This window comes from Dama dama, chromosome 6, assembly GCF_033118175.1.
Source record: "Dama dama isolate Ldn47 chromosome 6, ASM3311817v1, whole genome shotgun sequence".
NCBI classification, from domain to species: Eukaryota; Metazoa; Chordata; class Mammalia; order Artiodactyla; family Cervidae; genus Dama; species Dama dama.
Genome location: NC_083686.1, coordinates 44663486 through 44735574, shown reverse-complemented (window position 1 = coordinate 44735574; position 72089 = coordinate 44663486). Strand labels below are relative to the sequence as shown.

The following is a 72089-nucleotide window of genomic DNA, read 5'->3' as shown; positions in this document are numbered from 1 at the left end:
GCTATCAACTCCAGGAAGGCGGAATCCAATTTATCTTGCTCACCATTTTATCTCCAGCATTTTAGTACCGTGTCTAGCACAAAGTAAAAACATATTAATTAATGAATTAAATGATGGTCTATCCTATTGAAAATCTTGGAGCAAATTTCAAAATAAATGATCCACACATTTCAACTACCCTCTTTACCCAGCATCAGTGGAAACAACTTCCAGCAAGAAGCATAAAGTATAAAATTGATAAAGTATAGAATTGTGTATCTTTGTCAAAATGGTTAATATGTTTTTCCAGTGAGAGAACAAACAAAATGACAATTGCTACTGTTACTGTATTTATTAAGCAGGTACTATAAAGCTAGGGAATATGTTAAGCACCTTACCTTGTTGCTAATACTTGCAATGATCCTAAAAGGTAACTGTGGGATGAGAAAACCAGTGCTTAGCTAATTTACCAAACGATATACTGCAAGTGAGACCCAAAGCATTTGAATGTATGCTGCCTGACTCCAAAGTTTATTCACAGCATGTCACAGTGTAAGGTATGCATGCTGTATACCGAATAACACATAAATAAATGTAGATGATCATCTAGTTAGGTTGCTTTTCACCATGTGCATATATGGAGAATCTACTCTTGGCAAACACCTACTGTAGAACATGGGTGTGTGTGTGTCTGTGTGTGTGTGTGTGTGTGTCTGTGTGTGTGTGCGCGCAATGACTGCCTAAACAATTAAAAAAAGGAAGGAAGCACATCCTCCCTGGCCTTTGGCCTCTCCCTTCCTCACCCTCTAGTAAATATAAATCTGTCCAAACCAGAAAGCTTTTCCTAACTCTAGTAGAAATAGTTGTCCTAGCATTATTATTCTCCACCCAACACAGCTTTTTAAGTTTTTTTTAAATATCTTTTCTCATGAAAGGATGCTCCTGGGGGGTTTGTTGCATCCTCATGCCTTCAGTGGACACTCCAGAGCTCTGTTCCTCTCTCCAGTGAAGATCTGTTTGAACACTGAACAAGAATATCACACATACGGGGACGCAGGAACCATCGACCTGGGGAAGAAACTCACACTGCAGAGAATCAAGTCGTACTTAAATTTTGTCTTCAGTGAAATCCACCACTCCTGGTCAGGGGTCACAAAGAGTCAAACACAACTGAGTGACTAACACGCACACACCACATAGAAAATAATGTACGAAAGAAGGAATTGAAAACAGAAGAAATGAATGCATAACGCAGTAAACAAAAAGTTGATAATGTTATTAAATCTAAGAATAATACTGAGCAGATGCAAATGAGAAAAGGATACTTATGATTGGTTCTTAGAGTCAGTCTGTTTATATAAAGTCCCAAGACAGGCAAACCAAAATTATGTTGTTTTATGACATGTACATAGTTATTAAAACAGTAAAAAATGAGAAATTTTTAAAAATAGTTTTTATTGGCACATAGTTGATTGACAATGTTGTGTTAGTTTCAACCGTACAGCAAAATAAATCAGTTATATATACACATATGCCTACTTTTTTTAGATTGTTTTTCCATATAGGCCATTACAAACTATTGAGTAGAGTTCTCTGTGCTATATAGTAGGTCCTTACTAGTTATCTATTTTGTATATAGTAGTGTGTATTTATGCTTCAACAGTACATGAACCATGAACTTCCAGATGCTCAAGCTGGATTTAGAAAAGGCAGAGGAACCAGAGATCAAATTGCCAACATCCACTGGACCATCAAAAAAGCAAGAGAGTTCCAGAAAAACATCTATTTCTGCTTTATTGACTATGCCAAAACCTTCGACTGTGTGGATCACAACAAACTGTGGAAAATTCTGAAAGAGATGGGAATACCAGACCACCTGACCTGCCTCTTGAGAAATCTGTATGCAGGTCAGGAAGCAACAGTTAGAACTGGACATGGAACAACAGACTGGTTCCAAATCGGGAAAGGAGTACATCAAGGCTGTATATTGTCACCCTGATTATTTAACTTATATGAAGAGTACATCATGAGAAACACTGGGCTGGAGGAAGCACAAGCTGGAATCAAGATTGCCAGGAGAAATATCAATAACCTCAGATATGCAGATGACACCACCCTTATGGCAGAAAGGGAAGAGGAACTAAAGAGCCTCTTGATGAAAGTGAAAGAGGAGAGTAAAAAAGTTGGCTTAAAACTCAACATTCAGAAAACTAAGGATAATGGCATCTGGTCCCGTCACTTCATAGCAAATAGATGGGGTAACAATGGAAATAGGGACACATTTTATTTTGGGGGGCTCCAAAACCACTGCAGATGATGACTGTAGCCATGAAATTAAAAGACGCTTACTCCTTGGAAGAAAATTTATGACCAATCTATACAGCATATTAAAAAGCAGAGACATTACTTTGCTAACAAAGGTCCGTCTAGTCAAAGCTATGATTTTTCCAGTAGTGATGTATGCATGTGAGAGTTGGACTATAAAGAAAGCTGAGTGCTAAAGAATTGATGCTTTTGAGCTGTGATCTTGGAGAAGACTCTTGAGTCCCTTGGACTGCAAGGAGATCCAACCAGTCCATCCTAAAGGAGATCAGTCCTGAATATTCATTGGAAGGACTGATGCTGAAGCTGGAACTTCAATACTTTGGCCACCTGATGCAAAGAACTGACTCATTTGAAAAGACCCTGATGCTGGGAAAGATTGAAGGCGGGAGGAGAAGGGGAGGACAGAGGATGAGATGGTTGGATGGCATCACCGACTCAATGGACATAGGTTTGAGTAAGCTCTGGGAGTTGGTGATGGACAGGGAGGTCTGGCGTGCTGCGAATCATGGGGTCGCCAATAGTCAAACAAGACTGAGCGACTGAACTGACTGATTCAGTGTGTATGTATCAATCTGAAGCTTCCAGTTTATCCCTCCTCACCCTTACATCCTGGTAACAATAAGTTTGTTTTCTGCATCTGTAACTCTAAGAGATTTTTTTGTCACTGAAACTTAGATAGTGACTAATTCTGATGAGAAAGTAGGGGGACTTGATTTGGGAGGGTTGTGAAATGGTTTCTGGAACACTGGTTTAATTAAATTTCTTGAATTAGCTCATTGTTCTCAGAAGTGAATCTCTTTTGGAATTTGGTTATCAAGATGGATAGTGACATTATAATTATTATTTTAACTTTACATATAAATCTTTTGCACTATTCTAAATTATGATTTATCTCACGTTAAAAATACTAATTTTAGAGAATTTAAGTTCTAGTTAATATGAAGATGGAAACTGTGACAGTATAAAATTAGTGCATTCTAAATTCCTGTGTTATTTAAGAAGAAACTAGAAATATGGATGAAGTTTTGCTTTGTTCAAAACAGGTAGATTTTCTTACAGAACACTGTTTTTAAATATATCTTTTACATTAAAAATATTTTAATGTTTTCTAATTTTAAAAATAATATTATCTTTTAAGCAGTGTACAATAAAGCTCAGGTAGGATATATAGCTTTCTCAATGCTTTAAAATCTGATGATATTTTACATTTGTAAAATTAGTTTATTTTGCATATTTCATAATGTAATTTATATTATATTTTGGAAACTTTATTTCCCCCAAAAGAGATTAAATCATTAAGGGCTGAGTATTCATTATGAATAAAGTTTAATATTTTGAAAAAATAAGTGAATTGAAGTGTAGTGGCTCAGTCATGTCCAACTCTGCAACCTCATGGACTGTAGCCCACCAGATTCCTCTGTCCATGGAATTCTTCCGGCAAGAATACTGGAGTGGGTAGCCATTCCCTTCTCCAGTGGATCTTGTCAACCCAGGGATCGAACTCAGGTCTCCTGCATTGCAGGCAGATTCTTCACGCTATAAGTTAAGCTTTTATAAGTCTCCTGTTGTGGAACGGAAGTCAGAATACCCCAGCTTTCTGTGTGACCTTAGGGAAGTTACTTTAACTCTCTGGATGCTAGTTTTCCAAGTGTGAAAAGTAAAAGATGATCTCCAGAACGCTTCCAGTAATGTGTTTCTAAAGCATTTAGTTGTTTCCGAAAGTTTACTGTTATAAAGGAGGCTGCCAGTAACATTTTTGTGCAAATAACCTTCTACTTTTGTTTAGTTCAGATTAATTCCTCAGTATAAATCCCCAGGAACAGGATTAGTACATATAAATATGTTTAAAACTTTTGATACAACAGACCAGATACATTCTTTAAGTTGCTTTCCTAAGGCACTGTATCACTCACAGCAGTTGATAAATTGGCAGTAGTTAATAAAGGCTTTAAAAATGTTCTTAATCTTAAATCTACCACTCCACCTCTAGGAATAGATCTCTAAGAGAAAGAAAAGACAGTTATGTTTATCAAACTAATATTTATAATTTTAAAAGCTTGAGAAAAAACGAAGCTCAAGAACAGAATACTGGATTTTATACATTTAACAATGGAAGACTGTGACTATCAAAAATCAAGATTTAGAAGAGTATTTACTAACATGGGGAAATGTTCATAGTATATATTTAGTCAAAAAGCAGACTTACAAATGCCATGCATATTTTTATACAATTATATACTTACATATCTAGTGTAAGCATGACAATAAGTATGTCAATGTATGACATACATTGACATCTAAAATATATACACACATAGATATAAAATATGTTTTTGTGTTACTATTTGGTTTCTAATCATATATATTCTAAATATACACATATATGCTAAATATATATAACATATATATATATATATTTTTAACATATATTTAAAATGTGTTTGTATGTGTTCAGTTGCTCAGTTGTGTCCAACACTGTGACCCCATGGACTGTAGCCAGGCTTCTCTGACCATGAGATTTTCCAGGCAAGAATACTGGAGTGGGTTGCCATTTTCTTCTCCAGGGGATCTTCCCAACCCAGGGATTGAACCTGCATCTCCTGTGTCTCCTCACTGCCATCAGGGAAGCTCATATTTAAAACATATTATTAAAACCAAATTATAATAATGTTATTAGGTAGAGAGTAATGTGATTTTAATTTCCTAAATTGTAAAAATTTTGCATAAAGAACATACATTAGTTTTGTGACTTGAAGAAAAAAGAAAAGCAGTAAGAGACTTCCATGTTGGCCCAGTGGTTAAGAATCTGCCTTCCAGTGCAGGGGATGCAGGTTCAATTCCTGGTTGAGGAACTAAGATCCCACAAGCCAAAACAAAGACCCAGTGTAGCCAAATAAATAAATAAGTATTTTTTTTAAAGCAGCAAGATGTAAAATAAAACCAAACAAGTCACTGCAGTTCACCGCATCATTCACAGTGAATGGTCTCCTTCATCCAGACTTTATTTTTCTTCATAACAGTTTATTCAGGCACATGGTCTTGTGCTTTATGGCAAAGCCATGGGTGTTGGCCATCTTACTTTTGGTTCCCAGGGCTTCCTGATAGATCTAAAGGAGAGTCCCATCCTCCTTGCCAGTGACTGACTCAGAAATGGCTGACTCTGACAAATGAGCCATCAGGTGAAGTCCAAGGTGTGAGTAGGGATCATTTGCTTGCTTCTGAGAGAGAGAGCAAGGAGGAGATGGTTTTTCCTTTACTTCTCTCACTGTGGTCTAAACCAACCACAGCCATCTTGCAGATCTTTGCAACTGCGGCCAAAGATCAGAAACCAGAGAGATGGAAATAACCTGGGTGTCAGGTGGCAGCGCAGAGCTGCTGAAGCCAGTTCTACATCCAGGCTTGCTGTTATGTGAGCTAATACATTTTATTACTGTTTAAATCAGTGTTTCTTAACTTTCACTGTGTAACAGAATCTCTAGGGAGTTTAGAAACTACTGATCCCCAGGTTATTCCAAGGTTAAGTCAAGGTCTTCAGGGGCAAACCCATCTGAGTCAGGGTTTTCTATTCATTACACCTGAAAGCATTTTGATGGATGAAGACACCTCTGTAGACACCTCCATTGCTATTTTCCTTAAACCTTCAAGTCAGGGATTTACTTTGGGATTTTCTCACATCAGTTCCTCCTGGGCCGGGGTTTTTTCCTCTAAAGTGCCCCATGACTAACGTCTATTTCTTGCGGACCTACCAAACCCATCCAATGCCTGTTCCATGTGACTTTCCATATTTGTAACATGTTAAGGATCAAGAATGTGGATGAATCTACTCAGGCATTCCATAAAAGTATTTATTTTATGTTTTCAAAAAATATTTTGTGAGGACTGGGCTTCCCATGTGGCACTAGTGGTAAAGAACCTGCCTGCCAATGCAGGAGATGTAAAAGACACAGTTTTGATCCCTGGATGGAGAAGATCCCACAGAGAAGGGCATGGCAACCCACTCCAGTATTCTTGCCTGGAGAATCCCATGGACAGAGGAGCCTGGTAGGCCACAGCCTGTGGGGTCACAAACAGTCAGGCATGACTGAAACAACTTAGCACGCACACATCTTTAACACAGTAGTTACATGATGTTTTACCAAATGTTGAGTTTAACTATGAAGTGAATATGATATTTGAACATTTTATGTTTTGGTACATTGGTTGGTTCCACAATGGGTGGTACATTGTGGAAGGTATAGGATGCTAGAACCTTCATATATTCTATTTTTATAAATTGCCAATAAGCCTCAAAAATACTTGTCATGCAAGTACATTCATAAAATCAATCTTAGCAAGAAAACTGTTATAAATAGTACCTGCTTAAAAGAATTCAACAAGGTCTTAAAGATGAAGTCTTTCAGAGCATCGATTCTCAATGCAGACCATCAGAAGCACCATGTCTGAACAGTTGGTGGGTTCAATGGAGAGGGTATGTATCATGACATACATAGTGGGGGGGGGGGGGGATCAGAGAGCCATAAATAAGAATGACAACTTTCAAACCGACCCACTACTCTACTTAACCAGGCCCTAGAAGGCAAACTCCTCTCAGGAGGGCCAACCCTGCACCTTTCAGGGACTAACCCTTCATAGGGATGGCTGTACAGTCAACACAAGCCGTGGGCTGCCAATGGGCTTCCCAGGTGGTGCAGAGGTAACGACTCTGCCTGCCAATGCAGAAGACGCGGGAGACGTGGGTTTCATTCCTGGTTTGGGAAGATCCCCTGGACTAGGAAATGACCACCCACTCCAGTATTCTTGCCTGAAGGATTCCATGAACAGAGGAACCTGACAGACTACAGTCCACGGGGTCGACGCGACGGACACAACTGAGCATGCGCGGCTGCGCACGCACGGCCACACACGGCTGCGCACGCACGGACGCCTGTGGGCTGCCAATAAAACATGGCACGCTTGCCCCACAAGATGGCGGGAGCCCTGTGGGGCCCAGGCAGACCCACCACGCTACTGATGGTTTTCATGCCATTAAACAGCAAGGAAGTTAATAATTGTAGTGGTTTATCTCAACACTCCCTGCTGCTTTTAGTGCTTAACTCAAATGTGCTGTTCATCAGCCTTTGCTAGTAGCAAGAGGCAAAGCTTTATCAGAAAATGTAAAGATCACTTTGCGATTATTATTTCGCCCTAGGGCAAGGCTACTCTAAGTGCCCCCACACGGCTCCTGGTGGGATGTTATCTCCTGAAAGCTCTGGAAATGAGTACGACGGTATTTAGATTTCCGTCCATGCCTGCTCCACTCCACCCACACACACTCTTTTTAAAAAAATTAATACTGGGCTTACTGAAGTCACACAAATGGCAATTGATAAGATATGGAGTAAGCAGTGTTTGTATTTCCGCATAGCCTGGCTGACCTGGTCACTCCATTCCAGTCCCACCTGGTTCTTGCGGACCACAGAGCCACTTACTTTCTTGTCATCCTAAGTCTCTTGCACAAATTCCTGTCATCTGGTGCACTAAATGCTAAGGCAGTCATACTGTCCTCCTCTGTGGACTTAGCATTTTACATACGGTGCAGAGTTTGAGGGAGACCATGGCTTAAGAACCCCAGCAGCTTGGGAAGGTCAGTCGTGAGCGGAGACTTTTAATTAAGTGCCTAGTGGGAGACTCTCTCCTCATTTAAGAGAGATTGACAAAGCTTCCACTTAGAGTGAATCAGTCTCTAGGAATCTCCCATCACAAGTTAGTGGACAGAAGATCCAGCCAGCATCTTAAAGAGATCAGTGACATCAATAAGCCATCACATCACAACCTGCTTTGCAGGGAATGGACATTGGATTCTCAGATCAGACATCATCAGTATTCAAATATTTCTGATTGGAAGCTGCATAGAGGAGACCAGAAGAAAAAGAGAATGTCACTTCAGAAATTGTCATCTGCCACCCAGCCAACCCTTAAACATCTTATCCTGCCCAGGCACACAAACTCCAGAGAGCCTGACAGTTGGAGTGCTAGTTAGCTAATTCAAAGGAAAGAGGCTTTCCTAGATTCTGCTTAAATGTCCAAAATCTTAACTTGCAATGATTTCCCCAGCATCCCACCTGAAAAACAGGTTATTTGCAAAAAAAAGAAAAGAAAAAAAAACCCTGTAGCTATAAAATATGAAGCTACTCAAAGAAATAATTACCAGTGTTTTCACTGATTGCTTTGTTCTTACAGCGTCTTAAAAAGTTCCCAAATATAATTCATAAACAGTGACTTTTTTTGAGCCCCAAGTGAGTTTCTGAAGGTCAGGCTAAATCAGGCTGACAAAGCAGGGAGTGGAGAAGAGCATACTGCTATGGGCTCCATAACATTTTTTTAAATTTATTTATTTTAATTGGAGGCTAATTACTTTACAATATTGTGGTGGTTTTTGCCATACATTCCAGAGAAGGCAATGGCACCCCACTCCAGTACTCTTGCCTGGAAAATCCCATGGACGGAGGAGCCTGGTAGGCTGCAGTCCATGGGGTCGCTAAGAGTTGGACATGACTGAGCGACTTCACTTTCATTTTTCACTTTCATGCATTGGAGAAGGAAATGGCAACCTACTCCAGTATTTTTGCCTGGAGAATCCCAGGGACGAGGGAGCCTGGTGGGCTGCTGTCTATGGGGTCACACAGAGTTGGACACAACTGAAGTGACTTAGCAGCAGTAACAGCAGTTGCCGTACATTCACATGAGTCAGCCATGGGTGTACATGTGTCCCCATCCTGAACCCCCTCCCACCTCCCTTCCCATCCCGTCCCTCAGGGTCATCCCAGTGCCAGCCCCAAGCACCCTGTCTCATGTATGGAACCTGGACCGGCGATCTGTTTCACATATGATAATACACATGTTTCAATGCTATTCTCTCAAATCATCCCACCCTCGCCTTCTCCCACAGAGTCCAAAAGTCTGTTCTTTACATCTATGTCTCTTTTGCTGTCTTGCATATAGGGTCATCGTTACCATCTTTCTAAATTCCATATATATGCGTTAATATACTGTATTGGTGTTTTTCTTTCTGACTTACTTCACTCTGTATAATAGGCTCCAGTTTCATCCAAAAATATGGATTGCTTCATGAATTTGAATGTCATCCTTGTGCAGGGGCCATACTAATCTTCTCTGTATCCTTCCAATTTTAGTATATGTGCTGCTGAAGTGAGCACTGTACAACACATTTTTGTAATACATCTTGTTTTGGGTTGGTCTTGATACCAACTGGAGTCTGAGGAATGGCAAATTTCTCCACAAGCCTAGTGGAAGATGTTTCTAATGTGTCCTAAAATATTTACTATGAGTTTCCACACTTGAATCAGCTTCTGAGATTAAAACCTAAACCCACTATTTCTTCCTAACTATACAGTTATGTACAAATCTGTGAACCTGCCAAAACTTCTATTTCCTCATCTGTGAACTGGTGATAATATTAGTACCTGGCTCATAGGCTTGTTATGAAAACTATATTTTTATAAACTGCTTTGTACCCAGCCTAGCACAAACTAAGTTCCTAATAATTTATTGATTAATATTGTTTCTGTTATTTCTATGAAATCAATAGAGGTTATGAAGAGGTGCCATTGGTATTTGAGGGGAGGGCCATTTAGTAGCTACTTGCCCAGAAATGAGATTTTGAATCTCCTTCCGACAGATGCAGCTTTATTTCTTTGGCAGAAGGGAACTTATTTTTTTTTAACATTTATTTTTATTTATTTATTTGACTGTGGCAGGTCTTGGTTGCGATACATGAACCTTTAGTTACAGCGTGCGGGATCTAGTTCCCTGACCAGGGATGGACTCTGGGCCCCCTGCCTTGGGAGCATGGAGTCTTAGCCACTGGACCACCAAGAAGCGCCCAGATTCAGCTTTAATGGCCTTGCCAGGCATCCACAGCGGCCATGCTGGAGGGCACTCAACCTTCACCAAGATCACCTGGCAACCTCATGCCACAGTGCCGAAGGCTGTGTTAGCAGGAGACGCTGAGTGAGCTGGCTGCCACACAGGACAGGGATGGGACTTCAAAGCCTCTCTCAAAGACTCTCACCCTGCCAATATAAGGGAAACAAATTGGTCCTTGGTGGCCGTGGCTCCCCAAGGTCCTTCCTCCTCAGGGGCTTTGTGGTTGCTGAAGCTGCGGAAAGCTCGGCCTCTTGATCCATTATCTGTCACCATTCTAATGATCTGGCAGGGAAAGATACCTGCCCTCAGTCCCCCGGGACAGACTCACATTCATTTATGAGCCAGCAGAGCACCCCTTCCTCACAACTTAATATGTTTAACAGCTAATTGCATCTGTGTAGGGATTACACTTTACATTGTGCAGCTTTATGGAAATGAACCCCGGGCTTCCTCAGATTCCCCTAAACAGCTCCTTATCTTGGAGAGTGAGATCCTTATCAGGGCCATGTGTTAGAGGGCCTGGGCTGCTTCCAAATGACCCCAAGAGAGTCTGGGGCCTCATCAGGCTCCAGAGGCCTGAACAGAGTTGCAACCTGAACCAGCTCAGAGCCCCAAGCCAAGCGAGGAGCTTCTTCCCTGCCTTCTGCCCCCCATAAACCTGTCGAAGGCCAGTCAGGGCCGGGGTGGCCCATATCAGCTCCTCTCCGCAGGTGATTTCCTGTGTGAGCACCTCATGCGCAATCACAGTGAAGCCTCTGGCCATCCCCGAGGTGCTGTGGAAGCAGTAACACACGGTGTTTTAACTCACTCAGGAGCTAACCCCTCTAACCCGTGAGGAAACCAGGTAACACTAATGGCTTCCTTTTGCCAAGATGGCAAGATGGGCTCCAGCCGGAGAACCGACTTGTTTCACACAGTTATCACAAGTCTTGGGAGATTCCTGGCCTTGGCAGACACTAAAAACGCTCCTTCCCCTGGGTTATAACAATTCAGTGAGAGACCTTGTCTTAAGGAACTCCTGCGGGAGGGGGGTCGGCAGAGCGCAAAGAGCAGGAAATGTCTCCCAGTGAGAGGAGCCTGGAGCCAGAGAGGCCCTGCTGGAGTTTTCCAGCCTGTGACTCATGGGGCTACTTCCCTACTTGACCTGGCCTGGACTCCTGCTCCTCGGCCACTGTGTCTCAGCGCCTCTTCCTGTCTCCATTCCGCCCAGGCCCTTGAACAAAGCAGAAGTCTGGAATCCACAGCAAGGACTGAAGTGTTGTGTATACAGTTGGGCGTCATCTGTGGAAGTAGCTCTTTTGAAAACAGAAAATAACTTCCCTACCCTGAGAAGAACTTAGTGAGCTCTTAGAAGTGTCTACTTTAACAATTGGAGACTGAAACCTTGATTATCATCTCTTGAAAAAAGAAGACCTAGTACATTCTTTTTCATTGATTCATAGTAATAAGGAAGGCACTTGTCAAGCACTTAGGTGCCAGGCACTGTACTAAATGCTTTACATCTACTACTTTATTTAATACTCACCACAACCTTTTGAGGTCTGTACTGTTGTTATCTCCATTGCATGATTGAGGAAACAGAGGTTCAGAGAGCCTTGTACATGTACTTTGTACGTGATCACTTAGCTGCTACATGGTGGAGCCGGGATCCAAACATGGGTCTGTCTTATTCAAGCACTCAGCTTCTTTGTCTCTAATATTCTGGGCAGAAAGGGAACTTGGAGACCAGCTGAGTCAACTGGAACTCTGATCTCAACTCTTGTAACTCCTTAACTGCTCTCCAACAACCTCAGAGAACAGTCTCTACTTACTACAGGGACGGAAGACCCTGGGATGCACAAAGGAAAGAGCATTGGGCATCAGATGACCCAGGGTCTGCCGTTCTCGTGGTTTTTATCCATTGGTCTATTCACCATTTGGGAACACAGAAGAAAGTCAGAATATTCTCCATGGATACCTCTTCATATATGAAAAGAGAGCCCTTGCTTAGTCCCTTACATCTTCCCCAGTCTAACTAGTTCCAGTTTGCCAACCATTCTGTATGTAAGACTGTAGCGGGCACCCTCCTCTGGGTATCAGGCAACCTGTTAACTCTTAAGTGTGGTTACAAGAATGGAGAGTTAGAATTAAGTTGGTCTGATCAGCTTGGAGACAGTGGGAACCCTCCCTTCTTTATCTCCCCACACTCACCTAGTTATACAACTTAAAATTTCCTCACCTCTTTGGAAACCCCAACATACCCTGAAAATGCAGTCAACAAAAGTCCTTAAGGTGTTTTGCCCTTGCTGATGCCTAGGAAAGCAAGCTAAAATGCCAAAAGTCAATTTGCAGAGAGCCAACTGACTAAAATTCTATGTACCAAATGATAGATTGTATCATTGCATTCCACAGATACTGAGTACCTACCATTGTCTGGACATTGTTCTAACACTGGAGAGGAAGCAATGAACAAAATAGAAATTCTTGTCTTGATGAAGCTAACATTTTTAATATAATGGAATTGCTCCAGCCACTTTTGAGTTCTTCTGATTGCTTTGAATGTCATTTCACAATGCCTCAATGGGCATATGAGCGTTCATCTAGTATTTCTAGCAGTCAGAAAGAAAAATTGAGCATTTCATATCAGTGTGATTAGTTTGGGTCCCTTTACAGAATTTACATATAAATGGCAAATAAATATTATAATTTTATGCTAAAATGGATGAATTTGAATGAATCATTGAAAATGATTAAATGTATTCATGGGAAATATAAGCCTATGTCCATCAATTTCTGAAAAATTGAAGTTTCCATAAAATTCTGTTATGAAGACAGAGTGAAAACCAATCCATTACAACTTCACAGAAATTTTCAGTACAAATTAATGTAAACTTTATAGATAATTCTTTAAATTTTGGGGCTTATTGATCATTTCTTTTCACTTTTTTAAGATTTTATTTTTTAGAACAGCTTTAGATTTACAGGAACACTGCATAGAAAGAACAGAGTTCTTTAATACCTCATCCCCCAGTGCTGTTTCTTCCATTATTTTTAAATAATTTTTTAACTTTTTACTTTTTAATTCAGTATAGCTGATTAACAAACAATGTTTTGATAATTTCAAGTGAAGAGTGAAGGGACTCAGTCATACATATAGATAGAATTTGATGAGTTAATTATTAGGCAAACCAAGTATCTGACAAACTAATTCTTAGCAAATTGGTCACTGGCTAGCTGATTTGGGGCAAACTAATATTTGTAAACCAATGTAAAGTTATTGTTAAACTATGGTGCCCCATCCCAAAATATGTGCAGAAAAATCACATTAATTTATTTGAGTCTCTGACCAGTGAGTTTTTCTGAGTCCTGACTCTGTCACACTTCGGTCTTCCCAGGCAGCTGTCATCCAGGAATTTGTTTCTCATGCTGAGTCCTTATGCCAGTCTTCAAATCCAGGGACAGCAGAAAATTCCACTGGAGGCTTCCATCCAGTTTGTCAATGCTAAGTTAATTAGCAATCTTTAAATCATTCAACACACTATAAACTTAACTTCCCTATCCCCAGCATCATCATAGGAAAATAATTACCTTTATTGAATACTTTCCACTTATCAGGCAGCATGGTGGATGTTTTATATACATACATCATTTAATCCTCATCAGGCTGAGGAAAGGAAGGCTCAAAGCAGTTAAGTAATTTGCACGAGACCACACAGCTAGGAGGTAACACACTTTCTTCCCTCTGGCAATCAGATGTTTCTGGTAACACTCAGCTTTTACATTTAGTCAGAATGAATTTAATTATAGATAAAGCTGCCTGAAAGATGGGAATCCTGAAGGCAACCATGTATTAACTAAGACAGTCTTCTCCTGGCGGCTCAGTGGTAACAAATCCATCTGCCAATGCGGCAGACACAGGTTCAGTCCCTGGTCTAGGAAGAGCCCACATGCTGCGGGATAACTAAGCCTATGAGCCACCACCACTGAGCCGTGAGCTGGGAAATGCACCTCCTGAGCCCAGGTGCTGCCGCCCCGGAAGCCCACGGGCCCAGGAGCCTGTGCTCTGCGACAGGAGAAGCCCAAGCACCTCAACTAGAGAAAAGCTCGTGCAGCTGCAAAGACCCAACAGCCAAAAATAAATACAATTCTATTTAAAAAGCCAAGACACTTAAAGGCACCAGACTACCTTCGCTTGCATCTTTTATTTGGTTTTGATTTATCAGAAGACAAGTCAGTGCACTGCCTTCCATCAGGAGAAAGGATTCCATCCTGATTCCCATCCCAAATATGAGCATGTCCTCAAGATATAAGTAGACAAGATCTAATCCTGGCATGATCTTGCCTCCTGGGGCTTCAAATTTTAACTGCCAGTCTTCACTTGTAACCTGGTGATGGTCGCACCTCACACAAGGGCCATAACAAGGATTTAATGAGGTAGTATAAGTGGAATGAATAGGTCAATGCTTGGCATATGGTAGACAATCAACGATCAAGGTTATTTCTCTTTCAGGCTACTCGGGTCTGAATGACTGCAGAGCTAATTGAAATGTTTATCACCATGAAACAGAGAAACATAATGAAAGTGGAATCTATAGTATATGTTTATCTAAAAACTCTGTTAAACTTGCTCTAATATATATGTCAACTGAAATTAATACTTATTGGTACTTCCTTTTTAAGTGAACATTGCTAATTCTGTAAGTTCTGACTCAGGAATGGTTTCTGGGATGACATCTTCTTGTCTTGTTCATCAGTCAAAGAAGCAATAAGCTCTCCTGCAGTGCAGAAAACTACAAGAGTGAAAGCTGGGCAGAACGATGAAATTTACTGATAAATGCGGTGATAAGGGAAGAATGAGGATCTTTTTCTCTGTCTTCATGACAGGTCCTCAAGGCAATTTGCCAACCATATTAGACAGCAGCGGGGGGGTGGGGGGGGTGGGGGGGGGTGGAATGGTACAGAAATGTATCATGATCTATTCACAGTGACTGAACTAAAAGAAAATTCTATTTCTATTGACTTCAAGTATATGCTGCTTAAAAGATTCTCAAGCTGGTTTATACAGGAGCACACTTTGATTTGTAAAACAGATATATTTATGAAATGTTGCACCTTACCTGATAGTATTTTGAAATACCCAAGGGGAAGTCATTATATACAGCAGTCCCTACTGAAGAATTCCAAGTAAAACTAATGGCAATGATGGAATTTACTCTTTCTGACTTCGAATGTTCACCAACTGGAAAAGTTTAAAGTGTGGAAGAGTAGTATAAAGGTCAAACAATGTTACTTATGACAAAACAAAAGATTCCTTTTGTGTTGCCATACAATGCCTGCCAACATGGAATTCTTCTGAATGCATTATCAGCATCTCCTCTTGCTATATAAGTGAAATGCAAATTTTTCAACTTGAGGTGAACCAGACCAAGAAAAGCCTCATTCCCTTCAACCTGCTGTCAAAGGGCTTCTTATCTGATTTTTGCCATGAGCATTCTGACTCTAAAGTCAGGTTAAGTACCCCCACAGTAGAATCTATGTATTATAAAACCTAGAAATGTCCTTGAACTCAGATCTTTGTTCAAAAATGACTGAAAGAAGAATGAGCCAATAATGAGAAATATGCTTAATTGGTTAAAGGGATACCCTAAGAATATGTAGAGAATTCTGGGATAAGATTGAAATTCCTCCTTTCCAGGGTTCTGCTAATAACTTTTAACTCAAGCAGCTAAGAAGATAGTTCTGACCACTAACTGTAAAGGTGCCTGGCACATAGTAAATGCCTAACAAACATTTGTAGAAACCATCAATGAGCTCCTTTAATGTCTCCTATATGGGCTTGCCGCCCCATCTACACTGTGATGCTTATATCTTGCTTTAGAGTCTCTATTAATTAAACCGGTTAATATTAATAAACTCTTTTCAACAAGGTATCTGGCACAATGTAGCATTTTTAAAGTACAGTTAAATACAAACAAACAAATATTACTTGCTTAAAATTGAGTATTAAGGGCTGAGTCTTTGGTCCTGATTTCTCTGGAAGGCCTGCTTTGCCACTACAGGCTGCCACTTTTCTCATTAGCTTAGGCAATGAAGGTGGAATGCTGTTGCCCACTCTGCATCCAGCCTGAATTCTCAACATTGGGTCCAGGCTTTCATAAGTCCATTTCTGCTCTTTCTGTGACAATGAACGGAATGTTTTCAATCCCCTTTGTCATGATAAGTCATTTTGGCTTAAGGAGATTCCCTATGCAAAGCACCAGGCTCCCTTGAAATCTCTCTCCCTGACAATGGCTCAGAGGGTTCTTGATGAGTCATTTCTTACCCCACATCCTGTGAAAGGCACATGGGATCAGAGTCAGTCAGTGCTACTATCCTTCCCACTGAAGAACTCAATCCCCTTTCCAGGATTTATTCCCCCCCAAACATTACTCCTTGAAGAAAGGAGAGGACAGAGAGCAAGGAATGGGACAGACTGGAGCAGAGGTCAGCTTCTCACTCCCTGCCTTTTTCTTTCTGGAGTGCATCTAAAAGTCGAGAGCTTCAAACAATTCCAGTACGGGGGTACACGATCACCAGTTACTAGCAAGTATGCTGTCATAGGTTCTAAAGTATTTAGTATATACAAAACGTGAGACTAACATAAAAAAATCAAACCATATGGTTTCATTCTTTTATTTTTAAACCAAAAACTACGAATGAAACTGCTGAATGTAATGCTGTTCTACAGTGTCAAGGAATTACAGAAAGGTCATATGCTGTGTTGTGAAAAAAAAATCTAAGATACAATTTGATGTCTTCTCATTAACATTCACTCGTCACATATCTGTCACAGTTTACTGTAACCCTCGTCTTATCAATAGTCTTCCTTAGAGTAAGTCTTTCCTAATTCAGAGCTCTTTCTTATCTCTGAGTCAGACCTCAGCTGAGTCTGTTATGTTCTACCACTTCAGCTCCAGAACTTCAGGCTAACCTGACTGTTATATTTCTCTCCAAGTTGCTACTTCAGATTTCTCTTCTTCTTTCCATTCTGATCAAAACCAGAGTAAATGTCTTTAGCTTACCTTTTTAATCTCTATTACGTAGGAGCATTCTGTAACTTTCCCCCCAAAACATCAGGCTTAAAATTACTTTCACAAAGACTGCCCAGATTTTCACTTATGTCTAAACCCTTTTGTGGGAGAGACTCATGTAGAAAACACAATTTTATAAAAAACAGATTGGAAGCCCCTTTAATCTGTGCTCGCTCCTTACCTGAAAGCCTGGGCATGATATGCCTACTGCCCCTACGGGACAAGGGCACACAAATGTGAAAAGTTGTATATTAAGAGCTACTCTCTGATTATATGCCAATTAAAAAAAAATAGAGAAATTTGTTTTTCAAAAGGAGCTACTCCCTGAAAGGCATTAGCTTTCTGGGTTTGCTACATTTTACAATCAGGGTAATAAATATCTGAGTGGGACCTAAGACATACTAGGGGAGACAGGAAAACTGGGCTGCTACAAAGTGGCGGGTTATAGAGTTTTACTTTTCTTCTTTCATTGAAACAAAGGAATACGCATTGATAAGAAAAGCTACTCTATGGGTAATGAACTTAAACCCCCCACCACTCTCCTCTCTCCTGTGGTGTGTTTGGGGAGAAAGGCTGCTGGTGGTGGGGGAGGTGGGAAGGTTGAGAGGCGAGGAAGTTTAGCGGGAAGAGAGAAGCAGAAGGCGAAAGGACAGGGGGTTTGAGAGGAGGGAGGAGAACAAAGCAAGTCAAGGGGGAAAACGAGAGCGGCCAGGAGCCGAGGGGAGACAGTGTGGCCTCACCTAAAACACACCAAATGTCTCCAGTGAAAATTTAGAAAATGAGGCCATGCAGGAAGCACTCTTAAAAGCTACAAGGTTCTTTTCAATACAGGGGCAAATGAGGAGAGAAAAGGAGCTAAGAACAAGGGGCATGGGAAACCGAAGGAAGAAGGGGAGGGCTAAACCTCCCTCCGAATTATTCTGTCTGAGGTGCTGACAGCATTTCTTTATGAAGTGCGAAGTTTCAACTGAATCCAAACCCCTGGCATTGGAAACAATGCCAGGGGCTGCTTATGAGAAACAAAATCTTTTTCTTAAAATGAAGAAAATTCTGTTTTTTTGTGAGGTCTTCTCCATCTTGAATAGCCTAGACTCTCCTTCCATTCATTTACCGGACAACGTTGTAACAATGGGAAAGACAAGACCAGACCTGACCTACAGTTTAGCATAGGTCTCAGAAGACCCTGCCTCACTAACTCCAGCCAATGGCTCAATCTCTGAGTGCAGTGCCCAGGAGCCACACAAACCTGGAACTGCCCTCCTTTCCATCATAAAGTTGTGCAGAACGTCTGAGTGAAATGATAGGGTATGAAAAATGGTGCAGTGTGTATTTCCCCAACCACAGGGGAAAAGAGGTGTATTTAATAAATGACGCTGCTACAACTGCTTGAAGAGAACAAAGCTAGATCCCTATCTCGGTCCATCATTGGTGCTGTTCAGTAGCTAAGTCAGGTCCAACTCTTTGTGACCCCAAGGATGGCAGCACGCCAGGCTCCCCTGTCCTTCAAGTCTCCTGGGGCTTGCTCAAATTCATGTCCGTGGAGTCGACGATGCTACCTAACCATCCCATCCTCACTCCCAAATCCCCAAAGGATTTCAATGTAATAAAAGAAAAAAGACAATTTAGAATTTTGCATTCTTTTAGAATTGGGAAGATCTTCCTCAATTTGATTTTAAAAACTTAGAAGACATTTAAAAATATACATAGGCATATCTTTTGACTATATAATCATTTTAAAATCTTTTATGAAAAAAATCCCACAAAGAATAGGACTACCCTTCAGGGCCAATAATCTTTAGATAACGCTACTCACTGAATTCAAGCAAAAGTAATCACTCAAAATGGCAGTGTTGGAGCAGAGGTTCTGATGCTCTAAGGATGGGGTGTGTGAGTCGCTCAGTTGTGTCCGACTCTGCGACCCCACGGACTGTAGTCCACCAGTCTCCTCTGTTCGTGGAGTTTCCAGGCAAGAATACTGGAGAGGGCTGCCCTTCCCTCCTCCAGGGGATCTTCCCGACCCAGGGATCAAACCCATGTCTCCTGCATCGCAGGCAGATTTTTACTGTCTGCGCCACCAGGGAAGCCCCGTAAGGACAGAGTAAAGCGTTACTGAAAACTATAAGTATGCTCCATGCTTCCCGGCACTGCTGGGTCTGGTCACCTGTCTCAGATATCTTGATCCCTGATTTTCACGGTTGGCTGTTCTGAGAGGCCACGGGGGTTACTAGAGAGCCAGAAATTCTGTTAGAGTACTAATCACATATCTCTCAGTCCATGTTTTAAGAATCTCAAAAGTGCTCGGAATTTAACAAGAGTATGTGTGTGTGTGAATTATTTGTGCTATGAAGAAGGGGGGGAGAAGCAATTATACCTCAAGCCAGAAATATTCACCCTCAAGACAGTTGTGAGAGTATTATACCATTGTATTTTTTTAAACTAAGAATACATTTGTTTATAAAGTATATAAGCATTTTATGAAAACATCCTTTATAAGAAGAGTAAGAGAACAAGCAAAAATAAAAAGCAGCCACAAGAAATGCTGTCTGAATGTCCCGCCTCCATTTCTGAAGTGAGAGAAATGATGGGTATGGTGATGCAACCCTGCAAAGGATTCCTTCAAGTTTTTCACTTTTTTTTTTTTTTTAATAAAATGGCATCAATTACTAAAAGCATTATGACCTTTGTTATGCTACATAATACTGATATGAAATGTGAATAGTACAAAGTTCATTATATATAATATAAGGTTTTAATATATTACATTTGTTTCTACATAAACAGACTATAAATATATGTGCCATAGCATGTTTTATAGTCATTGCTCCCAGCCTCTCATACTATGGTACCAAACAGAAAATACATCTTTTTTAAAAAGAAAAGAACAAGGGCAGAACCAGTAGAAAGAGCTTTACATGTTAAAAGTCTAAGTAACACAATAGGTATTGTTATAACTTGGGCTACAAGGTAATTTTGAAATCTGGCTAAGAATTACTCAGAGAGTGAACAAACCAAATCATATTTTACTAGGGCATAGAGGTCAAATGACGAGAATGCTGACTGGCTGGGAGCGGGGCGGTGGGGAAGGGACAGTCAGGAAAACACTGAAGGGAAGGGGGAACACACGGACAGGGGAGAAGGAATAAGAGTGTAAAATCCTTCCTGAAGCTTTGACACCGCAGCTCCACACCGAATCTACTGCGTTCAGGCTCAGACAGAGAGGTGGGTGTCCATCCAGAAGAAACCAGAAGCTGGTTCACACAGTCAGAAATCCTCAACGTGACAGGGAGCCTCCATCTGAGTGTCCTTTTCTGTGGCATCCTGAGTAAAGGATCAGCCTCGAGACAAGAAGCCAGAGCTGCATCATTTCCTTCCTGGGGCTTGGCCAGGAGACACGTAAGAGAACGGAAGGAACTCTCATCAGGAGTCGGAAACAGCACAAGGAACTCTCATTTAGCCCAAATGGGAAGAGCACGCAACCTTCTAAAACCAGTCACCTTGTCTGAAGCCTTTATATTTCCCCACAAACCCTATGTCCACCACCTCCACCAGAGCCAACACAACACATGCGCAGGTTCCAGGGCGCCCCCAAAGCAAGTCAGCATCTTCCTTTCCATCAGTCCAAACCCCACAGGTAAGATGTGGCTCCAACAAGCAAAGCTTCCTAGATGGATTTAGCTCTAAAGGTCTTTCCTGTCTTCAACACCTAAAGCACTTCCATTGCCCGGTTTCTCTCCTAGTTTTAGGAGATGTCCGCTCCCCAGGCACTGCTGCTTCTCTGAGGGTGAAGTCATTTCTTCAACTTCTTTTGCTGCAACCCCTGGGGCAACCCAGGGTAGGGCACATCCACCGTGCTTTTTAAATGAATGAAAAAAAGAATAAGGTCAACATGGGAAGAAGACACAAACACATTCTTGGGTCACAAGCATCTCAGGAAATGCCTAGGGGACTGGCTCCCTGCAGTCTGAGGTCCTTTTTTTGAAATGAAAATCAAACGTGGCTACTTCCTGGTGGTGGAGAGAACAACACTTGAAAATCGGAGCAGCACCTCTCGTGTGATTTCCAGGACTGGGGGACGCGGGTGTCTCCTTTTAAACCGGAGGAGAGCTCAGTGTGGTCCCAGAGTCAGGCTGGAGAATCGGAGCTGCACTGCCGACCTGCGGCCCAATCTCCATCAGCTTTAAAAGTTCAGCCTCCTCGCTGGAGTACACAGTGGTGTCCGTGTCGTCAGAATGATACCCCGACTGGTAGCCGCTCGTCTGGTTTGAGCCTTCGGATGCCACAGACTCCTTGCTTTTGCTGGGCATCAGTCCACTGCGGAAGAGATGGCATCCAAATAAGTTGGCAGAGAGAAGGCAGTTCTTGTGCATCTTATCCTAACCCCATCCCCTACCCGCTGTGGGCTGTCAGTTTCCTGGAGACGCGGCCCATCCCTCCCGTTTGTTAATCAACATAGCACGCTTACTCAGACAATGTCTATTTTCAGGTACTAAGATGAAATCTGAGTTTCAGATAAGTCCTCTTATTCGGGTCCAAGACTTTCAAGCCTGAGATGAGATGAGATGAAAGGATTATGCAAAGGCTCCAACCAATGGAACCTTTTTATGGCCTTGCAGACTGACAAGTTTGTGTACAAGAAAAGGAGCCAAAGGGACTCTTTCATGACGTGGGAGGAAACTGGGATGCTCTGAAAGTCCAGGGGTACTTGTCATACACTGCCAAGTAGGGGATCACAAGGCCCGTGCATGGTGTTAATAAAATTCTTGAGCAACTTTAAACTTTAGTAAGCTGAAGTGTGTGTGTACAATCAAGCTAGACATGTCAAAAACTGCTTTTTACTCATCAAAACCACATTCTTTGGAAGCATGGAGGACGGGATCACTCGGCAGCAACGAGAGAATGTTTTCAATGGTGTGGAATTGTGACCAACGGTAATCATGTCAAAGCTTAGAAAAAAGCTTAAAAGGCCTTTTGTAGCTGGGTGTAGGCTGTGTGGAGCTTAAGTCATTCTGAAGTACAGTGATTTTTTCCCCCTTACTAGGTGTTTTACCAATCTATGCATGTTACAAACCAAAAGAAAAAAGGATTTTATTAACTCTATGTTCATATATGGTTTAAAAGTTATTTCAAATAACTAGAAATGCATCTTTTCTTTCAATCCAACCTCAACAAAATGGACTTAGTGTCTCAGACAATGGAATGGTACATAGTCATTGCTAAGCAAATAAAATACTTTGAATCAGTGAATAAAACATATAATTGGCTCTCACAATTTCTCATCATGGGCCTAGGGCAAATGAGAAAACTGCACAATGGCACATTTTAATTTTTTTTTTCTTAACATGAGCATCACTCAATAATGCAAGGGGGCTCCCATTTTATCCAACAGTTAGATTGTAAGTAGATCAAAATCTTCTCAATTCATACCTAGAGTGAAACTGTCACCAAATAAATAACCATTTTGCATCCCACTACTCTTATAAATATAGAGATTCTTATTTATTTCTTAAGTTAAAAGCAGGTGGTGGTGGTGTAGTCATTAAGTCATGTCCAGCTCTTGCAACCCCAAAGACTATAGCCTGCCAGGCTCTTCTGTCCATGAGATTTTCTAGGCAAGAATACTGGAGTGGGTTGCCATTTCTTTCTCCAGGGCATCTTCCAGACCCAGGGATCGAACCCAGGTTTCCTGCACTGTAAGCAGATTCTTTACTGATTGAATTACCAGGGAAGCTAAAGGACGCCAACTGTAAAAGCAAGTACGTCTATTCAAAGCAACTACAAACTCCTATAGAACTATGTGGAAGACATTATATTCAAAATCAAATTCACTGTTTTCCCCACAATTAAATACTCAATAATTCAGCCAACAGTATTTAAATATCCTAAGCAAGTAGACAGTGGTTTACTTATATATCATACTTCTTAAGGACAGGTGCACCCATTTCTGTTCAGGTTTGAAAATTCTTCACTATAGAGTCCACAAAGATTTTAACTATCTCAAAAGTTTTATTAAAGATCAAGCCAATGACCTCTTTGTCACTTAGCCAATATCACACAAACCACTGACCACAGCAAATATGCTCATAAATTCCTTAGTATACATAAAATCTGGTAAAAAAAAAAAAAAAAAACAACCACCAAATCCTCTTATTTCAGATTCTTTTTAGACTTGCCAGGTAATGTGCTTGTTTCTGTTCTTTATTACTTAGGTTGATGCAAATTTGCCTAACAGATAAAGATACAAAAAAAGGAAAACTCTGCACTTATGCTCAAAGTCCTAAGTTCCTTCCAAAAATTCTCCTTGAAATTTGTCTTTTCTATTTGGCTGAACCTTACCTAAAAGGTGGGGCTAACTTGGTTCTGTCTTCCAGGGTTTTCAGCTCTTCAGATGCAAGAACCATCCCACTGTCGGTCTGGCTGTCCTTTTTAAGAGACAATGAGATGGCACAGTTGATTGAGTGTATATACTGACCAATCACTTAATCAAACTGATTTCCTAACCCATCTCTGAGACAGCATTTCCATGTTCTTCAGGGAGAGGTAAAGGTATTATAGCCAGAAACTGTACTGGCTATGAGAGGAAGCAATTGCTTCCCCAAGAGACCCAGGCCTGGAAGAAGAGAGGAATTTAGGAAGAAGCTAAGGAGACCCATTTCTATCCCTCTTTCCACAGTAATATCATTTACACTTCAGTGGAATTGGGCATGAAGCTCAGTTGTCTTGAACCTTAACCAGGGGCTTCACTTATGGAAAAAACAAGGCCCAATAAGTTCCATTGCTATAATGACCCCAAGACACATACCCACAAGGGCAGCCTCATAATGAGGCTCCAAGACTCTAATGCTTAGGCTAATATTTGTCTAGCTAATGTTTCATCTTTGGTATTATTTCTAAGACTATTTTTAAAAGATGTACTTACATCTGGGATGACTTTTACTTCTGGTTCTTCCAACGGGATATCTTCAAATGTTTTTACACTGACGGGCCGGCTCTTTCGCTTACTGTTCTGCAGATACTGACTGCAAAAGAACAAATATTTATATTTTAGTGGTGGTATAGTTGACTGCAGATTCCACAAGTGATACCTAAGTTCATTATCTCTGAACCACAAGTTTAATAGCGACCTTCAAAACATCCTCTGGAAAAAGAAAAACAAAACAAAAATCTTTCTCTGCTAGCACACACCAAAGGCTTAATTTCCTGTGAAAGTCCATTTAAAAGTATAATATAACAGAGGGGCCTAGATGAGCCCCCTTTCCTTTGAATCTTACTTCTGAGGTCCAGGGCTGGACTGAAGACAATAATAGCAGACTCAGTGGTCAGCTGCCTACTACTTGACTTCCTGATTGCCTGCGATTCCTCCACTAAGCTCTCAGCATATCGCTGAGTGTTTCACATCTTTCTGGCCATCTTCTAGGCAAGTTATCTAGACAACGTCCACAGAGCAACCATTCCATGAAAGATGGGCAGAGGAAACACTCCCAGATTTCACTGGGTTCAGTAAAAGATGCTGAACCCAACAGACTCTGGAAACCACCTTCTCCTGCTATATGTAATACAGGTTTAATGGGTAGAGGTAGGCTGAATCTCATGAGCTCTTATTTTTGGCCCACAGAGTTGGGGCTGTAGTTTGAGAATCATGAGATATTCCGTCTATTCCCAAGTATACCATGGACTACACAGACTTGGGAAAGCCACGAATATATTTCTATGTCCCTGTTTCCCCATCTTTAAGATGTACAGGCCAAAGCTTTCCTTCCCTCACTCGCAAAGATATCTGGAGGATGAATGAGGTGATCAGTGGTGGGTGGTAAAGATCTTAGAAAGAGTTATGATCCACCAACCAAAGCTTGTTTTCCTCCTTTGAATTCCAAAGACTACCAGTTTCTTTCAAGAGTCCAGAGGACAGAACCTGTCAGACAGCACATCACCTGTCCCTTAGGGATGCTTCTTCCCCTACCATGTGACTTTGGATGAGTCTGAGTGATTTTGTGAAAACCCAAGTGGAGAGAAGCAGTCTTTTTCATAGGAAGGGACAGCAAACTCAGTCTTCACTTGAACCCCACTGTACTTCCCACCCTAGCAGCCTTCTAGATATATTGCATATTCCTTGTGTTTTCTGTGACCAAGTGGAGAGAGGACTCAATTGGGCAAAGGAGGAGAATGGAAACCAAGTCTTCCCCCCCACCCCTGCCCGAGGAGGCTGGTTCTTCCTCTACAAAGAGAGAATGAGGTTCACCAGTGACAGCCTCACTCAGGGAACCCCACAGGAAAGAGGACACGATGTATTAAAAATAAGGAGACTGAAAAGCTTACTTCTCCTAAATCCAGTCCCGAAAAGTGGTAGTTCTACCAAATTACTGGTACCATCGTCAATCATTCATTCATTCACTTCAGGAACCCTCTATTGAGACGCCCATGTGCCAGGCGCTGTGTCAAATGATCCTCAACCACTGTCTCATGGCACCTCCATGGTACCTCTCTAGGTGGGTCTCATTAGCCCAACTTCAGATGTGGAACTAAGACATAGAAAGGTTAAGGAACTTGTCCAAAATCACTTAACTAGACTACCTGGATTATCATCCTGAGGGTAATGAGCAGCCACTGAAGAATTTTAAGCATGAGATTGACAAAGTCAGATACACCCTTTAGAAAGATGACTCTGGGTTCAGGAAGGTAAGACCAGAAATCATGAGATCAATTAGGGATCTGTTCCACTTATCTAGGAGAAGGAAGGGCAGCTTGACCAAAAGGTGATGTCCACAGGTCTGGAGAAGTAGACAGATTCCAGAGGTATTTGGGTTGTAGCATCAAGTAGAGTTGGTGAGCTTGGGCAGTAATGCAGCTGCCTTAGAAAGGCCACTTTCTTGATTTCTGAGCCCAATAATTCCAAACATTGCTCAGCCAGTTCCAGTTGACAAGGCATTTTCATATACATTGTTGCATCTGTTCTTAACAAATCTACACAGTAGGTTTTTCTTATTTCTTATTTGGAAAAGAGGAAGTGATGGCTTAGGGAGGAAATAACTAGAATTGGAGCTCAAACTTAGGTTTCTAGAGCCCATGCAGGGTTGTTTTTGTTTGTTTTGACCTCACTCCACATTGATACCCTTGGAATAGCATTAGGAAGGAGAAGGGAGAAGAGGGCAGTGGATATGACTGTTCAGTTCTTCATTAAGCACCTGATATGCATGCAGCCCTGCTCACTTCCATGTGTGCATTGAGCGTGCAGTGATGTGGGGTGGAGGAGGGGGAATGTGGGCTGTGAGACAGACAAAAGGTGAAGAAAGGACAGGTTCATTTCAAGCAGTCTAGTATCAGAGCCAATTTCAGGAACATCTAGCCAGCAGGCTGTCCCTGGCATCAATCTACAAGGAGCATTTATATCATCACTAGCAATTAACCAAAATGAGAGAAAAAAAAAAAGTATGTGCCAGAACCTTTCTCTGGGAGAGAACTGAAAAGAAATCTTTGCTAAGCCGCTTGGAGTGGGAGGTGAAACTCCCCGGGGGAAACAGTGGAGCAACCGCAGATGGTCCCCAAACTACCCTGTAAGGAAGATGAGCCCAATTAAGATGTGTTTTCTTGCAGGAAGCATGCAAACTGGGGGCCGGAGCTGATCTATAGGGAAATTAGAGAAAGCAGAGTCTAGACACTAGTGGTCCTTCCTCCTCACCCTTCCCCCACATGCCTCTCAGCCTCTTCTCTAAATAAATGCTGAACAAATATTTTTAAAAATAGTTAATGGGGCAAAAAATCAGGAGGTTGGCTCCCACAGGGATGTCTCTGTCCTGCTCTATTTATAACACAATGAAATTGAAAATTATAAGCAGGAAGCAAGTGAGAAAGACACCTCGGCTCTCCTTGACTGGCAACATGAAGATAAGAGAACAAGTCCCCTGAGAGGTGCCCCAACCTCTCCTCTTGCTCCCCAGGGAAGCAGAACCACAAGCGAGCATCGAAATGAAGTGTGCTGTGTGTAGACTCCTGGACTGCCTCGCTTTTAACCTAAATGATTAGAATGTGACTGCGGTGTCTTATTTTTAGAAAAGGGAAAAAGGTGGAGGGGGTTGAGTGGGGATGCAGACAAGAGATTCCAATTTCCATTTTATTTTTCAAATTATGGCTGGATAAAAGAGAAACTGGACTGCAAAGACCAATTCAAAAGGCACAGACAGCAAATAGCAGCCAGGCCTGCGCTGGGAGTGTGGTGTCACATTTGTCCACGCTTCTGGGGATAAATGTTAGCAGCCCTACTTTAGATCCAGCATCGCATTTGGCACTTCCATCACACATACATGACTTCATCAACCCTCGGCACCATATGCAAAGCGCCCAAGTGAGCCAAGAGGCTGCCGGCTGGGTCCTCACCCCACCTGGTCACAGAAAACCCAAGGAACACAGCTCATGATCAAATAGCTTTCTGATCAAGCAGAAGGCAACAGTGTTGCAGGAATAATTACCACACCAGAAGGCCAGTTAAACTTGAACTAGGACTTTTTAAACATGGGGATGAAACTATGGATTTTCATATCTTCATTTCATTCCTCCTTCTATTTCAGGCCCCCTCCTTGGTATGGGAGAAAACAGCCCTGAGTTAGATGTCAGAGGAATGGGATTCATCCCCACAGTGTGTTTTAGGCAGCTCACATAATAGCTATTATTTATTGGGTATTCTCCAGGTACCAGGCACTTAGAAACTCATTATGCCATGTAATTCTCAAAGTCATCATTTTTGTACAACACCAGTGTCCCAGCCTGGGTCACACTGAAAATCTGCCCCACATCAGAGCTGCAAAGAGCAGACTTGGGAATCCAACCCAGTTATGAAAGTCAAAGTGTTAGTCACTCAGTCATGTCCGACTCTTTGCGACCCCCTGGACTGTAGCCCTCCAGACTCTTCTGTCCATGGGGGTTCTCCAGGCAAGAACACTGGAGTGGGTTGCCATGCCCTCCTCCAGGGAATCTTCCCAACCCAGGCCTCCTGCATTGTAGGCAGATTCTTTATCATCTGAGCCACCAGGGAAACCCAATTCTATCTGACTCTAAAATCTGGATCTTTAACCACAATATTGTATTCTTCCAGGTAATTGTTCTGAGTCTCATATTCAACATTTACATCAAAAGATAATAGTATCTACTTTGCCTAACTCTGGCAAAACCTGGTAAGAAAAAGCTCTTTCAAAAATGCCGGAAGTTCTTGACACAGATGGAATGGACAGCTTACTAGCTGGCTCCCACCCACTCTGAGCTTTCCTCTCTCCCACGGCAGCACCCCTGCTGCCCGCTCCCCGTGGAAGTCTACAGGGCCCACTGACCAGGGCGACTCCCCACCTGCCATCTGGCGCCCTGGCCACAGGCTAGAGCTCCATTCCCCCCCATCCCGAGCTTCAAGGCCCCCACTGCAGCCTGTTCATGCTCAAGCAGGCAGGCTGGGCCTACATGGTCAGGGGTGCAGTTATAGGAGGAAAACACCCAAAGGAGTGGGAACGGGAACAAAGTGAAGTGAAGTAGTCCCAGGCTTATGAAAAGGCAATTTTAATATCATATTGTAGAAACCATATCAACTCTTTCCTCATGCACAGGTGCTGGGAGAGAATAAAAAGAAAGCTGCCTTTGGAACCCTTCTACAAATCAGGAAAATACTGCAGCGCATGTGTTTTAAATAAGCCCAGAAGTCCCATTATGCAAATAAAATGCTGAAAATCAGACTTGGGAGGGGCTTCTGAAGATGTGCTGTCCAGTCTAATTCAGGACGCATCCCCACGGCAACTGTATCCCAGCCAGAGAGGCAAAAGTGTGCTTTCATAAACGCATAGAACTCTTCCTTCCTGAAGCTTTCCTAAGCTGTTTAATTCACATTAATAAAAGAGTACATGGGGATAATTTAAATACAGATGTCTTTGTAAAATCGGTCTCTTTTTCTGGAGATTAACAAACTATGGCATTCCAGCTATTTGCAGCTGCAGGGCTTAGGATTCTGAAAGGAAGAGCTTCGGCCGCAATGTGGACCACAGATGGGAAGAGGTTCACCTACCCAGGCGCCCTTTCAAGGGGGACCTCTCAGAGCCAAGGGTGAACGCGCAAGTGAGATGCAGCAACTTCATACAATGTCCTTCCGCCTTCCCAGGATGACCTTGAAGCCCCTTCCCCCCAGGGGATGTTGACCTTAGACCGTACCTGATTCCTGCTGTGTTGTCATAATGGAATTTGGGGTCACATACTTCCTCTTCCTCCATACAGGAAACAGGTGAGGTAGGCAGAGAGAGTCCCGAATCCTCTTCCATGCTCAAAGTCTCTGATATGGGAAGAACAATGTAGTCTTTGCCATCCTGAAACAACAAACACACAGGGCCATTGTTATGGCTTCAGTCCTTCAAGAGCCTTTACACGAAAAACAAAGCCCACGGGGGCTTCTTGTTTATGGGGACGTGGCTTTCATATCTGGAGGCAGAACTTTAAGACAACTTTAAAAATGGCTTGTCAAAAACACAAGGGCACTTGAAAGGGATGTGTATACGAGAGTATACTTAAGGAACTAACGAAACAGGAGATGGGCAAGGGGGCAACAGAGAAGTCCGGCTACAGTGAAGACGAAGCAGGCTGTGGTTACAGATGCAGCAACGAAACAGGCAGAGCTCCGCAGGGCTGAGAAATCATTTCTTCACAAAGTCCCATCTGCACCAGCCGGGTCCTTTAAAGGGCATGTCATCCAATTTTAGCCTCTACACTTCAAGGCAACGGAAAAACTGGTGACAGTCGAAAGAAAAGCAATATACGTGCAGGAAAATGGGTCTTCTGAGAAAAGGTTACACAGCTTAACATTATTTCATCGAGAGAAATAAATAAAGGGCAATTTCATACTTCTCAATGTTTGGGAGGTTTATTGATAAAGACAGATTTGACCCATTGTCCCCCAGCTGTTCAGAAGAAAAGTAGGAGGAAATTGGCTTCCGTTCACTGTGGTAAGAGGTGTTGACTGGAGAGTAAATAACTTTCTAAGGGTAAAGACTACAATAAAATCCTCCAATGGAAGTTATGGGGGCCTGGGATTTCATGGAGGGGAAAAAAAACAAAACATTTATTTTGCAGGATTCAGATGTGTTTTTGCCTGAAGAATGTATTTAAAATTCCTTGAAATTCTGTCCACTGTTGATATTCACCCACTGTTGATATTCACTTAATCAACGAGGTTTTGTTTTTTTCAATTTCGGGGTTTTGTTTGTTGTCTTTGTTTGCTTTTTTTACTTCGTAAGAGCACCCAAAGACACCAAAATATACATCAGTAAAAATAAAAGTCATCAGCTGCCAGGTTATGAATTAGGATCTCATCTGCTTAAAGGGGCAATTAAGACTTTTAGAAAAGCACTGCTGCTCGGATCTGGAACGTGGCTCCTTATTCAGCGGCTGAGAGGACCGCGTGGAGGCCATCCAAAGGCAGCAAAAGGGCCCTGGACACCTAAGTCCTCTCTGCAGAAGCTTCTTGCATGGAGGTCACAGACCTGTTGAGCGTTAGCTTGTAGCAGATTTCCCAGGTGCTCCACCAGCTCTGAAAACGTGGGTCTCTGATTGGGATCCCCATGCCAGCAGTCAAGCATGGTCTGGTACCTAGGGAAGCAAAACACTGATGTCATCAACTATCTCTTTCCTCCTGATCTGATGCTGAAAATAAGCACTTGAATGAGTAAACATTTATAAAGAGTCCACCATGAGCCAAGATGCTAAATAGGGAGATGAAACTATGTAAGACATAGAGCCCTGGCCTTGGAGAATGAAGTGTGTATGGAGAAGGAAACATCATAAATCAACATGTAGTAAAAACTGACTGGTTCGTACAGATAAACTGCTGTCATTTCAAGAAGGATGACTCTGTGCTCGAGATGATCAAGGAAGACTTCAGGGGACAAGTAAGACACACACTGGGCCACAAAGGTACACAGGATGGAAAGTCTTCTAGGCAGGGAGAATTTTTGTGAGTAAAGAAGGAGGATAGAGAAATACATGAAAAATCTTACATTTCTGGTGTGGTGTAATCAGGGGCTCTCATTCTAGTTCCTTCTTTCAGTCGCCTACAAAATTCCTCATCAATCTTTACTCCAGGATATGGAGAAGCACCTGAAAGAAAACAGGAATGGGACATAATTGATTAGATTTTCTCTTGCAGAAATCCCTGAGTCTAATTCACATATATATGAGCCTGACTCACACCTTCTTCACATGTATATCTTTTTTCCCCCTTTCTTTCTCTCTCTTTTTTTTAAAAAGATTTTTATAACCCAAAGCTTCCAAGTGAGTTTCATCCAATGAAGGTGAGATATGGGAGTAACTGACTTTTATCATTTTCTTTGCAGTATGGATGGAGGAACAAGGAGAAGGAACTTACCTAAGGAAAATATCTCCCAGAGCAGGACTCCGAAAGACCACACATCACTCTGAATTGTGTACACTCGGTCAAAAATCGTTTCTGGGGCCATCCACTTCAAAGGGAGGCGAGCCTATAGGGGTAGAAGACAAAGAATGAGAACCCAACTTAGCAAAAACCTGAAGAAAAAACTTCCATTATCCCTGCACACAGCTTCTCAGGCTGGCCCAGAAGAGTTTGGATTCTGCAACTTAATAGATCACAGGGTGCACCTTTGGAACTTACATCTCCTTTTCTGACATAATCTGGGTCTTTGTAAATATCCCGGGCCAAGCCAAAGTCACAGATTTTAACCACGTTCTTTTCCGACAAGAGGATGTTCCGTGCTGCCAGGTCCCTGTGGATACACTGCAAAAAGAATTGTGTGCATTAGAGTTCAGCCTCGCTGATCTCTTCTACATCTGTTGTGACCTCATGCTTTAAAAAAAAAAACAAAAAAAACAAAACCCACATCAGAAAACCAACTGATTAACAAGCACTGGGTTAACATCTTTTATCAACACTTGGGGGAAAAAAAAGTCTGAGTTTCACTGAGACACACATCTGCTTATTCCATAAACAGCCTCGGACCCTGGAACTAACTAATTAAGTTATAGCATGCTGACGGAGTCATAAATAGACTTCTCTTGGACACAGTTAAGAATGTGTTTCTGGTCACATCCACACATCCCTTTGGTCTGGCACCATATACGGTTAAAAGGCGTTATTCTGAGGAGGCCCTAGAATGAATGACTGCATGGAAATCAGAGACAAGGGGCTCTCCTTGGTTTGGGGCCCTTTGTTGGTTTCTCCATTTCATATGTAACCGAAGCTAGACCAGCTCTGAGAAGCAATTCTAAGTGGGGCTCAACCTGATTTCAAAGTGCTGGCTTATCACAGAGGCCAATGAAGGCACTCCCAGCCTCTCGCCCAACAAGGAGATTCTCTGACGCACACAAAAGGAAAAGCCAATTCTCCTTGGCTTTCCTTCTAACTCTTTTCTGTCCCTCAGTTTCTCTCTTCTCTGCATCTCCTAACTTCATCTAACTTCCTACACTAAGCAGTTCTATCTCTACTGGACAGATTTGTGACGGAACAAGAGCCTCGGGGAACATTTAGAAATGAATGAAAGGCTCAGATGAGAAACTCTTAGGTCCGTGGAACAGTGATGTGTGAGCCAAGCATGAGGGACCCCACACCTTGCATCTCTATAGCACTTTTCCTCTGAACAAGCAAGGCACAGGGATATATTATATAACACAGGGAATATAGCCAGTATTTTGGAATAACTGTAAATGGAGAAAAAAATTCTATAAAAATTTCAAAAAAGTTTTTTACAAAGCACAGTGTATAGTATGATTAAGCAAGCTAGGAGACTCCAAAACACACAGTCCTTCCTACTCCCCCCCGCCCCCCCCCCACGACCTACCAAAGAGCTTCCTTTTTTGAAGCAACCAGGTGTTATTCAAGAATCAGCTGGTAGATGCAGGGAAAAATGAAAGGATTCTCTCCTCCAACCCCCATTCCCTTCCCTGTGAAAGGAGCCCTGACTAAATGGCAGGCTCTGGCCTTTAAAACATAATAAAATAAAATCATCAAGAAGGGCAGAAAGCCTTTCTCTTTGCAAAAATCCTCTAAGATTCCACTTCTCTCCCTTCTTCTTGGGAGCGAGAAGACAAGACTTCCCAGGCAGAAACCTCTGGGATCCTGAGGCTCTGAAAGCTGTGACAAGATTTAAACACCAGAAAAAGACACAGCTGAGGGATTTCACTCTAATTTAGAAACAAATAACAAAATAAAAATGTTAAGTCCTTCTTCTCCAAGTAGGCTGCAGCAAATGCATTCTGTCAAGTGATCATTTTTCCTGAAACTTGATTTGAACTTGTCTTGTTTCATGTAAAACCAGCCACTTTACCCTTTCCAGAGTGGTGACTTCAACCTCACCACCTCCACGATGTTTACAACCTTTGGAATGCTTGTGACTTGTCACGTACCCACCTCAGCCTTTGTTCAGCCTACTTTTCTAATTTTAGCTCTTTCAATTGCTCTCTCTAAAGTCTGTCCTTCCTGGTTTCTAATTATACTACTAACAAATACTTCTTGATGGATGGTGATGAATGTAAAAGAAATGAAAAATAGACTCTCTTACGCCAAGATATCTGCAAGGCTCAGCCCCTCACCTCTCTCAGGCCACTGCTTAAATTCCATGTTTCCCTCAAGCCATGCCCACTTAGTTTAAAATCAGTGCACAGAGAGAAGCAGATGTACATAACACACGGCTCCTACAGACTCTATAACTCTTGCTTATTTTTCTACACAGTACCTACTCCTACCTAAACCACTAGGTATTTCACTCATTTCTGTTGTCTGCTCCACCCACTGGAACACAACCTCCACGCAGGTAGACAGTCTGCTGACTTGCCCACACAGCATCCTTAGTGCTTAGAACAGGGGTCCCCAAACCTTCTGGCACCAGGGATCAGTCTCAGGGAAGACAATTTTTCCATGGACTGGGAGTGGGGGGATGGTTTGGGGATGATTCAAGTGCATTACATTTATTGTGCACTTTATTTCTATTACATCAGCTCCACCTCAGATCATTAGGCATTAGATCCCAGAGGGTGGGGACCCCAGGCCTAGCAGACTGCTGGCACTTGGAAGCTATTTATCACATGAATTAATTTCATGAGCTCCTAATATCTCTTTAATGAGCAGAAATGGAACCTCCCCAATTGACTCTCTTAACAGTCTCAGGAGTGGTGAATGAATTACAGTTCCAGACAAACATGAATGGCTGGCATTGGACATCTCATTTCCAAATCTGTGACGTAAAGAGATACTCTGTCTCACCTTCCGTGATGCCAAAAACTCCATGCCCTTAGCCACTTGGAAGCTGTAACAGATGAGATGCTCCAAGGTCAGGAAGTCCTTGTATAGATCTTCAGAAACTGTCAGAAGATACAGGAGCACAGAGATTGGTATTTCAGTCAGAAAGTATTTGCTTCTAAGCTTGATAGAGTAATCTTCATTTTAAAAATCGGGAGTTAAATTTCAGGAAATAGAAGCAGAGAGAAAATGCTTCTCTCTTCTGTATGTATGGTGAATCATGGTGTATTAATAGCCTTCATCAAACCCTTTAGCAAAATATTGTTTTTTTTCCATTTTAGCCAAATTGGGAGAACAAATCCAGGAGACAAAATGGAGGTGAAACTGGCATAGATAACAGAGGTAAAAGAGGGCTTTTACAAATTTGCTGTTTTAAAATTGTTTTTTTCATGTACCCAGAGGGATAAACAATAGTTTCATATCAAGAACTCTAAAAATAAAACAACAATCTCCGGGGTCATTGAATCTTTTCTCTCCAAGCTTTGTCCTAGGATAAAGACTAAAGGTCAAATTATAATCTACAACGGATAACTAAAAATACCAAAAATATATTTATTTCTCTCACTTTCAAGCTGAGAAAATGCTGTAAACACAGTAAATCAGGCCTGTGAGGATGCTTTTTTTCCTTCAAGGATATGAACCAGAGATGACAGGAACATCGAAAGAAAGATAAAGTTATGTAAACTCATGGTATTTACTTCCAGGCAAGTGGTACAAATAAACACTAAGACATTACTGGGTGTTTCAACACGATCTCTTAACTTTGGTCAGATAAGATAAGACATGGCTTCTCTCCTGGAGACAAATACCAGAGTAAATGAAAACTCAAGATGTAATACTAACCTTGTATTAAAAACACTTGAACCTTTTTCTCAGTGACTTTCTATGTTTAGGGCTAGAGGCCTCTCCATGAATAATGAGTGAAAACCTCTTCCTTTTCCAAAAAAATGAAGGCAAAATTCCAGGCCAACACCCCCTCTACTCCAGTGATTCCCTCAAGCTCTTGGGTCTCCCGCTTACCGGCCACCATCTTGGGAGAGAGAAGATGGGGCAGAGACTGCCCCACTCGTGTGCGCTGGGTCACATGAGTTCTAGACCACCTCGCCAGGCTTTTCTAGACCACATTCTACCTCACACTGCCTGCGTGGCTTCTATGGGAAAGAGGTTAGTTTTATGCTCTGTGGCCTCATGTCAAAGGGAACAGAAGTGGGTTTCTTCTACTATTTCATAACAGAACTCTTCTATGCTCACGTCTCAAGAAGAGCCAGATGTCAAGAAGCCCCATCTCTTCCTCCACGGGGCTGTCTCTGCTCCTTCTGAGGGAAGCAGATATACAGAGTATCCTGAAGCTGGAAGAGGTTCTGGAAGTTAGGCTGGGAGCGCAGCTCCACTCATAAAGAGCACTGAAATATCACTGGAAGCATAAGTGGATAAAGAAACAGGTATTTGCCAAGACTCCTCTGAAGAAGCATGGAAGACTTGATAATCCACTTGGGATGGGGTAGAAACAACAGATGCCTACAGTGCCTTGGAAATGGTTGGGTGTGATTAACTGAAGGACTTGTGTTGTGCTGCTGAAGCAGACAGGGTGGGGCTGAACCCCTGTGGACAATGGGGAGGCTGGTCAACCACCGTTGTAGTTGTCTCCTTTGCACCGAGCCGCTCCTGCTGACACATGTTGAACCAACTCTTGAAGAGCACTGATTTGACTGTTGCCAATTGCTTAGCTCTCCCGGAAGACCGAGATTTCTCAGGCTAGCCATGCTCCACTCACAACCTAGCCCACTGCTTCTTTAGACCTTCCGCCCTTCCCTTTTGGAGAAACTGAATGGAAGCCTTCTAGAAATTCAGGTCTCTTCCAAATACTGGGTAAGACTTTTCCAGGACAAAATTCTTTGTCACATCCCGTCACCTGGTCTGTTCCCACAAGAGCATGTATTCGGCATGGAGGAAGCAATGGCAGGTACCTTCCTCCTCCTCCACGTCACTGAGGGACTTCTCCTCAACAAACCCAGAGCTGGCTGAGCTCTGGCTGCTGGTGATGCTGTCTAAGCGGCGTTTAGGATCCATGGTGATCTCCCCAACGTATTCTTTGCCTTGCCGGAATTGTGCCCCCTTGGTCTATAAAGAAACAGATGAACAAACTCCTTGAATACCAGGAAATCTCTAAAATATAAACTACAGAAGCAGTTTTAACTATTAGAAGATGAGGGACATCAATTTCAGGATAATGAAATCTCTGGGCTGAAATTCTGGGCAGGTGTGCTACATAAAACATTTTCTTCCATAAAGCCTAGTTCCTTTTTAACTTAGAGATAAAGGCCTTGCTTCCAGTTTCCCTCAGACACACTTCCAACATTAGGGCACTTTGACAGTGAGATTGATACTCGATAGGGTCAAATATGGCCAAGGAAGAATAATCCTGAGCTGTCCTCCCCTTCTCATTCTTTTTCCTTAATCATCCACCTTTCCCTACTCAGCATCACCTATAATGGGTCAGTAGATTACACTCACGAAAACAAAACATGAGATGTGTCCTCCAGAAGGTAAAAGAGAAAAATACAACAGCCAAGAAAGTAACACGAAAAGATTCCTCACAAGTTCCTCGCAGAGTTTTACCAAAACAATTCATCTGTACCACTTTGAGTTTTCCTCTGCTTTACAATGTGGCCATAGTTGAGGTAGAAAATGACATACCTTGTAGGGGACGAATTCATTTCTCTTGCCTCTTAAGTAAGTCGACAGGTTTCCAAACTTGCAGAATTCCACAATCACCATGAGTGGCCCTGCAGACAGCATAGCATGCCAAGAAGGAAAAATGTGCTTTCACTCATGTTTCTCACCAAGTGTTTAATACATCAATGAGTCAGAAAACATCATAGACAAGGCTACAACTTTTCACTGGAAGCAGGATCATAGAAATCAGCTGCTTGCCATTCCCTTACATTGTAATTTTTTTCTTTTTCTAACAGGCAACTCCAGAAAAGATTAGTCAAAATTTCAGAAGAAAATCCACCCACTTGCTTTTCAACACAGTCACCTGAGCGGATTTCATTTTAGGGGGAACTACTCTTAAATTCCTTTGCTCTCAAATTTGGGGAAAAGTTTACTTCTGTCCTCTGAACACCTTTTACATAGGAAGCAAACTGGATTATAGGGATATGGCACTTTTTAATTCATAGGAAGTTCTAGAACAATCTATGGTTCCCATTAAATGTCTATGGAATATATTTATGTCTAGGAATCTGCCAAACTTAAGGAAACCAAGGCCATGGGAGTTGGGTGGTTCCCTCCAATGCCAGCAGGAAAGTATATGCTGAAATCCCACAACCAGAGCCGTCCACAGACACTCACCCCCTGGCTTGGTACAGGCACCGAGAAGGTTGACCACGTTGAGATGGTGGCCTATGTGAATGAGGATCTTGAGTTCAGACATGAGGGCTCGGTGTTCACTGTGTGTTGCTCCTTCTGCAGATACAGAACAAAGAAGGCAACCAAACATGCAGGCCTTACCTTAGGAGGGTGAATGCCACACTGCATGCATCTGTGCACCCCTCCCTCCAGGGATAACATAACTATGAGCCAATGACAGACTAGCTACATTAAAAGACAAATATAAGTTGTATTTTATAATTCTAGATGAGATTCTTTAAATGCACCCACAATGCTTGATATTTGAAGGAAGCCATTGTGGGCCTTCTTGCAAAGTGGAGAAATACATCTGCAAAGGAAATCATGCCCAGGTTTTCTCCTTTTACAAAAGTGGATTTTCACATATCAGGTTTACCAAGCTTTTTAGGGCCTGATCATTTCAGTGCTTCCTCATAAGGAAGCAACATCATGTATTAAATATCCTCATGTGTTATGGGCTCTGCTTAAGTTCCCATCAATCTGTGCTGAGCAGGAAACTTAACGAGGGCCAGCTGGCAAAGCCAGTTGGCACATGAGGCTGATGAGGCTAAGACTGTGCGTTTGATCCTGTCCAGACGGGTACACTTCACTGTGATTCACAGATGTGGTCCACACCTCAGACCCTGATGAGCTACCTCATCAGGTGAATGATTACACACCCACCTTGTCCACAAGGGAGAAGACGCAAAAGGAGAGAGATGGCTTCAAAATGCACAAGCCCTATTGGCAAAGGATCAGCAGCACTGTCTCCATCAGGGAAAGCACATCACAATTCTAGCGCAGAGCTTTGTAGGCATGACCTCCCCAGATTAAAATGGGAAGACCAGAATACCATTACTATCAGGCTTAACAATTGTTTGCTGTTATTGTTTAGTTGCTAAGTTATGTCCAACTCTTTTGCAACCCCATGGACTGTAGCCTGCCAGATTCCTCTGTCCATGGGATTTCCCAGGCAAGAATACTGGAGTGGATTCCCATTTCCTTCTCCAGGGGATCTTCCTGACCCAGGAATCAAACCCGTGTCTCCTGCATTGGCAGGTGGATCCTTTACCTCTAAGCTACCAGGGAAGCCCCTAATAATTGCTTATGAAACTTTTAATTCTTAAAAGGTCACCCATAATCCTTTTTTCCCCAGCACAACCATTCTTTTGCATATTATTGTTTATATACTCCAATTCTAGGGAACATAGCTACTATTTTTACTTCTTAGATCAAATTTCTTTTTTTTCCTTCTTGATTGTCTATAGTTATCTTGCTAATGCACCACAATACACTAAGAAGCAATTTTGAAGTAACCTAGCTTTTATTTTCCTATGGCCCAGCAACTAAATATACGTAGAGAGAGAGTTGTTAAAAGCTGTTTCTTGTATGAGGGCTCTCAGGCAAGGTGGGGCAGTAGGGTAGCTGAAATCTCTCCCAACTTTGCCTGCCAGGCCACGGACTCTGGCATGAGAGGAACTTTTTATCCAGTTTGCCCAAAGGCATTAAATAGTCTGGCTGCAAGTTTGTCTAGTGGGGCCATCTAGCCACAAAGCCACTGATAACAAGACTTCATCACGTCTAAAGGATGGGATGAAACAGATAGGGGGACATATCGCCACATAGTTTTGCTTTTACCTTTCAACATTTTGACAGCCACTGTCTTGCAGGTTGCTGTCTTGTCAATTCCAAAGGCATCTGCTTCAATCACTTGTCCAAAGGCACCACGACCAAGAGGCTTACCTAGAGTCAACAACAAACAGATGTGGACTGTATCACTACCGAAACCACAGGCAGAGATTCTGACGTGACGGGATGGCCAGACATCCTAGTTTCATGGACGGTCCTGTTAACCCCCTTGTCCTGGCTTAGTGATTTAATACCTCCCTCTTGCCTGGTGGTTCTGATGGTAAAGAATCTGCCTGCAATGCGGGAGACCTGGGTTCAATCCCTGGGTTGGGAAGTTCCCCTGGAGAAGCGAATGGATACCCACTCCAGTATTCTGGCCTGGAGAATTCCATGGACGAAGTTGCTTAGCAGGCTATAGTCCATGTGGGGGGGAGCAAAGAGTCAGACACAACTGAGAGACTTTCATTCACTTCATTGGGCTTCTCCCAGGTCCTCATCATCTTCACTCTCCAAATGTCCTGCTCTGAGCAATTATACAAGGAGCCTACTTCTCAGTGACTAAATGGATGATTACTCAAATTCAAGAGATGAAATGAATTTTCTAAACCAGAATCTAATATTTGAATAGACTAGATCGGTCATCAGCCTAAACGAGGATGAGATGGCCTGGTAAACTCAATATCAAATCAGTATCGATTGAAAACACACCTAGTTTCAGCCGGTCTCTGGGGAATTCCCATTTGCTGGCATCATAAGGCAGGCGTTCACAGTGCTCATCCAAGGGGAGTTCGTCTGGATCCATGACGATGGATAAGTAGCCCGTCTTCAGTTCCCCTCCATTGGCCTGGAAAGCATTACTCTTTCCAGTCACACACACTCTGTTGTTTGGCTGTTGTTTTGTGAGCTTGTTATTGTTGTTTTATAGAAGCCCCGTTCTTGGTGTCTCATTTTCTAAATGGTTCATGGAGTGTGAGGGTTGTCCTAGTATAATTCTGTTCCCAGTGTCCCCTCAACCCCCAAATGAGCTCAGAGTTTAATTCTCAAATCTTAATTACACTAGACAGTCCAAGCCCATTTCTTCTCTAGTTGCTTCTATCAATTAAAGCCCAGTGGCCCAGCCAAAAGTAAGTGGGTAAGAACGTTATTGTATAGAAATAAAATTGTGCCTATTGAGCCAATAACAATGGAAAGAATCAACTCAAAGAACTCCAGTCAGCTTTCATTAATCATGAAAACCAATGTGAATGGGACAGAAGGAAAATTATTCTGTTACCCGCTTAACGGTCCGTAGAACGATGACAAGAAGTAGCCAGAAGAACATGGCAATCACTGCAGTGCCTACTAGAATAATGACTTCCAAGTTTGTCTTTTCCCGGGCACCTGGCAATACACAAATGAATGAACGCCAACAACTGGAAACTCATACTTTTTGACATAAAATAATAAAGCTCAATCACTAAAGCAAAATTTCAATCGTATGAACTCAGAAAAATCCTAGGCACTAATAGTCACAATCTCTAACTTGGATGGAGCTTATAATATTCTTAATGGATAATTTAAAGTTTGCAAAATATTGCTCATGAAAACTTCCAACAATAAAATTATAAAGTAATAAAGGAGCGATATTAATATCTTAAAAGGCAAACAAAGTGTTTGTAAGAAGAGTAGACTTTGATGGAAAGAAAACAGATCATGTTCTGTAGAGAAGAAAAGTATTATGTTTGGAGAAAATAAATGTCTGATTTTGTGCTGACAGTCTATATTTTGATCTGTATGGAGTTTGAGGAGGACTGTTTAAGAAAACAAGTAGGGAAATAAATGTATTCCTTTGGCCAGAGAACCATTGGTGACCACACACCTACTAGGTGCCCATCACTGTAAATATGTCATGCCACTGAAGTCTTCTCAATAACCCTCAGTTTTCAGATGGAGAAGACACTCAGAGAGAATCAAACTATTTCATCAAGGGCACACAACAAGTTGCTGGAACGGTCAAGAGTTAAACAAGGTCTGTCTGACACCGGCTAACATTACATTACCCCATCCTCACGTGGTAGTAGCCTCAGTGCGGAAAGAGAGAGAGCTGAGGTGAGTGCATGAGTGCACAATCACTCATGAAAGGACAGAGAAGAGAAAAAGCTGAAGGTCGGCAAGGAAGCTGCAGATGCTCAGGACTCCAGAGGACCGCTCTGAGGGGGGAACATTAAGCCCAGAGGAGGCTTTCAACTAAGAGTGATTAGCAAAGTGGTGATGAGGAAGCAATTATCACTTAGGGTCACCCGCCTGTTGGAGCAGTGCAATGTGAATCAAACTGGGCCACAAGCTGTGAGCGTGGCTCAGGCAGCCTCAAGAAGACAGGAAGACAAGTAATTAATTAGTTAGCAAAATAAGAGCTACAGTTGAGAGACAAGCATCAAGTCTGCTTGCATGCAAGCAGCTTTTGTTTCTCTGCTGGTCTTACTGAAGGATTTCTCTATTTATACATAGAGATTGAAACGTCTGTTTGTTCAGAGTAGGAAGTGCAAAGATACAACTGTCTATATAAGTTGGTGCATTAATATTCCCATGTGAACATTTGGGAAACTAGCAGGAGCCTTAAATATGTACCTCATCCTTTCTCAATGTTCTCTCCTGGTGAAAAGTAAACATAATCTCAGTGCCATTGTTACCTAGTTAGGCCTCCTTGAAACCAGCTGCAGAAAGCTGACAGAGTCGAGGCAGGGCATGGGAGAGAACTGGAAATCTCCCTTAGGATTTGCCCTAAAGCACAAAGCAGTTTGAATGTGACCAACCGCCATGTCACTTGAAATCTATTTGCAGGTTATAAAATGGCAATAAACCTACAGATTCGAAAAGAAGTCAAAGTATTGAGATGTAATACTTGACAACACAGATTAGACAGACTAAAGGGACTAAAATGTAGACCTTGAGAGACAAGGATGCATTCATAGAAATCTGTCAATTCCTCCATCTATCACCACTCCTCTCCTTTCCCCCTGCATACCATTCCTTCACCCACAAAATACAGTTTCATTGTCCCACTCATGGGTTATTTTTTTTTAAAGATAGGAATACACTTTTGAAGATAAAGTATTCTGTCACAAATTACCTTTCCCATCTGAGAAAAATGCTAGATTTCACATCATTCCTGCATATTCATTTAGATAAGAACCCCAAATTTTCCATTTCAGAGAAGCAATGGTCCATTGTTCACAATTCAATCTTAATTATCTCCAGTCCAATAAAAACTATGAACCTTTGTGACTATCTAGATAGCACTGATTTTCATGACTAGGCAGTAATTCTACCCAATAAATATAGGGGCTTAATTTTCATAACTAGTTAGTTGAGCCAGTCATATGAAGAAAGAATCAAGGAAAGAAAGACATTCCACCTGCCAGGCTAAGAATTTTTCTACAATGAGAACTGCAGGGATAGAAATGTGATGCAAGCAGAATTAAAATAACATTAATTATGTTTTCTGGTTAAAATAATATATTTATAGTAGAAAACTTACAAAGTACAAAGAATATGAAAAACCAGCCATAACCCTCCCACCCAAAGCACTTGAGTACAGGTACAAGCTAATTTTTAAAAGCGATCTGATTGTCTCTGAATCCCCACTGACCTTCTACTATGAAAAACGCCTCCACTTTCGCACACCCAAGGACACTGCATGCCTGGCACGTGTACAAGCCTTCGTCCTCCTTCCTCACCCTGCGGATAGTTAGGTTCCGGTTCCCATCTTTCAGCACAATGCCTGAGAAAGGGGGAAGATGCAGTTTGGGTTTTATTTTTAAATTTTTATTGGAATATGGTTGCTTTATGATGCTGTGTTAGTTTCTACTGTACAGCCAGGTGAATCAGCGATGTGCATGCATACATCTGCTCCTTTTTTGGATTTCTTTCACATTGAAGTCACCACTGAGCATTGCGTAGACTTCCCTGTGCTGGACAACTGTTGTTGTTTAGATGCTAAGGTGTGCCCGAATCTTTTGCAGCCCCATGGAATGTAGCCAGCGAGGCTCCTCTGTCCATGGGATTTCCCAGGCAAGAATTACTGGAGTGGATTGCCATTTCCTTCTCCAGGGGATCTTTCCAACCCAGAGTTCAAACCCATGTCTCCTAAATTGATAGACTAAATTAATAGATCCTAAATTAATAGATTCTTTACCACTGAGTCATCTGGGAAGCCGTGCTATACAGTAGGGTTTTTATTTTATGATGTGGTCTGGTGGAGCTTTCCAGGAAAAAAAAATTAATATACATGTTTCCCTTTATCTTGGGCTAGTGTCTGACTCCAAAGAGTCAGGGTCAACTGCTCTCTCAGCACCCATGGCTTCCATGAAAATTCAGCAGCCTCTGGATACTTGGACTCTGAGTCTACAAAATGAGTCAGACCATGGACACTAATACTGCTTTTTGTTCTGCCTAAAACAAATCAAGAAACAACATGGATGTTATACTGTATGACCCTTCTATGTGGAATCTAAAAAATAAAACAAGCTAGTGAATATAACAAATAAGAAGCAGACTCATACAGAGAACAAACCAGTGATGACCAGTGGGGAGAGGGGAGCGGGTGGGGGAAGATACCAAAGGGTAGGGGATTAAGAGGAACAAACTACTATGTATAAAATAAATAAGCTACAAGGATATATTGCATAGTACAGGGAATATAGCCCATATTATGCAATCATGATAAACGGAGTAATAATCTTGAAAAGTTGAGAGGCACTATATTGTCCACCTGAAAATTAAATAATATTGTACATCAACTATACCTTGATAAAAATAAATGAGTAAGTAAATAATTTTTAAAAAAGATATAGTATGGACTTTAGTCAATATCTCTAGGCAAATTATACAGCCAAAGTGAGATAGACATGCTCTGTTCACCTGAGTCCTCCACAAGCGTCTCATTGTCTTTAAACCACGTAATCTGTGGAGAGGGATTCCCAGATGCTGTGCAGGAAACTTCAATGGTTTCACCAATACTTGTCGTCTGATTCTCCAGGTTTCCTGTGATCATGGGTGCCATGCGCTCTATGTACACACACACACACAAAATCACAGGACACTTAGTTATGACTTTTGAAGCGGTTTTCATATCAGTAAACTATTAAACCATTTAGTAAACTATTAATTTACTAGGCTGAAAATACACAGAGGTGGACAACAGGAGTGTTGGTCACTGAGCAAAGTTAAATGAAACAAGTCAGTTCAGACAGATTACTGCATCTCTGAACATTCATACTAGTGATTCAACCTGGTAATCAACACAAAATTAAAGTTGTCTTTCTTATGGACTTCCCTCCTATCAGATAGATATATAGATAAATTCTAGCCACTGATACCCAAGAATTCTGCCATGTTTCTCTTGGAAAGTATATAACTTCAGTGCAATTCAACAAAGAACACCTTATATTTATTTGGTATTTTTTACAAAACTCATTTGTCCTACTTCTGTTGCTCACTGTCAACTCTATGATGGGAGTAATAGTTTTATTTTGAAGATGAAATGGGTTAAACAACTTGTCCAAGTCCCTGTAACTAAGTTAACAGCTGAATTCAGAATCTAGTTAGCCTAAAAGTTTAGTTCAATACTATTTCCAGTAAAGCATAGACAAAATAATAATACTCTAACAAAAGTCAAAGATTTTTTTTTTTAAAAATGAAGCCCACGGGTAGTTGTTTAAATGTACAGGACAACTTTAGATTTAATCTTTCCTACAAATCAGCAAAATGTTATGGAAATAACTTGTCCAAACCAACTGAATATCGAAAGGAATTTTGCTGAAAGAATCCACTTCAACATTTGGCAAAATGACAGTACCTCAACAGTGAACTGCACTGGAGCTTAAGCAAATAGACTCTGGTCTATTTCCAAGAATAATTTTTGGAAAACAACCTGGGAGTTCGTAGGGAAGCAAACCAGCCCACTGTGAGCAAGTGTTTCCTGGGCATGGCAAGCCGGGAGCCTCCTTTACATCTCTTTCTGAAGTTTTTCATTAGCTTGAAACCAGACCAGTCACCAAGATGAACAGAAAAACCATGCTCATATATGGGCTGTGATCTGAAGAGCCTTGGGATGACTACACTCAAAAAAATCTCTTCTTTTGACACCAGAGTCTTAACACCAGCAAAATCTATCCTAGTGCCTGCCTGAAAATATGTCAAGGCCTTTGAACTATTATTTGTCTGAAACTGCAGTATAAATTAGCTTATCTGGGCAGTTCTCCTTAACAAAACAGAACATATGCATCCTAGAAACTAGGAAGGGACACTAAGGAGATGAGAAAATGAGGAGAGAGGGTACAAAGAGAAACTCTCTAAATTTGTCTGATTTCCCCAGAGACAGCCACGGCTGCACAGATTTTGCGCAAGGTGAAATGTTAGAGGAGGTTCAGAGAGTGGCTTCATGTGGCACTGACAAAGCCTTTTGCTCATTAGAATGATCAACTCATTGACCTTGAGCTGTGCCCGAGAGGCACACACACAGTGCCTCACAGGGGCTCTCACAGGTCTTAAACAACCCCATCACCACACTCTCCAGGCAACAAAAGTCTTATCAAGCAATATGTGCCACTGTGTTCTGTCTGGAGCTCAGCAAGGAGTAAAGCAGAAAACAAGCCCGGTCTTCATGGACACAGAGCATTCACTGGACTATGACAGGTTGTCTGTGTTCTCATCCTACCCACCTAGCCACCACTGTGACCTTCCAGCACCCTCCGAGCTCACGGTGGGCATTCACACATACATGTCTATTAAAATAAATGAATGCCCAAGAATGAGGCAGAAATGTCCCTGGTTTAGGGTAATCCCCTGAAGATAGCAGTGAGCGACCCCACCATCAGGGTTGGAAAGAATAGGATTATTTTCTCTTTTTAATACACCACTTCAGCATGATTAGCTTCCTTCTGCCTTGAGGACTTTCAGTGAGTCAGATATGAGCTCATCTGTCTAATGTATAAGCACATAGAGGACAATCTTCTCATGGGCCCTGAAAGCACTACATTGAAGGCATCCCAACTGCCTCTGGATGGTCCAGAGTGATCGCCCTACCTAGGACTGTGAGCTGCCTGGCCACGCAATGTCTTTTCTTAGTCTTCCTGTCCTGAGCAAAGCAGACATAGTCTCCTTGGTCCTGCAAGGATGCATTCTGCAGCTCCATGATCAAGACGTCCTTTGTGCTGTTAGAGATCATGGTGGCATTCATTTTCCAAAGGGCATCCAAGTTCTTGCAGACAGGTGTAGGTAAATCGCCCATGTGGATGGGCAGGGCCTGTGGGCCGAGTTTGTACCATGTGAGGTTCTCAAACATCGTTCTGTCCGCTGAGCACCGCAGAGACACATTCTCCTGCTCGGTGGGCTGGGTGTCGGGTTGCAACGTGATTTCAGGCCCCCCTGAAATGTAAAACCCACGGTTAGAAGATGGTGATTTACCTTGGGCTTTCTGCTACTGCTTTCACGTTGCCTGCAGTCTGCAACGAAGCACCAAGAAAAGTGAAGCCCTGGCATTCCCAGACAACAGAATACAAGGAGACAACCAAACTGGGCAAGGTGGTTTCAAAACGTATTGTTTTGCTAAAACACATTATTTGGAAATGTAAATGAATCCCTCAGATATTTATAAAATCTCCACTTGGAGTCTAAGTATGGTTTTAAGATTAAAAAATTCAAATTGAAAGAGTATAATTATAATATGAGATTTACAAACTTAATTCCTCATTGACATGTAACACTCACTGACAGGAAAGCTATGTTTATTACCATGAATTGGCCCAGACTGAAATATTTTATCTCAGTCAACTAAAGCCAAACCATAAATTAAGATGAACAGAGAAAATCGGCAGCATCGGGACGGCACCGCTCCCATGTCACCACAACTGTCTCCCCAAAAGCTAACTTTGTCAGCTCTTCAACAGCAAGCCCACAAATACTGACTGAATCTCGGTAAGCCAAGCGCCGTGCTAAGACTCTGATGACAGAGACAAAAAGCACGGCGCCGGACTTGACAGTCAAAATCAATTGTTCTCTCCCCTGTGAAGTCAAACGCACTGACTTCACATGAGTCCAGGAGCTACCTGAGGAGTTCTCATCTACGAACAAAAGCATCGATTACCCACCCAAGTTCCCTTCCTAAAGCCATTGCCGCTCATGGGAATAGTCAGGACGACAGAGTATCTATCAGCCACCACCCCCCCCCACCCCGCCCCGGAGAGCACTTACTGGTCACATGGAAGGAGATAACCCTCTCTCCTCTTCCAGCTTTGTTCACTGCTTCACATTTATACAAAGCGGACACATTGGCTGCTTGGATAACAAGAGTACTTACAGTCTGTGAAAAAAATAGATCCCAGGCCATAAACAACGGAGCCTATGTTTATGCACATGCACTCAGACTAAAACTCCGCGTCCCCCCACTGCTGCGACCTGCCTACTCCATTCATCCTCCAGTACCGAGTGCACTCAAATCCATGCAATTATAACTATGCTGATGCTACTCACACATCATACAAAATGAGCTTTGGAACCATAAAATTAAAAATGTCTTAACACAACACTACATACCTTTTCTCACTTTCATGTTTATAAAATCAGAATTACCATACAACTGATGTACAGAGTTAATGGCATATGTATTTTATGTTTCTCTGACTCAGTAATAGCAAGTCAAGAGTGCTTTTAAAAGTCAATGGTGTTTTCAAACTGACTTAACATGCTAGTATTTTATCATTCCATTTACCTCACAGTCAATCTCCAATCTTCCTCACCTCTTATTTTACCCTGCTTTCAGTCCATCCTTCCATAAAAGAGAGACAGATTTTCAAATTCAAAAACTTAAAACTCACTTTGTTTCTTCCTTCAATTAGGGCAATCTGATTTTTGTTGACTTCGATTTTGTTTCCCCCCTGGAAGTCCTCCACATTTCTCCATTCCTTACAAGTGTATGGGTTTGTTGTTAAGGCAGCGAGGCTGTAAGACAGAGGTAAGAGATGATGTCATGACTTAATTTTCCTTTAATTCAAATCGATATCAAGGAAAGGAGTCAGACTTTGGTTATTACATTCTTAGAAATAACTTCGAATGCACTCCACCAAGTTACAAGACTTGGCGCCAATTAAAAATAGGCCTCCGCAATGGAGGAAAAGGTTCTAGGTAGATTCATTCAGGATACAGGAGGGAAGCAGCTATTCTGGGAACAAACCTCCATTCATAAATTGGATCGACAAGACAATTCAAGCTAATTTAGTTCAAAGGAAGGCAAGGAAACTAAGAAGCCACTGGGCTTCTTAAAGTAATTTCCCTGGGACTATATCCTTGTGTAGGAAACGGTCAGCATCTGAGGAAGAAACTAGAGAGGCCATCTCAAAAACAACAACAGGAAGTGCACTGCTTAGGGTGGTGGTGGGTGACTTGTTGCTGTTTTTCCTAAGGATGTCTGGACCTGTGTGTTACGACCTGATAAGCCGGACCTGAGACTCTGAGGTCTATCACTCCCTTGCAAACATCAGTACTTCCTCTGAGATGGACCTTCTCACAGATAAGGAGATTGGGATATTCACTGGCTGACTGGTATAGGAAGAAAAACCAAGGACTGGCAATTAACAAAGTGGCAAAGAAAGTGCATTCAGGGAGGTAGACATAAGGGCTAATTAGAGAGAGCTAATCTCAAAGCAGGATACCCCAAGGAACGACATCTCCTAAGGACATAGCACAGAGAAAGATGGAAGGAGATGAAGAGTACTGCTTGAGGAATAACCTTAGAGATAGCCTTCTTGGCTTAGAATAGAATCGTATCGTAGCATGGCTATGTCCGCCAACAGGGGAGTGGATAAGGAAGTTGTGGTACATATTTGCAACAGAGTACTACTCTGCCATATAAAAGAATGAAATAGTGCCATTTCCAGCCACACAGGTGGACCCAGAGATTATCAGAGTAAGTGAGGTAAGCCAGACAAAAACAAACACTGTCTGTTATCACTTACACATGGAATCTAAAGAATAAAACAAATAAATAAATTTTTTTTTAGGTGCAAAAGAGCAGGGGCAAAGGGCATGGTCCTACTCACGCGGGCGGGTAGGTGCACTCTGTCTCCAGCTGCCAGTACCAGCGAATGTGACTTGGGGGGGGGACGGCATAGACCGTGCAAGTCAGCGTTTGGGAGGTGCCGTACTGGTAAGAGTCCACGGGAGACAGCAGCGACTTCTCACCAATCTGAGGTGGGACTGGAGATGAGAAAGACAACTTCTGAACTGTCAATCAGCTTTGAGGATGGAAAGTTGCAGTTTTCAGCAACCAAAGCCTGTGTTTTGCCAAGCATAGGGTTTTTGCCCCCATTTGCTTTTTCAAAGAACATTTAGACTTGGAAGCAGGACACCTGACTTCTAGTGCTGCTCGCGATAATGACAATAAACTAGTAAGCTGGGTGGCTTTGTGGAGTCTCACTGCCCCGTGACTCGCTTTTCTCATCCGCGTCCGCGGGAGAGCTCTCCTCACCCTTCCAATTGCACAAGACTGGGCAAGCCTCCAGAAAAAATACTGCCGTTGTGAATAATACAGTAAGCAGATGCATTATGTGCTGAACATTGTTCTAAGTGCTTTACACCAATTTATTCACTTAGTCCTCACAGCCACTATTATTGTTCTCCACTTCACACATGAGAAAAATTTAAAAGTGAAATGACTTGACAAGGTCACCACCCTGCCTCCTCCTCCATCGCTCCCTCCTTCTTCACCTTCCTGCCTTCCTTCCTCTCTCCTATCCTTTCTTATCTTCTTGCCTCCCTCCCTCCATTCCTTCCCTGCCTGACCTCCTTCTTTCCCATATTTCTGTTTTTGGCTCCAAAGTCATTAATGTGAAACTATCTTGTCATCACTACCAACTTAAGGCCCAAGATTATACGTTCAAAACTTGACTTCTTTTTAATGCTTGTTTTAGAGAGGAGGGTAAATGCTAGGGTGAATCAAATGTGGAATGACTTCCTGGATGAATGAGATGGTTATTCACCATCCATTCTTACATCTTGATTTCTTGTTCATTTCCTTCTTCCCATCCTTCCTACCAGCTTCTCATCTTCTCTCCGCTCCCAAACCCCTATATCCAACTGGCTCCTAAATGACATTTCTGGAACCTGTTATCTTTAAAATACTCCTTGAAGCTGATGTCCCAGCAAAGAAATGAAGCCAAGCTCAGTAGACATACAGAGTATGGATACATTCAGGCAGGATATATAAGGAAGCACATGAGAAGGTTTAATATCACATGAGAAGGTTCTGAAGTTTTAATCTGCTATGCCAGCAGAGAGCATAAAGAATTACAACAGACAGGTATTTCCCACCCTGTGTCTGGAGCAAGATATTAACGGACGTATGGCGGAGGGGTTCACTAGTCACATGTTTGTTAAACCTCGGCTACTCTGTCTCCCTGCCCTCTCCCACTGGAAGAGGGTAATATACGATGTCCATCAACTTAGCATCTCTTGCATTTGCTTGACCATGATGACCTTATTCTCCTACCCAGAAGACTCATTATAAATAAGCATCTTTCAGGTTGGAAAAATAAAGTTCAAATTATCCTTAAATCTAAAATTTAATATGTCCCCTTTACAGCCTCAGAGTTAGGTCCCAGACATCTGTGGAAAAAAAGATTAAAACACTTCCAAGCAATGTCCACCTAGAAAGGCCTTCTGCGTTGGAGCCTACCTGTGCATCACTGATACATCAACCCCAAATCAAACTAGAAAGTTCCCACAAAATTCAAGAAGAATCTTAAACATCTGCATGCCAGAAGCACAATTCAAAGGTACTGCAGCTGAGCCTGATGACGGTCCCTGCTGGTACTTTTATCCCACAGTACTTAGCCATCTACTTTACTCTCACATTTGACCAAGGTTCGATCACCTGGCCTCGTAAGCAAAGTGTCCAAAGCACACTCAAGCCACACTGTTCTGGATCATTTTTATACACAGGAGCCGACTCATGATGCCAGTGAGGCCCAGGTGCCCAGCTGCTCCGGAGGACATCATCAAATTATTTATAACAGAACTGGGGCAGAGAAGGAAAACTGAACGGACTCACCATTCACCACCAGAGATACCATGTGGCTCTGTTTCTCCTTTGAAATGGGGTTGGTAAGGATGACAGTGTAATTTCCTGTATCTCTTTCACTCACTTCCATAATAGTCAGCACATGCCCCACTTTAATTGTGTGATTGGACTCAATGGGTCTTCCATTTTTATACCTATGGGGGAAAAAATTCCAGCAATTAGTCCAATCTGAGCATTTGCTTTCATGTGGCACAAGGCTCTGCATTTATTTCCAGTCGTTACCATTTTATTTCTGGAGGAGGGTAACCAAGGTACTTGACAGGGACTCTGACACGTTCCCCCACGGTGGCTTCCACCAAGGATTCCATGCCACTACCGAAAGCAACAAAAGGCTTTTCTGGAAGAAAATAAAGATAATTTTTTCTCATAGATGGCAACTTCTTAGACATGGCCATTTCTAAGAAGAGCTTCAAGTGAAGAGTCAAAAGCTGTGGGTCTGAGTCACTGCGGTTCCCACATTCCCACAGGTCCCATTCCAGCTTCCTTCTCACCCCAGGTCTCCAGCGTCTGTCTCTCCCCCAGTCTGCTCTGCAAGTCCACTGAGCACTCCAGTCTCACTCAGTCCAAGCACCTGCTTCTCCGGGAAGCTTTCTCTGCGTTCCCCAGGAGCCCTGGACTGCTCCTTCTCCTCGGTTCCTTCACACCCTACACATAACCCCATGCACACTCAGTCCTCAGACCTCTTCTCTCTGTCGACACCTCCTCTTGTCCATTACCTTCCTCCTAAACTTACATCTCCTGCCCCAGCTTCTCTGGGATCTAGGTTAATATCTTAAAGTTTCCACTTGGATGTTTAACAGGCATCTCCAAATGAAGCCACCAAACTCTGGGTCCCCAAATCTTACTCCCCTCCTTACCTTCCTTATCTCGGTTAAGAAAACTACCATTCACTCAGTTGCTCACACTAAAAACTCAGAGGTCATCTTCTATTTCTTTTCTCTACATCCCACAGGCAGGGAATCAACAGGCAGATGCTACTGGCTCTCTCTTCAAAGTTATACCCAGAATCAGTTCACTTCTCACTACCTCCACTTCCACCAACCTTGTCCAGGCCACCATCCATCTCTCAGCTGGATGACTGCAATTAGCCTTCTAACTAGCCTCTCTACTTCTGCCCTTACTTCCCTAAAGTATTTCACATCAGAAAAAAAAAAAAAACTTATATAGTGATCCTATTAAAACATAAGCCAGAGCGCATCTCTCTCTGCTCAAAACCCGTCTTGCATTCCCATATTATAAAATCCAAGCTCTTACAAAGGCCTGTAAGTTAGATACCATACAAATTATCATCTAAACTGAGACATTTATGTGAGTGAAAGAGAATAAATGGGAAATCAAGTTATTTTCTCAAAGCCCCACAGAAACTAACTAAATATAGCTTTCACCAATTGCAAGGCTTTATGCTTGCAATTCAAGGAAGACTCTCAGCCTTGTAATTGAACAAAACTTGTAAAATGATCTTAGACAAAAACCCTCTGCTTGTTATAGTGATAATAAGAATAGCAGCAACAAGTAATATTTAGTGAGCACTTACTGTATCAGCTCATTTCATCTCTAAAGCTGGGCTCTGAACCCAAGCTATGTTCTTGATCCTGAGGTCCTAGCGAGAGCTCAAAAACATCTTCTGAATGAACAAAATAGGATTCACTAGCTTAACTTAACTTAACTTAACTAGCTTAAACTTATTTGAATTTTCAAGGCAGAGCATAATTTCCAAGGCAATCTTGGCTTACCATGTACCCGGACGAACGTACTATTCTTCTTGGTCATCAGCCCACTGGAAGCTGCACAGATATACCACCCCTGGTCACTCCTGGTTACACCATCTATAGTCAAGGTGCTCAAGAACTTCTTCATTTCCGTCCCAGACTGGGTTTTTAGGTCCCGGTTTATAAGTTTTTTATGCTGATGCTGAAAAAGAGGTTACTGAACTTCCAAAGGCCAGCATAACATTCCCCAATAGCTTCTAGATACCCACAAAAGTCTTGGCCCTTGGTAAACACTATTTAATGCTAATAATAGAGACTTCTGAACTTTTAACATTATGCAGATGACAATTAAATTTGGTTTTAGAAGAAATAAATAGAATCAACTGAATTAGGAATTTTAAAACCTCACATAACAGGAATGAGAGAAATATAAACTGCAGAAACACAAGGAAATATGACCACAGTCTAAGGAGAAGAATGTCTCATGCCACTTCTTGCAAAAGATTTCCTTAAAGGGAAAACAGATCAAGGACTTTGGAGAACAGAGGAATAATGCAAACTGGAAGACATAATCATCAAAAGAAAACTAATCTTCACAGCTTGGACAGAGTTCTTGATTTTGCCTCTTTCTTTCTATGGGTGCTGTATGTCCTGTAGTTCTTTTAAAAGGTATGTGTATGTGTGTGTGTGTTAGTGTGAGCTAAGGCCCTTCAACTTTATCTGGCCAAAGAGGTCCCTGTCTCTCTTAAGCAAACTTCGGTGGAGCTTATTATCAAAGTATTTGGAGGTCTGACTTTGAGCTGTTAGTGTTACCTTCAAAGAAGGGTATTCCCAGTGGAAGTCGATCCCCACATTTAGCTCAGTTCGTGCTGTACAATTTAAGATGAGCTTCTCTCCAACAGACAGCTCGACTCCATGAGGCGGGCTCAGAACCACATCATAAATCTTATACCCTGGAGCGAGTAAATTGGAAAAAGGAAAAGTGAGAGGGAAACCAAATCTATAACTTGGCTCACATTTTTTCAGAAATGATGCAACTTCAAAATGTATCACATCATTTCCCCTGAGGGCCTCCCCAAACCTTGGTAACTCCTAGGAAAAATGGTCTATTGAGATTCACAAAGAAGCTCTAAACGGATTTCCAATGTGTTGTAGCCCAGTGGATAGAAAAGCAGTAAAATCTGAGAAGTCAATAGTCACTGGGTCCAGCTTTAGAAACTTACTGCACTTTCCATAAAATAGATATACTTAAAAAGAATTGATGCCAAGCAATGCTCGGAACATTGAATTTTTCATAAAATATGCTCCTATAATAGAACTCTTATTCATCCTTGCTCCTGATAAGAAAGGAGGAAAACCTCAATTGCACATTGGTTTATTGGATAGAGAAAGAGGGGATGTAATGAACTGCTTAACACTAAATCTTGAATTAATATATTTCTCAATATCTTCTGTCTTCTAGGATCTTAATATAAGAAGCTAATTTTTATTATCTAATATTAAAGATTAAAAAGGAATTGTCCTCTTACCTATAACCACAATTATGTACATAATAGACTGGTAGCTTTCATCATTGATTTTTGCTTCACAGAAGACCACGCCAGCATAACTGATCATATAGCTGGGAATACTGAAGCCTTTCTTGCTGTCCCAGAAAATTCTGTTACCATCAGGAACAAATCTTTTTTCTGGATACCTCTGGGTAGAAAAAGCAATATCAAATATTTAATTGTATTATCCAAAAGTGAAAACCATGAACACTAAAGAATTCATCTTATTTTAAGATTACAAATTGGTTTTATTTATTGTCATATTGACCCTTCCTAAAGTTTCCTTTAAAATTCATTGTTGATTTTAATATTATATAATATATACTATATGTAATATATATAATTACAATATAAACAGGCTAATCATCTTAATATTAGCTAAAAATTAAAGGTAAGAGATGATGGAGGAAGATGTAACTTACTGCACAAAGTGACACATTGAGGTTTGAAACAGTCCCCAAACATGGAATCACCACAGTTTTGTTTTTGTTCTCAGTGATGTATACAACTTCATGTTGGTCACTAACAGAAGCAATAAACGGAGACCTGTAATCTAGATGAGAATGTAATTTCATTCGTTAATGGCATTTACTAGAAAAGCTGGTCATCTTTCAGGTTCATAAACCCCAACCAGAGAAATGAATGACTGGGAAAGACATTTCTCGCTAGGCAAGGGAATCTGGAGGTAGGTCATCTGGTAGAAACCTGGCAGGGTGATCACTACAGTTCTTTCAAAGTGAAAGAGCGCATGTCTTTATTTTCATAAACATTTTCATATACATTATACATCTCTCATATACATAAATTTTAAAGTAAATTTAAAGTTAAATCTGTATAGTTTGCCTATCAAGTTTTATTAATATTAAAAAAATTCATATTCTTTCTCTTTAAGCAAATAATGTGTCATGAAAGCAGATTAATGGCTCCCAAAGGACCTTTAAAATAAAGAAATAACTGACCATTTTTAATTCAGGAGAAAGCTTATGTATTTTAAAATTGTGAAGAGTAAATATAAGATCCTGTATAAGGTAATGTTTAATAGTTATTGCATTTAGTTTAAGATTCAGTAGTCATTAATATTTTCAGTGACCAAAACACAAAAGACCATCATGGCAAAGACTGAGAAAAAAACAAAAGAGACTTTAATGCTATTCAAACATTGATCATATGATGTTAGCATGCTGCTGGGAAACCATTCCTTCCCCCAGGGACAGAGTTGGGGTAAAGTCATGCTTGAAATCCCTGAGAGATAATGGGTCATACCAATACCCCCAACACACCTGACCAGGCATTTTCAGAGCTCTTCAGGGTCGCTGGTCCAAGTGAAGAAAGAGTTAATTAAACCAAAGGGGGAAAAGCAGCTAATTCTCTGCAACAGCAGAAGTTTGATTTCCTTCCCAGCTGGAAAACACAGAAAGGCAGCCAATCCAGGCCACCACATGCCACAGCCATTATCTTACGAGGCCAAGACCCACTTCCTGGCTCCATCATTGCTGGAGGGAATGGGGTCAGAAGACTAAGGAAGTAAGGTGGGGACCAGAGGGGATATTAAAGGACTATCCATAGGGAATACTTCAATGTTTTCTTTTCCATTGTTAAACTTCATGACCTAAATCTTGGACAACTCACCTCCTACAACACTAGGCTTAAAAAGGAAGTAGAATTTGATGGTATTCTCAAAGACAGGCAGTGTACAAATAAACAGTGCTGGAGATGGCTACTTCTTAATATTACCTATCTTTCAGCTACATGCTATGAAATATTACATAGCTTGCTTATACAGCAAGTCTTTGAAAGCTAAATTAACCCCTTGACGTAAGACTAAAGCTATTCAGTACATCAATTCTATTTCAGTACCCCCCAAAAAAGGAAATAAACAAAAGAAACCCAAACAACCACCCATCCTCTCAAAATAAAATATTTACTGGAACTCATGAAATGAATTTTCGCATGTCTCCAGGTTTCCTGACTTGGGGAGAAGGAAATAACGAGATATTATGGGAGAGGTTCATCTAGTAGTATTTCCAGACAGCCTGAAAGCAGGAAATCCTTGCAAAAATCTTCTGAGAAAGCCTGATCTCCCAAGACTGCCAGATCAAAAGGAGCCAGAAATTCTCAAAGATCTGAGCCTTGTCTCTTTCAGCTTCTGCAGAAGGGAGGAGGACACAGAATCTATCCTGGATTGTGCTTACCCGGCACAAAAGTAATTCTCAAATATTGTGCAATCCAGGAGTGACATACATTATTTGATGGTTCTCCACTGCACTGAGCATATTGCACTATTGAAATGTAAATGGAAATATGTAAGTGTGCTTCCCAAAGCTGATGAAATCCCTGTTCTGTAAAAGATGCTTCTGGAAAAAAGTCTAAGCCATCTTCACCTGCTTCAGATTCTCTGGGATGTACAGAGGTATACAAATGTATAAATAAAATTTAGCTCATCTTTACTGAAAAGAAAAATATTTAGTATATCTAAGCAAAGTACTACACTATACAATTAATACTCACCAAAGTTACATGATTGGTATCTCACTAGTTAAGTCAGTTTTCCCAGGAAAATTAAGTTAATACAAGATTTTTGAAACACAAAGGAAAGAATAATTCAGATTATAAATACTAAATACACATGACATGTATTTTACCCTACGTGGATGGTAAGCTGGCCTCCACAGTGTAAATTCCAAATTGCAAACTCTAGGATAACAGGGCACGTCATCCAAGATCTCAGACCACACAAGCAAAGGAAAGAAATCCTGTCTTCAAAAGGCTCTTTGAGTCAGTGTCTTCATATGCGTGAGTGTATGGAAACTTGTTTTTTATAAAGTGTAAGAAGGGGGGAAAAAGTTCTTATGAACAAAAAGCTCCAGAGCCCTTGGCTGATTCCATGTGCATTCTTGGGGAAATCTCTGAATCTGCTGTAGATAACCTATCTCTTCACAGAAACTGCTCCATAATTCATCCCTGAATCTTCCTTTTCAAGGATTTCAGGGTTTTTTTCCTCAAACATCAGAAGGCTTCTTATAAATCTCCATTGCCAGTTGTGAACACAGACCTACCTCCCTTAGAAAGAAAGATCAGAACCGAACTAATTGGGTAAAAGAGGTGTAACAGGGCCCAAGCTGCAGAACAAATCACTGAATCCTGTCCTCAGAGGAAGCCTTGGGAGAGAAGAATTCTATGGACTCCTGTTGGCCGACAGCCTTCAGAACGAGCCGTTGGTGTCCTCAATCCTGTGCACCTATTATGCTTTGTAACTGGTAACTCACTTTGAGAAGTGAACGGCATTTAACCACCTACCTTGAACATACACATAAACAACGGAGGCCATGTCAGTGTCCCGGTAGAAGCACTTGTAGGCTCCAGTATCATTTCCAATCACTTCTGGAATTGTGAGCATCTTACAGAAGAAGCTGTCACTGCAATCTGTGACCTCCACTCTTTTCTCAGAGCCACTCTGATTGTTGGGCCAGAGCCAATCCAACTCCCTCTGACCCCTGAAAAATTCATTCCAAGCAAGTATTTAAGTGAAATGCCTATCAGGCTGTTTCTAAGAAAATTGAAGGTTTAGTTCTCCAACTTATACAAACTCCTCAACAAACAGATTCACAGCCTTTTACCTGTGACGACAGGATATTATGGACAAAAATGACAAAAAGGCAGAGCCTTAATTTCAGAAATTAACTCATTCATTCATTCAACAAATATTTATTAAGCGTGTGCTAAGTGCCAAACGTTGGTAAAGACTGAGAATACAGCAGTGAAGAAACCAAACTAAAATCAGTGCCTTCATGGAACCTCAGTCTAACTGAAAGACACTGGCAAAAAAAAAAAAAAAAGTAAATAAACTTCAATAAAGCTAAAATGTTCAAAAAGTGAATAAAATATATTGTATAAAAGGTAGTGATAAGTACTATGAGGAAAATTTAGAAGATGCAAAGAAACAAGTGAAGAGTTAGTTCTGGAGGGAGGCAACTTGGTGAAGTGGGCCATAGGTACATTGAGGGGGACAGAGTTTCAGGCAAAGGGAACAGCAATATCAAGGCCCTGGGGTGGATTCCTAACTGGAGTGCTAGGAGAATGGCAAGGAGCCCAGAGTAGCTACAGAAGAGTGGACAGTCGGGAGAGTAAGAGGTAAGGTTAGGATGGAAGGGAACGCAACTGTCTCAGGGCCTCACAGGACGTTGAAAGGACAGCATTAAAGCACAAACTACTTTCATTGCAGAATTTCTCTGCAAATCCCCAAAGAAGACAGTCAATGTGAAGGCAAATGTAATATTGCAGATCCTTCTTTAGCGACATTAATGAAAAAGTTACTTTTAACATACTCCATCATTTTTTTCATGACATAAAGCAAGTACAGAATCTCAGGGGTTTTAAATAACCTTTCTTGTCAAGGGTGGTTAAGAGGAAAATCTATGGAGAAATGCATCTTGAAATAGCAAAGCTAGGCCAATAGCACCTCTTCCTATGTTTTTTCCCCAAAGGCTGGGTATTGGTGACCTACCCTTGGTAAGGGGACTAGAGTATCCTTTACACTCGGCAAGCTAAAATAGATCGGTGTCACCGTGCTGAACACTTCACGTTCATCACGCAGAAACAATGGCAACAAGCGCCCCAAGGTTCTTTGTGGACCCTCAGCACTCTTCTCAGAGGGCAAGGTCGCCTCCACCCATCATTTCTGCCAAAGCCACCCTGGTCCCGAGAAGCCTCTGGGTCCGACAAGCATAATCACTACATTAAACCCTAAGGTCTCTTACTTTTCTTCCTGCAGTAGGGGCTGGAAGGCAAAATTTAAAAGCCTCTTTTTCTTGTCAAGAAGACCTAGTTTCCCAGTGAGTAAGAATCAAGAGCATGACTTCTTGCTAGCTGGTGAGTGACAGACATGTCAGAACCTCAAGCCAGAGCATGAGATTCACTCAGTAATATTAATGACCGAATATCAAATTGCTACCACAGTCAGAATTTATCATAAAATAAAGTTCTTGAAAAATGTTAAACAGATGTCCAAGAGCCATGCTGAGAATAACAAATATGTCCCAAAACTTCTTTAACTCCAAGGGTACATCCTTGGTATAACATACCACAAGCCAGGTGCTATCAATAATGGTTAGTAGGGTGTGTGTGTGTTGGTAGAGGACAGTAGGGGAAAAAAATATCAGCAAAATTGCACAGAATTTTGGGGAGAAAACCTTTCTCATGTTTTCATTACTACATTAGTTCTTAGAAACCTCACTACTTATAAACAATTACAACGACTCTATTACAATTCTGCTGTACGAAAATTATTTTTTCTTTAATAAACAATGAGATATTTGACACAGGAAATCTGAATCTAAAAGGCATCCTTACCTGCAAGTGATCTGAAGCGTTGTGTTAGCCATAATTGTAAGTATGTCTTTTTGGATGCTGAGCCTGGGTGGATCAAGGGAAACACTAGAAAAACCTAGAAACAAATTAAATAAATGAATGTAATTGCCACTGAGTCAGGGCCAATAGGAAACACCTTCCATAAACAACGCACACTCTATACTTTAAAAGGCCTCTTCAGCAGTTCATTGTGCAAAACTTGTGAATTTACTTTTCACCATTCCCAGTAAAAGTTCACAAGCTGTGTCATAACAGGAAGAATGGGCAGATGGTCATAAACCAACACAACAGTTCTGCAATTCATGGAGTGAGGGTGGAGTTCCTGTTTTCCTGCACTGCCAACTTCAAGGTCTTACAAAAGGATATGGGACATTGAAACCAAATGAACCTTCATCGGATGACCTCACTCCTTTGGGAAAGGACCCACGGACATTTTTTTATAAAACATAGGATGCACACATTTGACCAAACTGCTGATTAATGAGTACTACATACAGCGAGTTCTACCTAGTCCATCGATGTACTTTGGTGGGGGCACAGATGTCCATGACCTTGTCTTATTCTCCTTTATCAATTTTCTAATGCACTTACTCTGGTAACTGAACTGCCAAGGTTGAACAATCGTACATTAAAACTAGGTGAGAGGAATTGAGAAAAGAAACATTTTCCAATGTCATATAACATGCATGTACTTTTCCTCAGGGAACAGGACTTTAAAAAGGATAATGCTAATGAACTGCAACTGGGGAATCTCAACTTATTGATCAAAGTGTTGAGCTTGTCCTGACACCAAGCTTGCAACACAGGAAAAGTGTCTACCTAAATACACCACACAGTTTCCTTGCCATGGGTCACTCCACAGCAAGAAAGTTGAGTTCTCTGCCAACTAAATGCAAAGAGCTACCAGGTGTTAAAAAAAGCATCAGAAAAAGAAAAACTGTCCACCATGCTAGGGTCTTAATTGATATCCAGGTTTTCAAAACATCACCTTAAAAAGTGATTGATCCTAGGCAAGCACCCAAGCTTCATATGATCCTTAACTCACATCCACTAAGAACAAATGACTCTATAAGCCTACACTGGGATTCAAATTGTTCAGCAAATAAAAGGGTATTAGCAAATATGAAAAAGTATGAATAAACAAGAATGAACCAATATTTAGTGTAAATGTGCAGAGCACTAACTCTGTGGACCCCAGCGTGAATAGCTGCAGGCAAAACGAACTGATCACACTGTTCTCATACACTCATTCAGATGTGCAAAATACGTTGTTAGTAGATTTGTTGCTCAATATCAAAATTTGTTTTAAAAACTGGAAATTGTTATATCAATAAATCTCAGAAGCTAATAGGCACTGGACCTGACATGTTTCAGGGGCAGCAGTCTTAAAGTTTAGCATGTATCAGAATATGACGAGGCCTACAAATGTGCCTTTTTACAAGCATTTCAGGTGAGGCAGGCATACATGGTCGATCGGCCACTCTTGGATACCTGTGGTCTGGGGGGTGGCGTTCAGTTAATCAGCAGAGCACTTTCCAACATGAAGGAAATAACCACCCCCAAAGAAGGCAAACAGTAAAGCAAAATGTTTAAAAGCAAAAGAAAAGTCTTCCAATAATCGACCCTGCTGCATCTAAGAAAAGGAAAATGAAGACAATTCATTTGGATGAGCACAGACATCAAGTGTGACTGAGAAACACTCAGCTGAGAATCGTGTCAAAAACAGTAACTTAATACAATTCAGATGATGACCCAAATGAGAAACAATATATTATTTGTGCACATTCACAAGAGAAAAAAATGGTAGTAAAGGCTAAGCTCTAAATAAGCTATGCTTCCACCGTCACCAAAATAAAACATTCCTGAAAATCTCTTGTAAATCACCTCCACAGATTATCACACACTCTGGACACACTTTCCTATGTCAAAAAAAAAAAAAAAAAAAAAAAAGTTCTCCATTCATAGGGAATCAAAACAACATCATACTATTCTAGAGACATATCTCCAACAAAAAACTATTCTACAAGGCTATCAATAATGGTAACTTCAAACTCATACATGTAGACCAACGCTCAATTTCTTTTTGCTCCAATAAGCTTCATTCATTTTCATTGGCAGGTTTGAGTTCTGCTTTTCAGAAAGTTCTAAAGAAATAACTCTAAGAAGTACGTACACTGCTACTCAATAAAAAGCTCTTCTATGTTCAAATCCCATAACCAAAATTAATTCATTTGTGCACTATTACCCTTCCAGCTCAAAGACAGGAAGGAAAAACAACAGTGCCTCTGTCTCTAAAATTTGATGGCATCAATTATAGCCCAATCCAATTAAGCATGTCACACACTCCAAAAGGGCAACCTCATCATTATATTCAGGGCAACCAGATTACAGTTCCTACTGCTGTGCTATGGAACACCCTGGGCTTAAAAGCAACTCACATCTTTGGGGAATGCAGAACAAACCACAAGTTCCAGAACTTCACTCTCTCCCCCTAAAGGGAGACAGAGAGAGGTCCTGTCAGGGACAAATGAGTGTCCCTGGTAGAGCTGGCATGTATGAACCAAGTCATTATTAAGAAAATTCAGTAACTACAGACAGATGATCCTGTTACTGTATATGCATGTGAGTGTCCTAAAAAAAAAAAAAAAGACAGGTGATACTTTAATTTATAAGGAATTTTAATTTTATAAGACTTTTCCCCTGAACTATGCTTTTTTTTTTTTTTTTTTTTGCTTTTTCACCCTCTTCCTTCTGGCCCTCCGAAGAGTGAAAGTCTGGAAACCAGCAAACTGGCTACAGAGAGATGAGAGAGAAAGGCGGAGTAGGGGAAAAGGGGGAGAAAGGAGGGAGAGAGAGAGAAAGGAAATTTATTGCAACAAGGGCATGTGTGTTCCTAACCTTGAAGGAGAGAAATTTTAGACGGCAAGGAGAGTGGCGAGTGGCACCCAATCTAAGTACCAAATCGCTCAGAGAGTTTTCAGAACGTGAACTTCTGACCATGTGCTTACCCAAAAGACCAAAGCGGTCTGAAAGATGTTAAACTGTTTTACAATAAGAAGGTGTCTATTACTTGGAGACACCTTGGGAAGCTGTCACAGCCCCGGGTCCAAGGCCCCATTCCCCTTTCTCTCCGCGAAGAGAGTGGCGTCCTGCACCAGGAAGAAGGAAAAGTTTCGCTCTCCCCTGGACCCCACCTCATACAGTGGGTGTGTATAGGTGAGCTCGAACCAAAAAGGAACATCCGACCATCAGACCGGGGTCAGGCAGAGCTGAGCGCAGGGTGCCCTCCGGCCAAGCTGGCTCCTGGCTCCCAGACGGCTTCCTTCCCCGCGCTCGGGCGAGGATGCTGCGCGCAACCGGACAAGGTTTCACCGCCTGTTCCCGCCTGCGGGAGCACCTCCTGCCTGCCAGCCCGGGGCGCCTTCCCACTCCCGCCTCCCAAGAGCCCGAGGGTGTATCGGCTTCTGCAGGACACTCTCCAGCCCAGGTCCCTGTCGGAAAACAGAGTCGTGGAGATGGAACTAGGCTCAAGAGACTACCAACTTTCTGGGTAAACTTGGGTCAGTCACTGAGCTTCAGTTTCCTCTTTGGTAAATGAAAGAACACAGTGTCAAGTCACTTTCACCTCTCCAGCTCTATCAGTCCCGATGAGGTCCTGCTTCCTCATCCCTATCTCTCCGCCCGCACCCGATCTCTCCATTTTCTCTCTAGGAAGCGGGCTCCTTACCCACAGAGGCAGCCCGAGTCTCCACGCAGAGCCACAGAGCAAGGGCCAGCAGCGCCTTGCTCTCCATCCCGCACCTCGCGCCGGGCGCAATGCCCAGGAATCAGGCGCCCGTTCTCTTTCTGGTTCTGCTCCGCGAAAAAGGCGCGGAGATGGAACGTGCGCAGCCGCGCAGGGCTTCGGGGCGCGCTCAGGGCGAGGGTGCCCCAGCTCCCGCCGCGGCTGCAGGAGCGTCTGCGGTGCCAGTCGGAGAGGATGATCCCGGCTGCCGGACAGCTCCTGGCTTTCCGTGGCGCGCAAGTGATGCCTCGCGCGGGCAGAGGAAACGCTACCATACACCTCCGGCTTTCTCGGAGTCCCGGGACTCAGTGCTGGGTGGGAGCCAGAGCCGAAACTCTAGAGCGCGGAGGCGGGGCTATGCAGGGCGGGGCTTCCCTTCGAGACCAGCGCCGCCCCTCAGCCGGGTTCGGTGCGTGGATCGCTGCTTTCCCACGCCCACTCCATCTCTGCATCTCCCCCACTTGCCCAAAACTGCGTCTGGCCCAGAGTGGCCCAAGGGAGAACGTCCCGGGTGCAACAACCCCATATCTGGCAGAAAGAAAATGTAGCCCGCAGCGGGTTCTGAGGCACTCCAAGATTTGGTTGGCCCCTGCCTCCCCCAGAACCCCGAGATATTGGGGAGCAACACCGGGAGCGCGGCGAGGGGACACTGCGCCGTCAGGAGGCGCGCCAAAGTGTGGGACAGTCGGCTCCGAGCGCGCCCGAAGTGGCTGGGGGACGGGCCGAGGCTCAGCGGCAGGTTGAAGCAACCCGGAAGAATCGGATGCTGAGCCGAGGCGAAGGATCGCAACCTGGTGGTGACTCCAGGCAGACTCCAGAGTGTTTTGCTTGGCCAGCACGGTTGTAAAAATCTGAATCTGAATGCCTCTAGTCCGAATATTCACTTGCCCAGTTCTCCAAAGTTCCCACGATTTCCTCTTACACCTGATGGCTTCGAACGTTCTTAAGTTACCTGTCTCGCCCCCTAAAGCATTTAAATCTGAGACCCTCCCCCCTGTACCTACCTTTCACCAAAAACCTACCTCGGGCCTCCCGGGAGCCGGAGGTACCCAGGGCTCTGGCGTACCTTGGGTGTGTGTGAGTGTCTCCTTGAAAAGGAGCTTTTGGCCACCGTGTGGCCTGACCAGGAGTCCCTAGCGTGACGCTTCTCGGGCCTTCTCAAGAGCACAGCTTCCAGACAGGATCCCCTTAGGCGGAGGGGAAGGAGGCCGGCAGCGGCGGGCTTCACTGCAGGGGCAATGAAGCAAAGCTCCCGACCCTGGGCACCCAGAACGGTCTGTGCCAAACCTCTCGACCCTCTGGGCAGGTGTAGACTCCTCCCGGCTCTGTTAGAGGAGAACTCGGATTCCTTTCTAACCACATGTATTCTTTTCTCTCCATTTCTCCCCAAACCTGGGAAGTGACAGCACATGTCCTCTAACTTCATTAAATAGAATCTTCTAGATCCCTCCATCTCTTACTTTCCAGGAGCTTTTTCCTTTGTCCTATTTTTTCTAATTAAAAAAAATTTTTTTTTACAATATTGTGTTGGTTTCTGCCATACAACAATGCAAATCAGTCGTAATTATACATCCACTCCCTCCCTCCCTAGCCTCCCTCCCTCCCCCCATCACATCCCTCCAGGTCATCACAGAGCTAGACTGGGCCCCCAGTGCTACACAGCAACTTCTCACTTCCCTGGTGCCTTTATTATTTTTTTCCCACTTATTTTTATTCATTGGAGGCTAATTACTTTACAATATTGTAGTGGTTTTTGCCATATATTGACATGAATCAGCCATGGATTTACATGTGTTCCCCATCCCGATCCCCCCTCCCGCCTCCCTCTCCATCCCTTCCCTCTGGGTCTTCCCAGTGCACCACACACAACTTAAAGGACCATCTTTCAGGAAGATGGAGCGGTAGAAATGTTTCATTTCTACATCTAATCCAAGCTTCTCCTCCTGAAATACACAGTTAATGTAAAGTCTTCCTTTTCTTCTATTTTTTTTATGCTTACTATATCTGTGCTCAGTCATGTCCCACTCTCTGTGACCCCAGGGACTGCAGCCCACCGGGCTCCTCTGTCCCTGGGGATTCTCCAGGCAAGAAGAATACTGGAGTGGGTTGCCATGCCCTCCTCCAGGGGACCTTCCCAACCGAGGGATCCAACTGTCTTAACCACCAGGGAAGCCCTTACTGTATCTACTCTTCGACTTCGCCAGGTTGACAACTGAAATACTTTAACTTTGAAATGTCATGCATGTATATGGTTAAAATTATTTTTCATATGGGACGTTTTAGAATGAAAAGTCTTTCCTTCAGCAGAGGCAAGCATATTTTTTAAATTTTTATTTATTTATTTTTGGCAGCACTGGGTCTTGGTTGCTGAGTGTGGGCTTCCTCTAGTTGCGGTGAGCAGAGGTTAGAAAGACTGCTCTCGAGTTGCAGTGTGCAGGTTCCTCATTGCCGTGGCTTCTCTTGTTGCAGAGCACAGGCTCTAGGCACAAAGGTTGCAGTAGTTGTGGCACACAGGCTTAGTTGCTTCAGGCATGTGGGATCTTCTTGACCCAAGGATTGAACCCCTGTCTCCTGCATTGATAGGCGGATTCTTTACCACAGAGCCACCGGGAAGTCCCAGAGGCAAGCATTTTTACCTTTCCTATTTTTCCAAGCAAATAAAGGTATATCATGATCCTCCTTCCAAAGGGTAGCCTTGGAATAAATACCATTTGAGTATTGACTTTTTTCACTTTAAAAAAAAACTTGGAGATCATTCTACATCAAGACTTAGGGCACCTTCTTGTTCTTTTTCATAGTGGCATGGTGTTGCACTATATAAATACACTAATATTTAATCTAGGAGCTATTTGTCAGGGCCAGGGGTATACTTAAAAGAAACTCTTCTCTTCCTGAAAGTAAACTTAGCAAGGAAAACAGGATGCGCTCTGGCAAAGTTGGATAAGGGGGAGGGAGATGGAACCTGGTTTGGAGCAGGCAATTTTTCTCCATCTCCAAACAATTCTTCTCTCTCAACTTTATTTACAATTCATGACACTTCCTCTTCCACGTCTCACTTTAGAAGATAGTGTCTCCTCTGAATGCAAACCAGAACCTGCAGGCCCATGGTAATAGCCCCCTTAGAAGTCTTAGAGGAAATGATGCGTCTTTGATGGCCACAAGACCAGAATTTGGCAGGGTCTCAATGAAATCAGTCTACCACATTCCCTCCCACACAGCACAAAGAAGTGCCTTGTGTTCATGAAAAGTGACAAAGTCTGTTTTTTTCTTTTTTAAGTCTGTTCCACGTGCAATACCCTCCCATTATCTGGCACTGCTGCAAAGGAGTGGTTTGTGAGTTAATCAGGCAGGAAGGTAAGATCACTACCTTTCGAAGTATGCAAGTGTGTTCAGCTTCCCATAAATGGTGTTCAAACATCTTTAGGAACCAAGAGTGGTGCTAAGTACACATGGGCTGCTGGATGCCTTACCTCCCAGGTCTACCTCTCACTATTCACATGATCTTGACCAACTCACTGGTTGCATACCTAAGAAACTAAAAGATGATGATAGTACCTTTTGCCAAGGGTTTTTGCAGGAATTGAATGAGTTACTGTAATAAAGCATGACTTAACACCTAGTAAGTACAAGTACCTAGCACATAATAAGCACCCAATGCCCATTAGAAAGCATTCTGCAAAGATAAATTACACTACAATGCCCAGTCTCTTTCATGTTGCTAAGATCTGAATGGTAAATCAGGCTTATTTCTTCAACAACAATTTCTCATCACATACTATGTGCTAGATACTACATGAGGAACTAGGGTACAGAAGGTAAAGATATAGACAACATGAACAGAAGTGAGCAGTCCACACTAGCTCCACTCAGGGCAAATTTAACTTAATCACAGTGTGCTCTGCATCTCCAGCTGTTTCATCGGGCTTTGTGCACGAAGAATATAAATGGTTCATAGCACCAAAACATAATGCATCAGTTACACTCCATGGGGCCAACTTTGGTTCCATCACCACCAGTATTTTGGGCTTTATGTCTTAGAAAGTATGAAGGCTAGCAAAAGATTAATAACTTTGGAAGCTGGATGATGAGTAAAAAAGGGTTCATTTTACTATTCTCTCTACATTTACACATTTAAAATCTTCCATTATTAAAAAAAAATCTGTTTTAAGTAACTATAATCAAAGTACTGCCTGGTCTTGTATAATACCACTGACTCTTCCACAGTCAGTTATCTTGACATTACCTCTGGGAAAAGGTTGGAGAAGAGAAGCAGATGGATGGGAACTTGCACTTTTTAATTCATATATTTCTACAACATTCTGTCAAAATGAGAAAGTGTGACTTGTACAAACAAAATATATAAATCAAGATCTCTCTTCTCGCAGCTGTTGAATTTTTCAGCTATCGCCGTTTGTTGATCACATATTTGCATGTCACTTGCCCCTGTTTACTTCACTTAATTTGTTTCCAACATTTGCTTTTGCTCTAACCTACCAGAGCCCTGACTACCTTGCCAGATGTTGGCTGGACTTCACAGCCCATTGTACTCATGACACTCATGCACTGGGAGATCACAAGCACCCTTTATCTCTCCTTATCCATCTTCCTTACACACCCATGTGTATTTTACTCTCTATGTGACTTATTTTTAACTTAAATTTAAAACCTATTTGTATGTTCAAGGAAAAGAAGATGTTTATCACAAAGCCAGGCTTGCCTTGCGTATTTCTATCAGTGTTTGGTTTCATTCATAAAAATCTTACATTTCGATAAATATATTGCAAACTCCCCATCCTTTTGGGGAGTTTGCAATATATTTATGAAACAGACTTCACTACTTGCCACCTGCATAGGAAAAATCTCAATTACTATAAATATGCATGCCTATGTGCCTTCCCCAAGCTCACCCATATACTTTCTTGTTATATGACTCAAGGATCAATATAACAATTTTAAAAAGTGGAAAGCATGCAGAGAATTTAAATAATCAACTGAAAATCCACATGGCACCGGAGAAGGATGTTAGAAGATAATAATAGCAGCCAGCAGTCACTGTGTACACTCTGTGAGCAAGCGCCGCTGTGGGCGCTTCACTGCGTCACTCACATCGTTGCTGCAAGATCCCGTGAAGGCAGCAAGCACTGTCAGCAATCCGCAGTGAAGAAGAGTGACGAGAAATCACCATCCTTAAATCAACGTTCCTTTGCCTTCCTCAAAGTCTTCCAAGACAGAGCAGAAGTTGTTTCATCTCTCAGCAAACAATCCACGCATAGTTTTTCTTACAATTAGTTAATGATTGGCTAAAAGCCAAGAGACTCATTGTTTTTTAAAAATAAAAATAATAACAATAATAATAAGTCAACTTTTGGAGCACTTTATATGTGCCAGGTATTTTCCCTTGAATTATCTTATTGTAATGTTTACAATAACTCAGTGGAGAAGATACTATAATTATTTTCATATGGGAGTGAGGGCAAGAGATTTGCATGTTTAAGAAATTTTCCAAAGTCTTACAACTATAAGTGGTGGAATCAGGACTTCAAAGCAGAGAGGCAGTAAATATACAAGAAGCACTCTTCCAAATACATACAGTTTCTTGAAGGACTTGTCTCCTTCAGGGGATGAGGCTGAGTCAGTAGGTGTCATTGGCTTCCTCAGCCTCTCCATGATGATGGCTTCCGTTTTGCTGGGTGGATAGAAGGCCAAGGGTGACTAGGAGAATCACTCTGGGTGAACAATCAAGGCAGAATTAAGGACACATCACTAGATCTCTCCATCTCCCACTCCAGAAACCCCATCCCAACTGGATCTTCACTTTACCCTTCAAAGAAAAGCAGGTACTCCTGTGTACATAATTACTTGCCCATTTGGAGCATTTGTTTTCTACCATGGTTTTTTGGGGGTTCTTTAGTTTCCAGGACTTCTATTTGTCCTTCAATACCCAGTTCAAATGACCTTCCCAAGTAAAGGTTTCGTTTTTTATTCAACTGCCTTCTCCAACTGAGATCTTCCCCAAAGAAATAGGCAGAGGTTAAATCTTACCTGAGCTGGTGGCTGAGTTTAGCAGGATGGTTATTAAGGTATAATAAGAATGATGAAATGCATGATGTTGATGCTTATTTAATAAAATGTACCCTGAACATTACATACTTATCATGTTATGTCTGATTAAATAGAGCTATTGTCAAAAATACTGTGGGGTTCAAATTATATGTGCTAGCTATATAAAATGTACCTTACAAATCATTCTTAAATTCACACTTATATAATAGTCATATAAAAACATAAATATATCCAAAGCTGTGCTAAATTTATACTTTACCCTAGAACAAGTTAGTTTGTATTATTTTGTTATGCACAGAGCTAAGAAATTACTTTCTTTTTCTTATATACACAAAGCACTTACATAGTATATGATAATATGACTATGTTGGTGTGAAAGTTTCTCCCTCAAAAGTAGGAATCAAGTCAAATCTATTTTGCATTTTCAACACCTAGCACAATCTCTGTGTATCCTTCCTTAATACACTGATGAAGCTCAAACTAATTTTATTATTTTGTTTTCTGCTCTTCTTTGTTTCTTCACTTTTTTCCCTCCTCAGAACATGTGTCTCTTGGGTATCCATCACCATGACCTTTACAGAAAGCAACTTACTGAAATAAGTAGAACTAAACAACATCAACAGACACAGAGTGAAAAAGTTCTTAATTTATTAATCAGTGAATAATGGAGTTTTGTTTTTTTATTTTGAGTAACAAAAAAAGCATTATAAGATTTGCATGTGCTATACAAAAAATATGTAACCCAAATTTCATATCTGTGCCCTTTGCAGATTGTAACCATTTTCCAGTGAATTAATGCCATCTCCCCTCTTAAAAGCTTATCGAGCTTTCAAAGAACTAAATAGTGCAAAAACAAATGCTTTGTCTCCTAGAGAATAATTATAAGTCACTCATCCCTCACAGGAAGAATATACCCACTTCCAGATTAGTTATATTAGTTTTCAGTGCTTTTCACATTTCTACAGAATAAAGACAGCATTTCCCAGTAATGTTGCTTCTCCAGCAATGAGAGCTAATCAATAAAAGCAGAAAAGTTTTACGTTCTTTGTATATAAATTTAGTTTCCAGAGTTTCCAAAACACTGGTGAGGAATCCCTTGAGGCACAAATAACAATTTTCTTTCCGTGTGTTTCTGAACATTCATTTCTCACACGTCACTGTTTGGTGTACGTAATAAAACCAAGTGGAACAACTCAGCAAGGAACACCTCACACAGAGGGAAAGTTTTAAATAAAATAAAAAGTACAACTTCAGATCTAACTGATAATCATCCCCAAATTGGTCAGGCTGGTTATAGGCAGATGAAAGGCCATAAGGGAGTCATTTCACGCATCTGACCACATAATATAAATAGAAGTTCCAGATGTGGAGAAAATGAGTCTAGTAACAAAGCAACACATCGAAAATATTAGACAAAATGATCTTTGGATTGTACACAAAAACACTTACATTTCCTTATCCTAAGGACCTTGACCTTGGGTCTCCCTAAGGCTACTTGGTTGTTGGTTGCTTTTACCTTTCCTCATCTAAAAGTTCTGGAAACAGAAAGGCCATCCCTCATCTTCCCTTCTCAAACACAGTAGCTTCTTCTCAGACTTGGCTCTGCCCAGCACCTCGACCACGTCTATCCGTGGTCAAGCCCATCTTGAAGCTCTGTGTTGGCTTGAGTCTCATTCCACTGTGCGTGCCTACCTCTCCAGCTGATGCCTTTCATCAGCTTAAGCTCCTTTGCTCAACTCTGAAGTGAAGTGTTAGTCGTTCAGTCATGCCCAACTCTTTGCCACCCCATGGACTGCAGCCCAGCTGGTTCCTTTGTCCATGGGATTTTCCAGGCAAGGTTCCTGAAGTGGGTTGCCATTTCCTTCTCCAGGGGATCTTCCCAACCCAGGGATTGAACCTAGGTCTCCTGCACTGCTGGC

General features: G+C 42.0%; 1 protein-coding gene and 1 non-coding gene across 3 annotated transcripts; both read right to left on the bottom strand.

Annotated features, from left to right (window-relative positions):
• Positions 1-9393: 9393 nt before the first annotated feature.
• Positions 9394-9500, bottom strand: LOC133058940 (U6 spliceosomal RNA). Its single transcript, XR_009693448.1, has one exon. It is a non-coding gene; the product is annotated as a U6 spliceosomal RNA (small nuclear RNA).
• Positions 9501-19681: 10181 nt separating this feature from the next.
• KDR (kinase insert domain receptor) lies at positions 19682-64402 on the bottom strand. Of its 2 annotated transcripts, XM_061145936.1 has the most exons (30): positions 64051-64402; positions 60306-60399; positions 58254-58450; positions 55379-55509; positions 54936-55104; positions 54220-54359; positions 53431-53608; positions 51920-52034; positions 51668-51831; positions 49659-49815; positions 48438-48561; positions 47815-47923; positions 46648-46989; positions 44482-44628; positions 43211-43342; positions 40856-40962; positions 40291-40426; positions 39592-39696; positions 37918-38031; positions 37261-37349; positions 36531-36684; positions 34528-34625; positions 31924-32046; positions 31660-31771; positions 31292-31391; positions 30779-30884; positions 29457-29608; positions 24196-24295; positions 23613-23698; positions 19682-21590 (listed from the first exon to the last, which is right to left on the bottom strand). In XM_061145936.1, the coding sequence occupies exons 1-30, from the start codon at positions 64115-64117 to the stop codon at positions 21368-21370; spliced, it is 4071 nt and encodes a 1356-aa protein (XP_061001919.1). In that variant the 5' UTR covers positions 64118-64402; the 3' UTR covers positions 19682-21367. The 2 variants fall into 2 exon arrangements, with proteins under 2 accessions (XP_061001919.1, XP_061001920.1); XM_061145937.1 differs by lacking the exon at positions 23613-23698 and having other exon boundaries at positions 21360-21590.
• Positions 64403-72089: the final 7687 nt, after the last annotated feature.

Coding starts and splice junctions, on each gene's coding strand:
- KDR (XM_061145936.1), bottom strand. CDS start 64,117: ATGGAGAGCAAGGCGCTGCTGGCCCTTGCTCTGTGGCTCTGCGTGGAG. Junction 36,685..37,260: donor ATGAATTCGTCCCCTACAAG/GTATGTCATTTT, acceptor GTTTCTTTATAG/ACCAAGGGGGCACAATTCCG. Junction 24,296..29,456: donor GACAACACAGCAGGAATCAG/GTACGGTCTAAG, acceptor GTTCTTTTGCAG/TCAGTATCTGCAGAACAGTA.